The sequence below is a fragment of the Solanum lycopersicum genome, chromosome 11 (genome assembly GCF_036512215.1).
Source record: "Solanum lycopersicum chromosome 11, SLM_r2.1".
Classification (NCBI taxonomy): domain Eukaryota; kingdom Viridiplantae; phylum Streptophyta; class Magnoliopsida; order Solanales; family Solanaceae; genus Solanum; species Solanum lycopersicum.
In genome coordinates, this window is record NC_090810.1 from 41,305,940 (window position 1) to 41,366,887 (window position 60,948).

General features: G+C 33.1%; 2 protein-coding genes across 2 annotated transcripts; one reads left to right on the forward strand and one right to left on the reverse strand.

Moving 5' to 3' along the window:
• Window positions 1-27,073: 27,073 nt before the first annotated feature.
• LOC101267576 (uncharacterized) lies at window positions 27,074-30,645 on the reverse strand. Its single transcript, XM_004250670.5, has 3 exons — window positions 30,041-30,645; window positions 27,509-27,766; window positions 27,074-27,417 (listed from the first exon to the last, which is right to left on the reverse strand). Exons 1-3 carry the CDS (start codon window positions 30,422-30,424, stop codon window positions 27,229-27,231), a joined length of 831 nt encoding a protein of 276 aa, XP_004250718.1. The 5' UTR covers window positions 30,425-30,645; the 3' UTR covers window positions 27,074-27,228.
• A 22,314-nt stretch (window positions 30,646-52,959) lies between these two features.
• Window positions 52,960-58,379, forward strand: LOC101267284 (uncharacterized). Its single transcript, XM_004250669.5, has 2 exons — window positions 52,960-53,707; window positions 57,549-58,379. The coding sequence occupies exons 1-2, from the start codon at window positions 53,447-53,449 to the stop codon at window positions 58,188-58,190; spliced, it is 903 nt and encodes a 300-aa protein (XP_004250717.3). The 5' UTR covers window positions 52,960-53,446; the 3' UTR covers window positions 58,191-58,379.
• Window positions 58,380-60,948: the final 2,569 nt, after the last annotated feature.

The following is a 60,948-nucleotide window of genomic DNA, read 5'->3' on the forward strand; positions in this document are numbered from 1 at the left end:
TTCTGCATATTGAGCCCTAATAGTATTCGTTATCATGTCTTGCAACTGTTGGACAAATAGTACAACATCTGAAGCAGATTGTTTCTCCTTCTGAAATTTTGAATTTGCTAGATATTCCTCAACGTCCTTGCTTCGTTGATCAAAACCAGATGGACAAGTAGGAATGTGACTTGACTCTCTAGGTATAAAGGCCTCCAACTTGTTCATAAGTTGAGCAATATGAAGATTTTTGTGATCAACTTATTTCTTCAAGGCCTCAATGGTTTGATCCATCATCGCAAACTTCTCGTCCATGTCAGTTGAGTAAGCCATCAAAGCATTGACATTTATTGAAGTTTGAGAATCCATTGAATTTTCGTAATCACCAAAGTTGAAGCCAATTTGAGAAGATTCTCCGAAGAATACAGATGCAAGATTTCCCATAGGTGTTGTACTTACGACTATCATATGAGAGTTGTTACTTTTCATCGCCTCTTAAGAAGTGAAGTTATCAAATCAATCTAGCCCACTGTTCTTGAACTTACATCGAGTAATCGTCCAACATGAGTGAGACCGATAGATACGACATCAGTGGATTCCTTGTCAGATTGATCACAACTCTTTTTGAAGGCTATTACAGTAGTAACCTTCGTAGTTTTTGATTTGCAAGAGAAAGAGATGAAGAGTAGAATCGGTCCCACTGGGCCTGCCAAATTTGTTCGCAACAAATTTTTGTAAGCGCTAAAAATCGACTACAAGCAAAATAAATAAAATAAAAAAATGTGTTTTTGTTAATGAATCGTTGTAAGTACAATTCCATTGTTATCTTGATTCTCTCTCCTAAGTTTCTCCGTGATTCAACGGCTTTCAGTTGCGTATTTCCCGAATTGTTGGATGATGTAGACCTCCTTGAGATGTGACAAACTCTGGGACATCAGAAAGTATTTCGTCTTTGTAAGTAGATCTCTGGGGAAAACTCCGTCGATCACTCCTTCCAAGAGCTATTGATGTTGATGTTTAGCTTTATATAATTTTATGAATGCTTGTTGAAGAATTTTCTGGATCTTTTGAATGTCATGTCTATTCCCTATTTATAGTTGTAGGGAATGGACAAGGTTTCTTGTAATTGGCAAAAAGATATCATTTTGACACTTGGCACATTTTGATTCGTTCTTGCATTTGACCGAAACTACAACCTCATTTGGACATGTAATGTCACGTTGTTGGTCTTGGATGCCACGTCATTGTGACAGGTGGCATGGATTTGGGCTTTAAGGTGAAATGAACCTTTATTTAAATTTAATAAGATGGAATTATTTATTTGTGAAACCTAAATTAATTATTTAGCCCAAATGAACATGGATTTAATTCAAATTTTGTTTGAATTTTATCCAATATAGTTATGTGTGTACAACTACTAAGTACTACATCTCAACTCACGAAGAGTACTCATCTCTAGAGGTTACTTTTGGATACAACATCTTTACTCACGAAGAGTATTTAACCTCCAACCTATCATTCATTCATTGGAAAGCTCCTAAGAATAGTAAGGTTTCTACTAGACACTATATCTCAACTCACGAAGAGTATCCACCCCAATATCCCCTTTTTTTATTCATTAAAGTTCTGTTGAGAAAACCTTTCAATAGGCTCTCATTCGTTACATTTTCATTATATTAATTTATTCATTCATTGTGTGTATATATCTGAGAAAATCTTTTATATAACCACCATCATTCATGACATTGACTTCTAACATGACGATACCACATTCATCAAAATCAACACACAATCATACTCCACATTCACATTATACTTTAACTAGACATACTATCTTTAAGATACACATTTATATTTCATTAGATATATTTATACATATATTTCATAACATCACTTTACTTCACATTCAATGCCTTAAAGTCCATAAATCACAATTCACATATACATTCATATACATCAAGTAAACACCATCAACATAAGTAGACCATACCACACAAGAGCTAGACAATTTAGGTTAACAAACCCTTCATCCAAACCTTGATCACCTTTTCTCAATTCTCCAACAATTCATCATAATTAGGCATAACTAGGAGTAGATAACAAAAATACAACATACTGTAAACACAATTCTAACAATATCCAATCACATTCATCAAACCCACTTCATAAAGCCAAAATTAGAGAATTAGGATGATCATGGATTCATGGAGTTTTTTATCGTAAATTAATCAATAATATTGAAAAGATCATAATTCATCCATTAAAACATTTTAATGCAAGAACCCATACTTAGAACTCGAAATAGGAACTTTTAGGAGTTTGACATCTTTTAAAAAGCCTGTGGATTGGCTGCTTGAATGAGAAAAGAATCAATGATGAATCACCATACCTTATTAGTAGAAATCCCAAAAAATTGATGAAGGAATCAATGGAAGTCTTCATTCCTAGCTTCAACTTGACTTCAAGCTCCCTTGGAGTCTTGAGAGATCTTTATTTGTGAGAGGGTTTTGATTTTTGAAAAGTAAAATATAAAATTAGGTCTATGTGTTTAGAATAACTTTAAACAAATCAAAACACCTAAAATAACCGTCAATGACTTAATTAAGACGTAGAGTAAATTTACCAATTCACCCCTAGATTGGCCGAGACCCTGTAGAAAATTGCAGGTGCCAAACAATAGCTCTTATTGACAGGGCATCAATTGGACGAGGGACCGTCATGCTGGGTGTCATTTGGATCAAAGACTCCCCATTTTAGGGTCTCATATCCCACAACTAAGTGTGGAGCCACACCCCCTTTTGACGAGGCATCGATTGATCTATTAGGCGTAGTTAGGGGGTCGCATTTTGAGCTATTTTTGGTAGCTTCATAGTAAACGTGCGGGTCCTTCTCAAGGACTCTTAGGGTGATCCATGGGGAGTTGTACCCGGAAATTTCGACCCTAAACATAACCACATAGATTTTTGGGTCCCTTCAACTCATTTAAGACACATAAAAACACATAAAACATGTAAAGTCACACTAGCACACACATGACTAGTTTCCGAACGTCTAGGTCGCTCTTCGACGTTTGAATTTCAAGATCTTCAAAACTGACCTCTAAAGATATTCTTAATTATCTTAAACTTTATTAACTCATAAAACACATGTGAATCTCTAGCTTTTTCTATTCAATTTTGAGGGTCGTCACAGTAATATTTGTCCTCGAATGACACTAAAACACCTTCAAGGACTAAACGACTAAACTAGCAGCTCACAACACACATCATCATGGAAACAACATTCATAGTCAATGTACCAAACTTTCAAGGAACACCAACTTCACATCATTATGTACTCTAAGCAACATAAGTAATTCGGAACTATTTCTACAATTCATAGTGCACACATGCTTCATCATTTTCATTGCATTTTGGAGGAACTACGTTCTCTAACTTTAGACATGTTCATCATTTCATTATAAATATCAACGTGCAATAACTTTGAAATCACCCATTGGCATATAAGCATAACAACTCATAAGGCAAATAAGCAAATATCATTAGATGCACATTTACATGAGGAATATAGATTAACTACTAATATTCCTATGTAACTATGACATCATCAAGATAATGCAAAACACTATATCATCAATGGAACTCATAACATAAGGAGGACATGCAACTCATACTCATATGCAAGACTCCATAACATAACCAAACTACTAAGAATTTGGGTCTCAAGCTTGAGTAAGAATAGAAGGAAAAGATTAGGATATCAACCACCTACTACTCAACCCATTTTCCATCACTTGGGTTAAACCAATCTAAGAATAATTCAAGACAACCATAAGAAACTATGACTCACCGGGGCCTTTGAATTAGCTCCTTTGTTAGTTTGGATCATATAAAAACAACTCTTCTTTTGAGCATTAGGATCCGGACCATCATAAGGAGCTTGGTTGGTCTCCTTCCTTTTTTCCTTGAGGTTTAAACAATATATAATCTTATGACCTTTATTTACAAATCCAAAACATCTATTTGTACCGGCAAAACACTTACCCAAATGTTGGTTTCCACATGTAGTACATCTAGACCTCTCAAAAGTAGGCCACGTCCATTCCCTCCTTGAGAATTTTGGTTGGAAACCCTATCCTTCCTCACCATGGGGAATCTTGATTAGAAAACCTATTCTTAGACTTAGGTTTACTTGTTTCATCCGACCTAGCCATATTTTTTTCATCTCTATTCATATTTCTAATCTTAGTCTCCTCAATTTGTTGGGCATACACCATGAGTCTAGAGATATCCGTATCATGATAGCATTGTTGTAGGACACTATTCCTCAACAAAACAAGACACCCCCATCACAAAATTATTCATTCTAGCCCTAGAGTTGTCTAGCAAGGTTGGGTCATACTTAGAGAGTTGAGTGAACTTGAGAGAATAGTCCTTCACACTCATTCCCCCTTGACGGAGTTTCATGAATTCCACCAATTCTTTCTCCCTCAACTCTAAGGGGAAAAACCTATCATGAAAGGTCGTCTTAAACACTCCCCAATCTATCGGCCTGCCCTTAAAGATCTATCTTCCCTCCATTGCTCAAACCACACTTATATCACCTCTTTTAGTTGGTAAGTGGCTAATTCCGCATTTTCTCTAGAAATTACTCCCACGGCATCTACCACCTTGAATACCTCATATATAAAGCCTTTTGGATCCTCATCCACCTTAGTTCCATGAAAAGTAGGAGGATCTATCCTCATGAACTCTTGGATTCTAGAAGCAGGAGTACTTGCATTAGGGTTCACTTGAGGTCCAAATCCTTGGTTAGCTTGGGTTGTCATGGCTTGAGCTTGAGTAGTGACGACTTGGTCTCTAGTCGTCATGAGTTGGGTAGTTTTAAAAGAGTCCTTATCTTTAAGCCATCCTCGCATTATCCCCTCTCGTATTCATGTTCCTAAAACTCAAAAGATAAGGATAATAATCTTATAGACATACTTTCTAAGTCACGACTTTATGAATATCAAGGAAGTGTAACTTCTACCTTCTTATAGCCTCTCCCTCATATATATGTAGCTACTCACAACGATGAACAACACTCTACTAGGCGTGGCTTGTAAGACTTTGAACCTTAAGAATATCTCCATAACATGATGCTCTGATACCAAGTTTGTAATGAACCAATAGTACCGCCTAGGCGTCACAGTGCGTACTTGACCTCTCGGAGGTCCTGTACAAGCCTCTTAGCTATCATTCATTGCATAGGTATGAAAAGTTGTGCGAAATTAGAACTTTTCACAAAATAGTCAATAAGAACTCTTTCATAAAACGTAAAAAACTAAGTCTCATCATCACAAGCAATCTTACACACATCTTATTATCACAGGGTCACAACCCTTACATGGAAAAGAAACTCATGGTTTACTACAAGTCTTTAATAAAAACAAAACTAAACATAACATCCACGTCCTCGAATATATGAGGACTTACCAAGAGACTTGAGAGAACAATCTACTTTCCAAGCTTCAACTCTAACATACCTTCACTTCCTTCCACCTATACTTGTAGAAATAGAGATGAATATGGAGTTAGTACAATTAATGCACCAAGTATGACAAAATGCAAAAACATGATTTAAAGAGGACATTTTAGTTGAAATATGTTTTCCATGCTATTTCGGTAAAACCTCATGAATCAAGTGTACAAACATTATACAAGTCATCATTAACATACAACCTCTCCAATACATACCTAAGTGATCCTTAATACTACCAAAGATAATCCTCAACACATCACCATTTTCATTGAGTAACCCATTAGTCTTCTAGACTCTATTCAAAGTTATCCTAAGATCCACTTACGTAAGACATGAAGAGAACGCCCATACAACCTCTCCAATACATACCTAAGTGATCCTTAATACTACCAAAGATAAGGATACTTCCTTTTCATCACAACTCAACAAGTCGACATTCATTACTAGATGAAAAATTCATGCATTTAAAAACATCATTTAAATACCATCCTCTAAAACAACTCCAAGTTACACTAGTGCAATGTGAAAGTAGCATCCCATACTATTACTACCACTTAGTGCTCGTTAGGAATAACCCTAGATTAAGCACATGACATTCAATTATTTACATAGCCTTTAAAAACATTAGACATAAGATCAACATGCTTCAGTAACATTAATCATTAATTCAACATACTTCATTAACATCATATAGTAACCCATTCTTTAATTAACCTTACAAGGACACTCCAAGACTCCCTCCAAATGTCTACTTGTGCAATGGATATCTGGAGTCCAATTCCACAACTGACCCTAAGTAGTACACCCTTAGGAAGAATTGGTTCATCATATTCATTTGTGGGGTATATCTTTAACCGACATACACCATGAGAGCTTGACATGAAATCCCAATATCAACCCCTACCGGATGAAGAATCCCCACTTGCCTAAGGTAGGGTGATTCTTTTAGCCTTTACATGAAATACCAATAGCTAGTCCTATGTGGGCGCATTGTTGAAGAATAATAAGATTGATTCTAAGTACTACATCTCAACTCACAAAAATTAATCATTTCAAGAGGTATATTTGGATACTACATCTCTACGCACGAAGAATATACACCCCAAAATCCCCCCTTTTCATTCTTAGAGTTATTTTGAGAAAACCTTTCAATAGACTCTCATTCATTACATTTTTATTAGTTTCATTTGTTCATTCATTTTGTGTGTATATGTGATAAAACATTTCACATAATAACCACCATCATTCATAACATTGACTTCTAACATGATCATATAACATTCATCATTATCAACAGAAAATCATATTTCACATTCACATTGTACTTCAATTAGACATATTATCTTCAAGATACATATTTATACTTCATAAGACATATCTATGCATATACATCATAATATCTCTTTACTTCACATTTAATGTCTTTAAGTCCATAATCACAATTCACATATACATTCATATACATCAAGTAAACACTGCCGCCATAAGTGGACCATACCAGACAAGATCAATTCAATAAGAGGTAGACAATTTAGGTCAACTTACGCTTTAGCCAAGCCTTGATCACCTTTTCTCAATTCTCCAACAAGTCACCATAATTAGGCATAATTGGCAGTAGATATGCATAATACAACATAGTGTAAACACAATTCTAACAATATCCAATCACATTCATCAAACCCACTTCATAAGAAAAAATTAGAGAATCGGGATGATCGTGGGTTCATATAGTTTTTATCTTAAATAAAACCTTTTAATGCAATGGCCCATGCTTAAAATTCAAAATACGAACTTTTAGGATTTTGAAATCTTTTGAAAAGCCTTTGGATTGGCTCCTTGAACGAGAAAATAATCAAGGATGAATTAACATATGTTACTAGTAGAAATCCCACGAAAATTTATGAAGGAATCAATGGAATTCTTCAATCCTAGCTTCAACATGACTTCAAGCTCCCATGAAGTCCTGAGAGATCTTTACTTGGGAGAGGGGTTTTGATTTTTTAACAATGAAGTCTAAAATTAGGTCTAGGAGTTTAAACTAACATAAAATACATTAAAACACCTATAGTAACCATCTATGAATTAATTAGTACATAGGGTGAATTTACCAATTCACCCCTAGGTTTGTTGAAACCCTGCCGAAAGTTGCAGGTGCCAAACGATGACTCCCATTGACGGGGCGTCGTTTGGACGATAGACTGTCCTAATGGGAGTCGTTTTGATCATAGACTCCCTATTTTGGGGGCTTAGCTCACGCAACTAAGTGTGGAGCCACACTCCTTTTTGGCGGGGCTTTGATTGAACTACTAGGCGTAGTTAGGGGTCGTCATTTGGCTGTTTTTGGCAACTTCATGGCATTATTTGAACGAAATGAATAATGAAAATATATATACTTGCAAAAATTATTGTAGAAGGATATCACAACAGATATTATACCCCTATGATAGATACAGGAGCAGAAGCAAACATATGTAAATATAATTGTTTACCAAAAGATAAATGGAAAAAATTAAAAACACCTATGGTAGTAACAGGATTTAATAATGAAGGAAGTATGATTACATATATGGGATAAAATACTAATAATAGAAGAAATGTACAATTTTGAGTTTACAACGAAAGATATGTTACTAAGAATGCCATTTATAAATAAATTTTACCCACATATAATAACAAAAACACATTGGTGGTTTACTACACCATGCGGAAATAAGATAGGAGCAAAAAGAGTAAATAACAAACAACGTAAACCTATAGAATGGATAAAAGGAAGTGAAAAAATAAACCAAGAAATGAAAAATATAAATAAAAAACAAATAACACAATTAGAAATTATCATATTTACAATAGATAAAGTCAAAATAAATAATGAACAACTAGAATTACTTTATAATGAAAATCCATTACAGGGATGGGAAAAGCATAAAACAAAAATAAAGATTGAATTAATAGATGAAAATAGTATAATAACACAAAAACCATTAAAATATAATTTTGATGATTTAACAGAATTTAAATACACATAGATGAATTATTAGAAAATAATTATATACAAGAAAGCAATAGTAAACATACAAGTCCAGCGTTCATAGTTAATAAACATAGTGAACAAAAACGAGGAAAAAGTAGAATGGTTATAGATTCATAACCTAAATGCTAAAAATAAAACATATAATTACCCAATACCAAATAAGATACTAAAAATAAGACAAATACAAGGATATAACTATTTTAGTAGATTTGACTGTAAATCAGGATTTTACCACCTAAAACTAGAAAAAGAATCTCAACAGCTAACAACATTTACAGTGCCGCAAGGTTTCTATGAATGGAATGTTTTACCGTTTGGATATAAACATGCACCAGGTAGATATAAATATTTTATGGACAACTATTTTAACCAGTTAGAAATTTGTATTATATAATATATATGATGTATTATTATATTCTAAAACACAAGATGAACATATAAGGTTATTAGAAAAAATCATACATATAATTAAACATTCAGGCATAAGTTTAAGTAAAAAGAAAGCAAAAATTATGAAACCACAGATAGAATTTCTAGGAATACTAATAGATAAAAATGGGATAAAAATGTAAACCCACATAATACAAAAAATAATCACACTTGTTGAAAATATAGATACAAAAAAGAAATTATAATCCTTCTTAGGATTAGTAAACCAAGTAAAAGAATATATACCAAAATTAGCATAACATTTATAACCCTTACATAAAAAACATAAAAAGAATGTTGAATATCAGTTTGACAACAAAGATAAAGAACATATAAGACATATCAAGAGTTTATGTAAAAAATTATCAAACCTTTATTTTTCTGATAAAAACGTATCATTTACTTATATTATTGAAACAGATTCAAGTAATCATAGCTATGGAGGAGTATTAAAATATAGATATGAAAAAAGAAAAAATAGAGCACCATTGTAGATATTACTCAGGATCTTATGCGGAAGCACAAATAAAATGGAAAATAAATAGAAAAGAATTATTTGCATTATATAAAGTTTATTAGCATTTGAACCATATATTGTTTATAATAAATTTATTATAAGAACATATAATACACAAGTAAAATGGTGGATAACTAAAAAGACTATCTATCAAGACAAAGTTACACAACCAGAACAAGATAATCTTATGGAGAACATACTCAAAACCTTGACTACACTTTGTACAAAAGTGGATAGTATAGGCTTGAGAGTTCAAAAGCTAGAAGAAAATGAAGAAAAATCTAAAGCTACAAGTCAGCAACATGACTATAAACATGCGGAGCTACGTCGTTCGGCAGACGGAAAACAGCCTGAGATAAAAGGAGACATTGAGAAACTCCTTAAAACCCATAACGTTGCTAATGTTGCAGGTACAAGCACAGGAATTATGAAAAAAGCTACATCAAAAAATACAAGCCTAAACAGCCTATTTACAAAACCATTTATTCCAAAGGTACAAATAATAGATACCCCTACACCACAAACATCTACATATGCAGCCAGCCTGCATAAAGAAAAGAAAACATATAACCATATTTCCCAAGCTTATATTGAAAATCTATATAAAATACAAAACTTTTTGAATCTCAAGCCCAGATCTACCACAACTACAGAAAAAACCCAGGACTATTTAACCCAAAAATTACAAGGTTATAATAAACTAATTGCACAGCCAAAAACAAATCCCAATCTAGTTAAGACCTGTTATATTTATGGATTATTAAATACAGTTTACACATATATAGGAGAAGAAATAAGTGGAATTCCAGAGGTCCACAAATCATTTTTAATATGTAAAAAAATAACAAAAGGAAATTTATTTTTATAAGATTCTATACAGCACCAGCTGAAATACTCTAATACGAGATAAAACCAATGATCCAAATAGTAAAAATTGGATTAACACAAGAGATGATAATACCAGAAGATATAGAACAACAGCCCGAGATATCAAAAGTTGAGATACCCAGTTTTTATGCGAACAAAAGAATAATTGGATTATCAACTATTACACAAGAGTTAGCCAACAATTATTTATAAGGAAATACTATATGGAGCTATTATTCTAGAGATCATTTGATGATATATGCCAATTCACGAGAAATAAGACAAGCATATATGGAGGAAGTCAAAAAATGGATGTTATCCTTATTAAAACCCGAAGCTACTCCAACAACCAGAGCAATAAAGAAAGGATTCATCTCTAAAGAACTATTGACTAGATATTGCAAGTTAATTGGTCATAAATATACAGATCATATATGTTCAAAGTGTAATGAAGGTGATGATATAATCCCTGAAGTAAAATTGGAATAAAGTCAGATAACTTGCAAGAAGATAAAAAAAAGTGTTGTAGGCCAAAAATAAAAAGAAGAGGCCATTATGTAAAGTAGTAATAGTATTGTATTTTGTTGTTTTGCGTCGGCCATATAAAAGAACGTCATATGTTAAAAGTTGTGTCGGCCATAAATAAAGTAAAGGCCCCATAGGCCACTGTCATATAAACTCTCCACACTCTCTCTAAGATTAGGATGGCATAGTCTGGGAAGAACCCTCTATTTATACAACCAAACTTACATATCTGGCCAATATAAGTGGCCAACACTTACTTTTACACATGGCCTAATTATATTTGGCCGACGATAAACAACAAAAAACTTTATATGACAATGGCCTATGGGGCCTTTACTTTATTTATGGCCTACACAACTTTTTACATATGGCCTTCTTTTATATGGCCGATGCAAAACAACAAAATACAATACTATTACTACTTTACATAATGGCCTCTTCTTTTTATTTTTGGCCTACAACACATTTTTTTTATCTTCTTCTTGCAAGTTATCTGACTTTATTCCAATTTTACTTCAGGGATTATATCATCACCTTCATTACACTTTGAACATATATGATCTGGATATTTATGACCAATTAACTTGCAATATGTAGTCAATAGTTCTTCAGAGATGAATCCTTTCTTTATTGCTCTGGTTGTTGGAGTAGCTTCGGGTTTTAATAAGTATAACATCCATTTTTGGACTTCCTCCATATATGCTTATCTTATCTCTCGTGAATTGGCATATATCATCAAATGATCTCTAGAATAATAGCTCCATATAGTATTTCCTTGTAAATAATTGTTGGCTAACTCTTGTATAATAGTTGATAATCCAATTATTCTTTTGTTCGCATAAAAACTGGGTATCTCAACTTTTGATATTTCCGGCTGTTGTCCTATATCTTCTGGTATTTTCATCTCTCGTGTTAATCCAATTTTTACTATTTGGATCGTTGATTTTATCTCGTCGTAGAGTATTTCAGCTAGTGCTATATAGAATCTTATAAAAAATAAATTTCCTTTTGTTATTTTTTTTATATATTAAAAACGATTTGTGGACCTCCGGGATTCCACTTATTTCTTCTCCTGTATATGTGTAAACTTTATTTAATAATTCATAATTATAACATGTCTTAACTAGATTAAGATTTGTTTTTGGCTGTGCAATTAGTTTATTATAACCTTGTAATTTTTGGGTTAAATAGTCTTGGGTTTTTTCTGTAGTTGTGGTAGATCTGGATTTGAGATATAAAAAGTTTTTTATTTTATATAGATTTTCAATATAAGCTTGGGAAATATGGTTATATGTTTTCTTTTCTTTATGCAGGCTGGCTGCATATGTAGATGTTTGTGGTGTTGGGTATCTATTATTTGTATCTTTGAAATAAATGATTTTGTAAATAGGCTGTTTAGGTTTGTTTTTTTTTATGTAGCTTTTTCCATAATTCATGTGCTTGTACCTGCAACATTAGAAACGTTATGGGTTTTAAGGAGTGTCCAAATATCTCCTTTTATCTCTGGCTGTTTTCCGTCTACCGAACGACGTAGCTCCGCATGTTTGTAGTCATGCTGCTAACTTGTAGCTTTAGATTTTTCTTCATTTTCTTCTAGCTTTTGAACTCTCAAGCCTATACTATCCACTTTTGTACAAAGAGTAGTTAAGGTTTTGAGTATGTTCTCCATAAGATTATCTTGTTCTGGTTGTGTAACTTTGTCTTGATAGATAGTCTTTCTAGTTATCCACCATTTTACTTGTGTATTATCTGTTCTTACAATAAATTTATTATAAACAATATATGGTTCAAATGCTAATAAACATTTATATAATGCAAATAATTCTTTTCTATTTATTTCCCATTTTATTTGTGCTTCCGCATAAGATACTGAGTAATATCTGCAATGGTACTCTATTTTTTCTTTTTCATATCTATATTTTAATACTCCTCCATAGCTATGATTACTTGAATCTATTTGAATAATATAAGTAAATGATCTGTTTTCATCAGGAAAATAAAGTTTTGGTAATTTTTTACATAAACTCTTGATATGTCTTATATGTTCTTTATCTTTGTTGTCAAAATGATATTTAACATTCTTTTTAAGTTTTTTATGTAAGGGTTTTAAATGTTCTGCTAATTTTGGTATATATTCTCTTACTTGGTTTACTAATCCTAAGAAGGATTGTAATTTCTTTTTTGTATCTATATTTTCATCAAGTGTGATTATTTTTTGTATTGTGTGGATTTGCATTTTTATCCCATTTTTATCTATTAGTATTCCTAGAAATTCTATCTGTAGTTTCATAATATCTGCTTTCTTTTTACTTAAACTTATGCCTGAATGTTTAATTATATGTATGAATTTTTCTAATAACCTTATATGTCCATCTTGTGTTTTAGAATATAATAATATATCATCTACATATACAATACAATTTTCTAACTGGTTAAAATAGTTATCCATAAAATGTTGATATCTACCTGGTGCATTTTTATATCCAAACGGTAAAATATTCTATTCATAGAAACCTTGCGGCACTGTGAATGTTGTTAGCTGTTTAGATTCTTCTTCTACTTTTAGGTGGTAAAATCCTGATTTACAGTCAAATTTACTAAAATAGTTATATCCTTGTATTTGTCTTATTTTTAGTATCTTATTTGGTTTTGGGTAAATATATGTTTTAGTTTTAGCATTTAGGTTACGATAATCTATAACCATTCTACTTTTTCCTCGTTTTTATTCACTATGTTTATTAACTATGAACGCTGGACTTGTATGTTTACTATTGCTTTCTTGTATATAATTATTTTCTAATAATTCATCTATGTGTATTTTAAATTCTTTTAAATCATGAAAATTATATTTTAATGGTTTTTGTGTTATTATACTATTTTCATCAATTAATTCAATCTTTATTTTTGTTTTATGCTTTTCCCAACCTTGTAATGGATTTTCATTATAAAGTAATTCTAGTTGTTCATTAATTATTTTGACTTTATCTATTGTAAATATGATAATTTTTAATTGTGTTATTTGTTTTTTATTTATATTTTCCCTTTCTTGGTTTATTTTTTCACTTCCTTTTATCCATTCTATAGGTTTACGTTGTTTGTTATTTACTCTTTTTGCTCCTATCTTATTTCCGCATGGTGTAGTAAACCACCAATGTGTTTTTGTTATTATATGTGGGTAAAATTTATCTAGACATGACATTCCTAGTAACATATATTTCGTTGTAAACTCAAAATTGTACATTTCTTCTATTGTTAGTATTTTATCCCATATTTGTATTTTTATATTTTTTGCTTTATATGTAATCATACTTCCTTCATTATTAAATCCTGTTACTACCATAGGTGTTTTTAATTTTTTCCATTTGTCTTCTGGTAAACAATTATATTTACATATGTTTGCTTCTGCTCCTGTATCTATCATAGGGGTATAATATCTGTTGTGATATTCTTCTACAATAATTTTTGCAAGTATATATATTTTCATTATTCATTTCATTAATTTAATGATTATTTTCTTATTTTGACAAGTAATTGTTAGTTGTTCACTTTCTATATTGTATGGTTTAACTTTTTCTAACCATTTTATTCCTAATCTAATGTTCTGGTTTCCTTGATAAATTTTAAATGGTATTATTAACGGTATTCCTCCTATAATTATTTCCTTTTCTGTTATATCTTCATTCGTATTTATTATCTTGCTAGGTAGTCCGAGGCATAATTGTCCTGTTTTTATAATTTCTGTTTCTAATACTAATTCTCTTATTATGTAATTCTCTTCTTGTCCTGTATTTATTAAAATTTTATATCTTCTTTGATCTACTATTCCTGTTATAAAATAATGATATGTTGTTATATCTTCTAATAAATTTTTCAGAATTTCATAGTTTATCCTAGATGTACTCATTCTTGATGAGGTAGTTCTTGTCAGTGTATTTGGTACGCTTGAAGTACTTAATCTTTCTTTTACTATTTCTAAATCTTCTTCTATGTCAATTTCTTTATAACTATAGTCATTATTATCTATTATAGTAATTATTTTTTCAAAGGGATTTTCTACTTTTATTCTATCAATTTTATTTCTCGCTATTACTTTGTGTTTTGTTGTTAATATATATAAGTTTTTACATCTTGCTGTGAATATTTTACTTTCTGGTGCTAGCTCTATTCCAGACATCTTCCAATATAAAACTAATGATTTATCTATATTTCTGTCTGTTAATGCTACTGAGTAGTTGGCACTTATTATAAATTTAAATTTTTGGTATATTAAGTTTCCTTTTACTGCACTAATTACACTTTTTTCTATAGGGTGTATAATTCTATCATCTGCTAAGTATATTTCAATAGGTGTGTTTATTCCTTCTCTAAAACAAGCTTTTATTACTATTTCTGTTCCTCCTAAATGTACATATTTTATAGGTGTTTTAGCTTTTATATCTTGTATTTCTTTATTTATTATTTGTTTACTTAGTATAGGTATATGTGGTTTTCCTCTTGTATATTTGCAATCTATGATTTGTTCTTTGAGACTAACTACATAGTATTCTTCTTTTTGTCTTTTAAACCAATTTCTTAAAGTAGGTATTTCAAGTACTTTTTCAACACTTAAATCTAATTTTTTTTTCCTTTTATTTGTTCAAAAATTGTATTATCAAATATAATTTTTTGTTCTGATAATTCTTCATTTTGATAATCTTCTTTAGATATTATTTTTATGTCTTCTTCAGTCATTATGTTTCATCTTCTATTTCATCATTATCTATATAAATATTTTCTTCCTCATTTTCAAATTCTATATCTGATACTTCATATATACTATCATTTTCACTTAACTCATAGTCTACATATTCTATTTGCATATATTCATCATTATCTATCATTATTTCTGCAATTTGTTTTCTTTTTAGATCTTTAGGTAGCTTACAATCTCTAGCTAAATGTCCTAACTTTCCGCAATTATAACAAGTACATTGTGATATTTTTCTTTTTGGTCTATATGGTCTTTTTATTTTATAATTTTTCACATAATATCTTTGTCTTGATTTTTTATATTTGTACCTAGTTTAAGTTTTTCTATAATTTATATATTTTCTAGCTTTTTGCTTTTTATAGTATTTATTTGTACATCCAAACTGTGGTGCTATTTTATTTTTACAACAGGCTAAATTTTTAATTAATACTTTTTCCATTTTTGTTTTTTGTTTTTGTTTTTCACATAGTTGTATGAACCATTGATGTAAAAATTTTATTCTAGATCCTAAAGTATCTGTTAATCCTTCATCATTCCAATCTTTAATTATTTTTGTACTGAATGGTTCTGGTAATTTTGTAAAATATAGTTGTCTTATTTCTTTTGCTTCATTCATATTATATCTTGCTTTGTAATAATATTCTTTAAATGCACATGTGTATTCTCGTGTAACACATTTTACATATAGCTAATTTTGTCATAAGTTGCCTATTTATTGTTTTTTCTCTATTTTGTTCTCTTATATCTGTGGTCATACCACCAAATTCATTTCTTATTGCTAATTCATATTTATCTAATATATCTATATTTGTTGTTGATGGAGATCCATCTATTTTTTTATCACTTCTAAGTGTTTCTAAACTTTCTGGGGGTAGATTTTCTATCCATAATTTTGTTATTCCTACAAATGTTCTTTCTATGTATCTTGGTGTTTCTCTAGTTGTTATTTTATTGTCAATTAGTTGTTTAGATGTATTTCCTGTCCATAGTAATATTGCATTATTTATATCTGTAACACAATCTAAGTCTAAAAATTTATATTGTTCAGTTATTGGCTTAGGTGTCCATTTTTTATTTAATCTGCTATTCCATATTACGTTTGTTCTATCTGATTGTTCATAATTTTTTGTATAATATGTTGGTGGTGTCCATTTAGGAGTAGTTCTAGGACTATTATCTGGGGTTTTAACTCCTGATGTGCTAGGTCGATTCATATCTCCTGTGTTTATTTCTAATTTTTTTCGGTTTATTTACTTGTTCTAAAATTTCTTTGTATGTTTCACTTATATCACTTATTTCTGAGTTTTGATCATTTATTGTATCCGATTCATTTTCGTCTATTTAATTTACTTCAAGATTTTCATTTAATTTTTGTTTCATCTCATTTATTTCATTAGTTAATTCGGGCTCTTTATCTTTTTCTATCTATTTCTCTTTTTGTTTAGTTTCATATAATAATTTTAACTTAGCTAATTCTTTTTCTAACTCACATATTCTTTTATTTTTTATTTCTTCTAGATGTTGTACTTCTTGCTTTGCTTGCATTTTTATCTTTTCAATTTCTTTAGATTTATCTATTTCTTTATTTTCTTTTGTTATTCTTATCATAGCTGTTAGACTATCTTCTAATTTCGCTGTTTCTTTTTCTAGCATTAAATATAAGTTATTTCCTATTTTTTATATCTTCTTCCTAAATTTGAAAATATTATTTTTATTGTTAATCCATCTTGGTTTTCATATGTCTTTTCGTCTACTGCAAATTCTTCTTTATTCATTATAATTTATAAATTATATTATGTTGTAACCTATATTCAAGGCAATCTATTTGTATTTCTAACATAAATATAACTTTTCTTTGTACTAATATTGATTTTTTACATACTCCTGCCAACATATTTTCTTCTAATCTTTCTTTCCTATGTTATAGTTCTTGTCTTTTTTTCATCTATTTTTTTTTATCAGTTGTTGCTTATATATTTCTTTGTTCATATTGTTTTTTCAAATAATAAACATATTTATATTCTGTTTTTGAAATTATGTTTATCAAATGATTTGTCTTATCATTACTTGTTTTAGTAAGTTGTGATACTTCATATTCTATGTATAAAGGTTTTAATTTTTTTCATATCTTTAGTACTTTTCTTTCTACCTTGGTTTTTGTTATTTTAGTTACTTTACTTGATGTTGTATTATTTTTCATATTTCTGATAAAATATTTTTTCATAATATTCCTATTTAAGTAGATCTAATCGTTGTATTTCATTTGCGTTGTTTGCAATATATTCTAGATATTCACTTTCTTGGGTTCTTAAGTACTATACAAATTTTCAACTAATAATTTTTCTGCTAGATCTATGTTTTCTTTAGTTTCTTTCCAATATTGTAGGTACATATAATTTATCATTGATCTCTGAATATTTCTAGATCATCATATAAATCTAATTCAAAGTCATCTGGTATAACTAATTCAGCCCAACCTTGAGTTGTTTCTTCAATTATATCATATATCAATAATTTATCATAAATTATTCTTTTTATATCAGTATTCAGACTTTTCAATATATAGAGCATTAATATCTTATAATTAACATCATCTAATAGGTAGGAGCTCATTTTAATCATATTTTTGCTAAAATTTTATTCCTTCCAACCTCTTAATAGATTATACTTATTTATTATGTAATAATAATTATTTAATAATCATCTCGTCTGGTCACTACTACAGTTTTCTTCTTTGGTCAGTTACCCTAACAGCGCCTCAACTTTGTTTACTCCCCTAAACGGTCTTCTTGCCTGTCGGTTTTTCAACCTTAGGATGGCATAGTCTGGGTATACCTATTCGTAGAATATTTCTATAGCAAACTTTCTAAAGATAGTTAATATAACATTATTAAAACATAATAGACAATTATAATCAACAAGAGATTATCAGGAATAAATCAGTTTAGCTACTCATAAATTTAAATAAGTATACCTGTTTCTATAAATCTTTTGATTCTTCTTTGTTTTCCATGGCTTATTTTAGTTATCTAGCTCTGATACCAATCTTAGGGGGGGTGGAAACCGAATCTTAGAGAGAGTGTGGAGAGTTTTTAATCTAATGTGACTTATTTATTTATGAGGGAAGAACCCTCTATTTATACAACCAAACTTACATATCTGGCCAATATAAGTGGCTGACACTTACTTTTACACATGGCCTAATTATATTTGGCCGACGATAAAAAACAAAAAACTTTATATGACAGTGGTCTTTAGTTTATTTATGGTCGACACAACTCTTTACATATGACTTTCTTTTATTTGGCCGACGCAAAACAACAAAATACAATACTATTACTACTTTACATAATGGCCTCTTCTTTTTATTTTTGGCCTACAACACTTTTTTTTTACCAAATACACTGACAAGAACTACCTCATCAAGAATGAGTACATCTAGAAGAAACTATGAAATTCTGAAAAATTTATTAGAAGATATAACAACATATCATTATTTTATAACAGGAATAGTAGACCAAAGAAGATAATAAAATTTTAATAAATACAGGACAAGAAGAGAATTACATAATAAGAGAATTAGTATTAGAAAAAGAAATTATAAAAACTGGGCAATTATGCCTCGGACTACCTAGCGAGATAATAAATACGAATGAAGAAATAACAGAAAAGGAAATAATTATAGGAGGAATACCGTTAATATTACCATTTAAAATTTATCAAGGAAACCAGAACATTACATTAGGAATAAAATGGTTAGAAAAAGTTAAACCATACAATATAGAAAATGAACAACTCACACTAAGTCCATGGGAAGTCATACCCTGACGCTTCGACCCTAAACATGAGCATCTAGATGTCAGGGATCCTGTAACTCATTTTAGACTTCAAACAACACATCAAAACACATAAAAATGCAAAGGAACATTAGCACACATATAACTAAATTTTGTCTTTTTCGTTCGTCGATGTTCGACTTCCAAACCTTCAAAACAGAGCTATAAAGTTATTCTTCATTATTTTAGCACATTATTAACTCATAAAACATATATGAAGCTCTAGCTTGTCCTATTTTATTTTGAGGGTCGTCACAGAAATGCATAGGTAATCTGGTATCTATCCTTCCTTTAGAAGTTTTAGGAGTTGATGAGAACCTTGATTATAAAGAGGTTTTGATTGAGATTTTAGACCGAAAAGTGAAGAGAATGAGGAAAAAAGATGTAGCTTCTGCTAAGGCTCTATGGAGGAAGCATCTAGTTGAGAGTTCTACTTGGGAGGTCTAGACCGATATGATGTTCCGTTATGCTCATTTTTTCCCTCCTACTTCTATTTAAACTTGTGGTAAGTAGTTTATCTTGAGTTTGTAGTTAATTGGGAGTTATGTGTATTGTATTGTATGAGTTTTTGCTATGGTTTTATTTGTGTGTTGTGAGTCCATGTGAAGGAATATGTATTGCATAAATTGAAATTTCTCATGAATTATGTGCTTGTCTTGTTGAAATTTCTAAATGGAAATGGTAATTGCATGTTTGACTTATGAGGTGAAATTCATGAATATGCTTAATTGTGTTCAATAAAGTCACATTTTGAATCCATGTTGTGATCTTGAACTTATCATTACGTACAGAAGGAAATTCCTCCTACGAACATGATATATCATGTAATGTATGCATATCGAGTTTGTAGATGTAATTCCTACTTCATAGTTTTGTTTTGATATATTTTTAATTGGAGTTGAAGTTTTCTTCTTTGAATAAATGTTTATGATGAATTGTGAAGTTAAAGTTTTAGTTCATTTATGGTATGAATGATGGTTGGGCTATTAATCTAGAGTAGTTTACATTCAGCGAAGAATGTTCACAAGCGAGAGATAATGTAATATCCCAAAGTTCTAGTGAGCTAAGGTAAATCCTTACATGATTAATAATGACTTGAAAATGGTAAAAACATTGTTTATAAACCTAATCTAATGTAACTAAATTAGTTTTGAGGTGTTAGTACATAAGTGTCAAGAGATGATCATGACACCCGGAAACTAGTGAAACTGAACTAGTGTGTTCTTAGGTGTTGTAAGGGATGTTCAATGTCGTACGATTATTTAATCATGTAAAAAAAATTAAATATGTAAAATCATATGTTTAGGTTCCAAAGTTCTAGATACGACCCCCCCCTAAAGGACCACCCTAGAAGTCCTTGAGGAGGACCCGAATGTGGACCCAAAAGATATCAAAAGACAACACTACTTACAAAGCCAACCAACGGACAGCAGGTCATGATCGTGTGTGGATACTTAGTGGTGGTGACATTGTCTCCCAAAAAGGGAGCCTATGAACCAAACAACGGAGGGTGAAGGACGGGACAGTAACACCACTTGTGGTCCGTAGGTGGTGGCGTATGTGTTGACCCATTTTCAAATTTCATTTTTTAGCTTAGGCTCTTAGTTTCAGTTAGTTATTTAACTATGGTCTAAATGGTATGGTTAGTTAGTTAATTAACTTTCTAAAACAAACTATAAGACCCTAACCCAAGAACCTAAGTAATTATAATTATACTCATAAACACAACTTAAAAACTCAATTTACCTCTCAAACCTCTCTTTCATCTAAGAACTCCATTAAAGAAGAAGATCAAGATTCAATTAGGTCTTAAAAAACTGGAATTTCCTCCATCAATCCTTAATGATTAACAAGGTATGTAAGCTCTTTACTCTTGGGATCCTTTTCCCCAAGAGGTCCTTTTAAGTTGGATTTTAAAAATTCCCCAAATTGTTAGGTTTTACTCAAATTCGTAGATATCCTTATAAACTTGATTTGTTTTAATTGATTATTTATGGTTGTATATGGATGTTTATGGATTGATTCAAGTATTGTTTATGGTTTTTGACTAAATTCTCAAAAGACCCATGAATCTTCCTATTTTCTCAACTCTAAACCCTAACTTGAGTTGGATGATGATTGGAGGTTATAAAAAAGTATGTTTCAATATAATTAACTATTGTATTGTGATGTTCACCTATTTTATGGATGAATATTATGAATTCAGGGTAAAATTTTGAAAGGTATCTTGAAGGCTATGGGTGAGGGCTTTCAAGGTTATGAATATGTTTTTATGGAATTGTTGATTTAACTTTGGTAAGGGTGTTTATTTGATGTATGTGTGATAGAGTTGAATTATGATTTCCTCTTCCCTATAACACTAAGCATGAGCAAGTATATATGGTATGATTATGAATGTTATGCTATGAACATAAATGTAGTAAGATGATGGTGAATGTGTTGTTATGTTGAATTTAACGTAATTCTCATGTACGTTACATGACTATGATATGAAAGATGCATTCTCACATAATGTTAGTTATATGGTGAAAGGATATTATCATCTTGTAACCATTGAGCTAAATGATATATGAGGGATTAAGTCTCTAAGGTATTCTATATGAACTAATGTTTAAGTAAATGCTAAAGATTGCCTATAAAGGCGAATTGAGCTTAGCATCAGAGGATATGAATGGGAGGGGTCACTTCACAAAGGAAATAAGTTTCCCCCAATGTTCCCATGAGATTCAAACCCATATGTTTATATGGATAAGGTTTTATAGTAACAGTCTACATATCCCTTAACTATGATTCCCACATAGGTTATAGTTAGTGGATCCATCTAGATGGTATCATGAATGTTATGCCCTACATTGGCAAGTAGGACGCCCTCCTTTTGGTGTGAGCGGTTAACACCAGATTCCATGTATGTCACATAGTCTATGTTGGTTATGTCAAAGTTTCCCAAATGTTTAAAATATGGATGAAGATGAGAACATGATTGTAACAAGTTTCTTGAGGGATAGTACTTAGTGTAGGTGATGATATGGGACGTTACCTATGCATTGCACAAGTGGGTCTTAAGAGGGGTTCTTGTGAGAATTCTTCATGCATGGTTACTTATGAATGATGTTATGATGGGTTTACTTATTATGATGGCTAATGAAGTATGTGACAATGCTTATGATTTCTTTATGGTTTACTTAGTATGTATGGGGGTATGAGACTTCATATGTACATTGCACAAGTGAGCTTGAAAGGCGATTATGATTTATGTCTTATGATGTAAATGTTAAATGAACTCAAGTATGTAAGATATGAACTATAACTCTATGAAATGGTCTGTATGATCATGAATGTCTCTTTATCTCAGGGTATGGATTGATTAAGTATACCTTGAATGTGCATTATAGCTTTTAACTTGAAATAGCATGTTTTAAACTAAAGGTCACTTTGTGCATGTTTTAAAAGTCTTACTTGCATGGTTTTCATACTTAGAACAAGTGGAATGTACTAACCGATATTACTTCTATTTTTCTACTAAGTGTAGGTTCGAGCTAGTGGGTCCTTATTGAAGAAGAATAAAAGCTTGGATTTCTTTCCCAAGGCCATTTGGTATGTCCTCAAGTTCCAAGCACATCATGACACTTTATGTTTTCTTTCCATCTTGTACTAGACATTTATTGTACTTTGTATTATTATACATTCGATTGTAAGGGCAAAGGTCCCTATGTTGAGATTTTAATCTTTAAACCTAGATGGTTAATTAGACAAGTCTACATACTCTATTTTCATATATGAAAGAGTTTGGCGTTGATTGTTAAAGTTTTTAAATTTTCTGCACTATTCAATGTCTTATGTAATGATGATATGATAAGGGATTGTATAAGACCTCTTTGAGATCGAGTACGCCGTGTTATGAATAGGAGTTGCTCTAGAGTCATCATATTATGTCGCCCTCACGATCAATGAAAGACCCGCGTGTACTATGGTCAACACGGATGTAGAGGCTAATATCATGACCAAGGCAACAATGACAAGGTTAGGAATGATTTACAGTCCAAGTAACGCCCAGCTCAAGACGGTTAATTCACCACCGACTCCCGTGTGTGGAGTTGCACAAGGAGTAAGTATCACGATAGACGAGTGGCAAGATAAGACCAACTTCACCTTCGCTCATTTAGATATCTTTGACATAATTCTTGGGCAAGAGTTCTTTTAGCAGTGTCCAGCGGTGATTGATCCTTACCTCCAATAACTCTTGATCATAGAGTAACGAGGATCATGCATGGTGCCCCTCATTATGGTAACGAAGAGGGAAGATCAAGTCTGCCTAATAGACATGCAGCTCGTAAGAAGCCCTAAGAAGAAGGAGTCGATGCTTATAGACAACAATGCAAGTTCAAAAGAAGAAAATGGTGCTAAAAAGTTATTGAGACCATGCATGGTGAAGGTTCTAGAAAAGAACAATGTTGTGATGCCAAAGAAGACGCCAAGGCGCTTGCCTCCTAGGAATGAGGTATATCATAAGATCAAGCTAGAAAAGATAGAGAAGTGTTTGAAAGAGTTTTGGGAGAGTGTTGATCAAGTCGATGGACTACAAATCGTGCATATAAAAAGACAAGACTCGGTTGTTCATGCAGCAGCCATGAGACCCAGCCGTCGCAACATCAGGTGGAGGAGAGTGTCATGACCCGCCACCTTTCCATCAAAATAAAACATGAATATAATGGGGTAGAAACTAGAGTTGTGTAGAGGTCTATGGAAGACTCTAGAACTCTCTAAATATTTCCTTGGAAGGCTTACATTGGAATAAAAATAGTCCTTAGTTGAATATTCAAGAGAATCGTGGATATTTCCCAAGGAAGGTTATGGAATCACATTGATAAATCCTTGGAATACTCTAGAGTTGTAGATAATTCTAGAATAAGGACTAAATTATAAATATGTAGGGATTTGTGTAGTACTTTTTTTAACACTTTAGCCCCCTAGGAAGTAGTATAAATAGAGGGTCTCTCATTTGTAAATCATCACTCAAGTTTTAAAGCAGTCTTCCAAGATAATACAGCCTTCTTCCAAACTTTTCAAAACTTTTTAAGTCTTTCGTTGCATTCTTTTAGCGATCTTAGTCTTAAAGGATTACTTGAGCTTAAGAGATCTTGAAAGAATAGTGAGTAAGTTGTCAAGTGTTGCATGGAGATTTAGTGAAACCTCTGAGTCAGTGACACTAGGTTGTTTGTTGATGCAGCGAGGTAAGTTCATAACTTATGCTTCAAGACAGCTTAAGGTCCATGAAAAGAACTATCCAACTCATGACCTCGAGCTTGTAGTTGTAGTATTTTCCCTAAAGATTAAGAGATATTACTTGTATGGTGTTCACGTAGATATGTTCATAAGTCATAAGAGCCTTTGTATGTGTTCACCCATAAATAGTTGAATCTTCATCAGAGGAGATGGCTTGAATTTCTCAAGGACTATGATATGAATGTGATTTACCATCCTGGTAAGGCCAATATAGTGGTTGATGCTCTCAGCATACTATCTATGGGTAGTTAGCACATGTTGAGAAAGAAAAGAAGGAATAAGCAAAAGATTTTCTCCGACTTTCTCGCTTAGGAGTTGGTCTTATGGACATGTCAGATGGTGGTGTGATAGTTCAGAATAGATCTGAATCTTCATTGGTAGTGGAGGTTAAGGAAAAACATGATAGTGATCCTATATTACTTCAATTGAAAGGTGCACTTCATCAGCAGAAAGTAGAGGTTTTCTCCCAAAGGAAGAGATGGTGTGCTTGGTTATCAGGTCGCCTATGTGTCCCTAATGTGGGTGGGTTGAGGCAGCAAATCCTTAAAGAAGTCCATAATTCTAGATATTCTATTTATCCAGGTGCCACTAAGATGTACCATGATCTACAAGAAGTCTTTTGGTGGAACAGCATGAAGAAGACATAGCAGATTTTGTAGCTAAGTGTCCTAATTGTCAACAGGTTAAGGTAGAACATCAGATACCGAGAGGTATGACTCAGTATATTAACATTCCTACATGGAAGTGGAAAGTGATAAACATGGACTTCGTTATGGGTTTACCTCATACTTCCAGTCAGGATGACTTCATTTGGGTGATAGTGGACATAGTTACCAAGTCCGCTCACTTCTTAGCTGTCAAGACTACAGATTCAATAGGGGATTGGACTAAACTCTTCATTAATGAGATAATCAGGTTACATGAGGTTCCTCTGTCTTTCTTCTCATATGGAGGTTCTCAGTTTACATCTCATTTCTGGAAATCATTTTAGAAAGGTCTTGGTACACAGGTAAATTTGTACAACATTTCATCCACAAATGGATGGTCAGATAGAGCGTACCATTCAAACCTTAGAAGACATGTTAAGAGCTTGTATAATCGGTTTCAAGGGAAGTTGACATGATCACCTACCTCTCACAGAGTTCGCCTACAATAATAGCTTACATTCCAACATTCAGATGGCCCCTTATGAGGCACTATATGGGCGTAGATGTAAATCTCTGATTGGTTGGTTTGAAGTAGGTGAAGCAGCCTTGATTGGACCAGATTTGGTTCATAAAGCTATGAAGAAAGTTCAATTTATCAGATATAGACTAAAGACACCTCATAGTTGTAAGAAGTCCTATGCAGATGTGAGGAGAATGGACTTAGAGTTTGAAATAGATGATTGTGTTTTCCTAAAGGTGTCACCTATAAAGGGGATGATAAGATTTGGCAAGAAAGGGAAGCTCAATCCAAGATATGTAGGTCCATACAAATCCTGAAGAGGATTTATAAGGTGGCTTATGAGTTAAAGTTGCCAGCAGAACTAGCAGCGGTTCATTAAGTCTTCCACATTTCCTTGTTAAAGAAGTGTGTGGGTGCTCATGCATCAATAGTACCATTAGAGATCGTGGTTGTGAAGGATAGTCTCACTTATTATAGCTAAAATTCTTTACCTTCAGGTTCATAGATTGAGGAATAAGGAAATCGCTTCGAAAAAATTTTTGTGGAGTAGTCAATCCGTGTCGGGAGCTACTTGGGAAGCAGAAGCAACCATGAATATTTGCATGTTCTTGGAACTGCGTTCAATTAGATATCAGTTTTTAGCACTTAGTGGTAGGGATTGCAGCTCCTTCCCTCCATACTCAGTTTTTTATATTTTATTCGAGGATGAATGTTTCCAAGGGGGGAATATTGATCAAATCTACTTTTAAGTTAGTTTTTGAGTTCTAGGAGTGTTTGTTTGACAAATATAGAAATAATTTTAAATAAGTCAAAAATGACTTAAAATAAGTTAGTAAGTGTTTGACAGAGTCAAAAATGACTTAAAATAAATCAAAAAATTAAAAGTTGGTCTCCCCTACTTTTTTAAGCCAAGCCAACTCTGCATTCTCTGCATATAAACACTTCAAAATGTAAAAACTGGTTTACACTATTAGCCTATTATTGATCAATTGTTGCAACTAACAAATCTTGTTTTGAAAGTTACTACCTACCTGTAGGCTGTAATTGTCATTCTGATTGCCAAATAGTGTAAAATTCTTCACCGTCCTTGTCATTGTTTAGAGGTTAAACTCTGCATAGCAGTACTACAGAAGAAACAGAAGAATTTCTGCACTGGAACAACGAGTATCTTGTTCAAAGGTCTATATAATTCACTAATCTATAAAGTTGGACAACATATACAAAGATCAACAGTTCTTTGATTTGGTTTAAGCATTTTCAGAGAAATAGTAAAAGGGGGGGAAAAGAGGGACGGGGAATAAGAATTTCCTTAAGCGAAACAGTTTCAGTTGAAAGCATCTGAAACTGAGTAAATGAAGTCCAAGAACCCTGTTCCTTTGAGAAGACCTTTGCCGGTCAAGAGTTCAAAATCCAACAGTAATAGGAAACCAATTACTGCTGCTTTTCCATTTATCAGTTCATTCCTTCTGGTGAACCCAAAGGCCTCTTGACCCTCGTCGATAACCATTCTTACCTAAATGCGTACAAGGAGAATAAGATCAGAATGTGTTATTTACTAGATAGGACAAGTTTGTAACTAGTCAAGATTAAGTCGGTTCAATTACCTCGTCTACATTCACGTCAGTTGCTGTTACACCAGGTTGAGCCTTTCCACTGAAAACAATCTCTGCAGAAGCATCAACTTTTCCACCTCTCGTGCTGATGTAGATATTCTCATCATCGGTTTTAACAGGATAAACAAACAAATTTCTCAAGGCGGGAGTAAGGACTCTCAGCACAGGATTATTCGGATACCATTCTTTGATGGCTCCATTTTGCAGATAAAATGTGCTATCTGTTGTAGGACACACGATACATCCATCCTGTAGGAATTTGAGATTTATGGACGTTTACATTATCCAATCCAGAAACAAATATGCATATTGTCAGCATGTTCATGCAGCATGGAGAAATGAACGATCTATATCATGGTCGTAGTAATAGATATCAGACAGTAGACACATTTAGAATAACATCAATTTATTTAACAACATGAGTTCTAACATTAACACGAAAAGGAAGCTCTATGCAGCAGCAAGTGCATTCAAACAAGCAAACCTTTTTGTGCTTTATAATAGTCCCTTAATTTAGTAGCATATGTTAAGTCGAACTTCAAAAATTGGTAAGGCCGAGATCCTGGCTACTGGCTAGTTATATAATTTTGCAAAAATGTAGCATTTCATCGTTCAAGCAGAAGCCACGTAAATGAAATGAATTAATGGTTTGCCAACTTTGTACCGTATCTTATTTTATCTGTTGTCTAATCAATTTGTTCTTGTAACTTTCAGCAACATGTATGCATTTCATGAATTTGTAACCTCCACTAAATTCAGAACATTTTATATATTTAGGCTGAAAAGTTCTATTGGAACAGAATGTTAGTTATGTCATGACATTTACATAGTGCCGAAGTTGCACCCTTCACCAAAAATTGTAGCAACCAAACAAACTAGTCATGTGATTGTTTATCTATGAAAAAGGATAACATGGTGCGCTAAGCTCCCGCAATGTAGCAGTTTGGGGAAGGGCTAAACAACAAGGGCCTACTGTATTGCATTTCTGCAAGAGGTTTTCACAGATCGAATTTTTCACCTCTTGGTCACATGGAAACAACTTTACCAATTACACCAAGGATTCCCTTCAATTTATGGAAATCATTTACATATCAGTTAATATATTCCAATTTGCCCCCTCAAGAAATAATTGTAAATAAATTAACAGGCTCCTAGGTGCCCCATACATTCACTATGTACAAATCACTTAACTGACTACCATATGTCACTTATGTGCCTAATTAAAATATAAATTCATTTCCTGGCCTCTTTTGCAATTCATATTAGGGAGATAGAAAGGAAATTAGGTGCTAAACGCTACTCCAATACAGCTTGTCTTGCAGACAAACGTACGAAAATGTAATACACAAAAACACCGCTGTGCAAAATTTTGTTTGAGTGACTGAATTTAGCTGGAAGAGGGCTATATGTTCCACACAAAACAAATCCTAAAAGTAAATAATATTTCCAGCTCCTCCATACTTGGCCACTCAACCAACCTTGTGAAGAGAAGATCAATAACTTCCACAAGAAATATAGTAGCCCCTCAAATTAGCATTCTCTTAAAAGTCTCATTGATTGAAGATACGGAATTTTGAGGTTGAACTAAGTCCAAGATCAATTTCTGTTGGCATGATATTTGAGCTAGACAAATCCTCGTCGTTATCTCCCATGTTATATTATTAATGTAACAGGTGTACATCTAGCATACATGGGGTATTAGACACTCACATTGGTTAAAGAAATGACTTGTATTCTGGTCTAGGACAACAGCATATGAGAACTTTCGAGGTTGAGTTAGGCAAGTACATTTTTCTTAACACATCGGATTAGATTTTTGAGTTTTTCAATCACTAATACTTACTACCTTGCAACAGTAGAGAGGGTAAGAAATAATGATGCCCCACTTAAAAATTGTCCTCTAGGACTACATTAGAAGCTTCCATAGTATTTCTCACACAATTGTTCAAGTGATCACAATTTTTAGTATTTTTTCACTTTATGTTTGGTATGAGGGAAACCATTTCAATTTTCACATATTTGGTCTGACTAAATGTTTACCAAATAGACTTATTTTTCTCAAATTTAAGGAAAATGCTTTCCTACCTAAAGTAACGAAAACATTTTCCAACACTCTCATTCAACCTTACCACCCGACCCTGATCTGAAACCTAACCCCAACTGGGACATGATTACCAAGTCGGATTTGGTTTCTGATCCCTGATCCCAATCCAAAACCGTTTTGACCTTAACCCCAACCTCAAGCCCAACTCCCGTCCTCGACTTGAGGCCCGACTCCTGATCATAGAAATGAATTCATTTCTTCTTACTAATCAAACACCAGAAATATATAAGTGAGAAAACCATTTTTCCCACCAAACCATTTTCCTTCATACCAAACACATGCAATTTGTTTCTTTGATTGTAACAGAAATAGCAACAAAATGGAATGAATTATAACCACTCATAAGAACTGATATGTTTCCATCAACTAAATAAACCCAAAAAAAATGAGTAAATTAAAGGAGAAGAGGGGAAGGGGACCTGAGTGAGCTTAGCATTAAGAAGTCCTTCACTATAAGCACCTTCAGCAGGGGAACGATTTTCAATAGCAAAAACATCATCTTTATACCAAAGCAAGAGTATAGTTTCCCCATCTTGTATAATAACACGTCTCTCTCCTTTTGGCAGTGCTGACAACGGAACCACAGGTACCCAATTGGCCGCCGATGAGCCTTCCGCAACTGAAACGTCAGTAGCCTTGCATTTTACTGTCTTCACCTTAACATTGCTACATCTAATACAACCAAAATTGTTTCCTGTTGACGAATTGAAGTTGACAGGGAGGAGTGAAGGCAGTTTACGATGGTGGCGGTGAGACGGGAAATGGAGAATGCCGGTGGCTAGTTTGGGAGATAGGGTGCCCATTGGTTATGGCTTATTGGGGGAATTGAGAGAGATGGAGCAATCAAGTAATGTGATTGTGCCTATGTGTGTGGGGTATGTGTGACAATTCATCAATGGCCACAAATTTTTTTCATGGATAATAATAAAGAGTTATAATACAAATACAAACTTGTTATGGTTCTTGATCCAACACCATTATTATTTCCTCCTCTAGAGATAATATCATGGTGCTTTTACAAAGTCACTTGATGATTCTTTTAAATCTATGTTTTTTTTATGATTAAAAAATAATTCAAGTTTATTTAAAAAGAAGTGACTTAACTATTGATATTTTATAGCCTAATTTTATTTTAACTAAAAAATTTATCTAAAAATTAATTCTTAAAAATTAAAAGATACCCATGAGTTATTAAAAATTATTCAAATAAAAAGGTATCCATTATTTATAAAAAGAAATATTCAATAATAAAAACGGTATCCATTTTATCCACCCCTCCCCCTATACACATTTTGGGATTATTTAGTAGAGTGCATTAATAAAAATAAGGTTTGCATTTGTTTTGTGTACTAGTAATAGCTTGTTTGATACTTTTTTTTCATACTATGTATAACTAATGCAATCAATAATTAATACACTTTATTGTGTATTGGAAAATATATTATTAATATCATAAATTTATGTATCAGTAATGCATGATATTAATGCAGATGAATTTAATGCATGACGATGACATTAGCATTTTAAAGACACAAATACCCATCAAAAGCACTTTTACATTTTTTTCACCATAATTGTAGAGTATATTTTAGAAAACAAATATTTTTGTACGACCAAACAATACATAAGAAATAATTTATGTACAACTAATGCAAGTCGGCCTCTTCCAAGAACAAGCATGAGTGTTCTTCGATGTTTAGTCCCGAAATCCAAGAGATTTCACCAAGTATATTGAATTTCACTAATGGGCTCTTTCATCTACTGAATCCCTAGAATTCAGTTAGTTCCTTGATTCTTCATAACTTGTTTAGACCTAGGATTTAAAATCCTTGGAGATTCATGGTGATTTTTGTTGTTGAAGAATCTTTAATCGAAATAGTATCTTTCTTGGGAACTTGGCACACTTCCTTATAGAAAACTCAGAATCCTACTTTGTGAATTTTCTTAGTTCGTGAATTATACTTTCTAGGTCTGTTAAACAGAAATTTATACTCCAAATTTTGGATGTTACATTCTCTGTATATAAATGTTGCCTTCATAGTTAGCATGTCAACATTTTAAGCTATTCGGTGTTCAGAGCATTTTAGCTTCATGTCTATTCAGTTGGGAGGAGACTTAGTATAACATATCTTAACTTGAAATAACTAAGAATAAGCTAAGAAACCAAGAAAAATTATTTTTGGAAATAAATATACTACAACATTTTAAACCTACGGCCACCCCTGTAAAGTGTAGCCTAAACTAGCAAAAAATGTAGCTTTTTATAAAAGACTACGCTTTTGGACTTTAAGCAACACTTTTCAGGGAGTGGCCAAAAGAAGTGTAACCTTTGACATTAGGCAACACTTCAACAGTGTTGCCAAAGCAGCAACACTTAAAAAGTGTGGCCATAGAGGTATAAAGGTCACACTTTGGAGTATTTTATTAGCAACGCTTTTATATGATAATACTGCACTTAAAAGTGTGACCTTTGCGTCATTATTGGTTACACTTCAAAAGTGTAGCCTTTTATATATCATTTACAACAACAGTTATAAAGTGTTACTTTTCAAATAAAATTTATTAACAATAAGCCATACTTTTGAAGTGTTGCAATGTTGTCTAGAAATTTTGTGGCCAAATTTTCATTTTTTAATAATAATAATTTTAGCTTGCATATAAATAATTATCAAAATTAATATGAAAGTGATCTAAAGCACAAAATAAGCTTACGCATAATCAGGAATTATATAATTCAAATATAACTATGAAACATGTCTTTTACTTAGAAAGTAATGTTATAAAAATCTCAACTAACAATACATTCCACAAAATCAAATGTATTCAAACATTAACAATAATAGTACAAAAAAAATTTATCGTTCACTTCAATAATATAATCAAGTTTAATTACTTCTGTCCTCAAATTCAATCAGCGGCATTTCCCTGCACATTCAAAATTAACTTATAAATTAGAGAACCATGTATTTCATATGTTCACTAGTCATAGTTCGATTCACACATGCTTCACAGTTAAATAATCCCCTAACATGTATAAAAACTATAAAATCTGGGAAAATTAGTAGGCATGTATTCCATGTTTGTCCCAATATGCAAATATTAATGATAAAATCTAAGAGGTAGAAGTTAAATGATCTTAAACATGTACAAGGCAGAACCAAATATGAATGATAAAATCTGAGAAAAACAGTAGGCAAACATAGAAATTCATCACAATTACAGGTACAAAACAACCGTTGATCACATCTTTGTGTCTAGGCATTTTCCCAGATTGTTCTTGTTGCAATTGCAAGAGGAACTACAGATGTTCTAGTTGCAAGAGAACCTGCAGATTATTCTTGTTAAAATTGCAAGAGGAACTAATTTCATTGATCAAATCTTTGTATTTGGGCATTTTCCAATTTTATTCGAAAATTATTTTCAAGTTCCCTGGGCAGTACTCACAGACACAAGAAAATTTGGTGTATGCTCTCAGAATTCCTTTGGGAATTGTCACTATAACAACCAGGCTGAAAGTCAGAAAACTTTATATGAACTGCAATCGTCTGTTCAACATGGATACATGAAGGTGATATTAGAGGTCGATCCATAGCTATTAACCAAATGCCTCAACAAAAATGGCAAAACTCCATGGAAGATGCAACACGTCATCAAAATGAGCAGCTCAGGAAAACTGCTGGAAAGCTGAAATTCTAGTGTCAACATGTCTACATTCTGCTAATTTTGTAGTCAAAAAGCTGACATAACTCAACAGTACTACACACATAAATAATTGTTTAATCTTGCTAAGGCAGTTACCAATTGTAGGTGATTGAGATGAACTACTTCATAAGAAAGAATCAAATAACAAGGTTGTGCAAAAGGAGATAAAAAACACATGGCAGCAAGTATCCCACGTCTTTTGATTCACAAAATCAGTCCTGGTAATGACATGCTATAATACAAAACCAGAAAAATAAATTTTGCCCAACATATTTTTTCAAACCAGAAAAATATAGGTCATGTCTTCTTTTTTTCAATAACAAGCTCATAGATCTTCTGTTACCTTACTGTAATTCAATGATTATCTCAAACTCACACTATTAATTTAAGAAGTGTCATTTATGGATCACCCACTATATCTATAATTATAACAGAGAGACCTAAATATGGTCATCAGAATAACAATCTTTCAATAGAATAAATCAGTCACTCAACAAGTTTCATTAATCTAAAGTAACGATGAGTTAGAATTGTTAGGCATACACAATTCTATTATAACAAGACTTATAATATCACTACAGAGGACAACTATGTCAAAGCAAGAGCCCAGATCCTTTCTCCACAAGAATAATTCCACAATCATACAAGGAAAAAAAGAAAACCAATAATGCAAGGCATGGCAGTAAATCAGAAAACACAGTTCCTCGTTCTTACAAAGTGATGCAATATACCTACAAATCTTATGCCTTTTATGTCATGTACAGTGCAAGTAAACTGTCTGAAGAAAGCAAGCAATCAAAACCGAAAAACCTCAGAAAAATTGGTGAAGAAAACACAATGGACAACTTCCAGAAAAACATCAATAAGGTCAACACTGAGAGGAGATACGCAAGCAACAAAATCACTACTACCTTGGATATCGATAACAATATGTAGACTATTAACATAGAATGTGAAATACAAGATACCTTTTGAAGAATAGAATCATGAGCTGATCCTGAAGAATGTGGAAGATTTGTGCCTCGAAGAGCTTGTGCGCTACTTGCATCAGCGGGGAAGCATGGTTAGATCCAACACACCCTGGTATATCTTGAAAATTAATCTAGGGTTGATTTGCAATAATTGAGTGAATAAGCATCACATTTATTCTCTCATTTCTTCCTTTAGGAAAGTGATTTCATTGGCATGCTTTTGTTTTAGCTTGTTAATTTCTTCTTGTTGTCACTGATCTTCCATAGCACCTAAGTTGATCAGGCTGCTCCTTTCCAAACACTGTTCTAAATGCATCATCATCTGTTTCGCCAGATTTTTGGCGATTCTGAAGTTCAGCCTGTCGAATAAAATTGGCATCCGCAGTGAGCTGTTAGTACTATTTAAAGCTAAAATGAGTTTATGATTCATTTATTTTATGATTCATCGTCCTTATGATCATTCTTGAACAACATGCAATCATTGGGACATGCATTAATTTTCTCATAATCAAGATCGAGATTCTTAACAATATTCTTGATTTTATTATAAGACAGAGGAATGTTCAACTCGGGCATCACCTCTTTTAATAACTCTAAAAGAGAAGTGAATGATTCATTGCTCCATCCATGCTGACACTTCAACAAATATAAACGAAGTGTGAATGATAATTTCGAGAATGTTGTACAACCTGGATATAATTCTTGGTTTGCCTCTTCAACTAAGTTATAGAATTTCTTGGAATCTTCATTTGGACAATCATAAACTCCTTCATACTATGAAACATTTCTAAATTGATCATTCAACAATCCATCAATATCATCAAGCGAGTAATTCATATCATCGTCAACATTCAACTTGATATCCCATTCTCTGTGATTGATCCATTAAATATATCCTTTAACAAACTCATAGCATATTAGATGATCATACACTACATTCCTTCTAGTCCAATGAATCTTAAAACATTTGGCACATGGACAGTGAATTTCATCTCCTTGAGGATCTCCATAAGATCAAGAGAAATCTAGGAATGATTCAACCCCAGCAATATCCTCTTTGCTATACCTTGTTAAATTCATCCAATCCTTGGATGGGATATTTGAATTCCTAGAAGAAAATATCAATATTCAATCTTTCAGTAACAATCATTAAATCATAGTGAGTTTCATGTTATGAATCATCAGGATCAGCATCATGTGTTATGAGATGATCCAATTCATAATGAGTTTCGAGTTAGGAGTACCTTGTTACCATTTTTATTTATCATATATGCATAATAACAACTACAAAACTGTGTGATATTATTTCAATATTAAAATATAGTCATTTTATTGTTAACAGATCAGTGATACTTGATTTTGGTGTCTGTATAATAATAATTTCCTCACAACAAAACCTGAAATAGTTGAGAAGATTTCTTGGTTTACAAAATAAATTGATCAAAATATGCATACATAAAATTATAAAACTACAGGAAAAATAATATATACAGTTACAGAATGGGTTTACAATTTAGAAGAATCTACATCCATCAAATAAGAGTTTTTAATATATATGACTTTATATAGTTTCGTAAACTTATAAAGCCTTCAAATGTTAAAGTAATATCTTTTTACAATTTGTTTTCCTTAGGGTTCACTAAAGCAAATGTAGGTGTTGTCTAACTTTTCAACATATCAGAATATGGTATAAAATCCCAACTCCCAAGCAATTTTAAAAGTACGACATTCAAACTCATTGAAATCTAGTGTATGCTTCACTTTGCCCAACTTCAACAAGGTCACATGATTCTTCATTTTTTGCATAGTCTTTACACATTAAATAAAATCTAAGTGTCACCCAAAGATGTTAAAGAAAAGGTACTAATATGTCTCTCAAGAAAGCAGCGCCCAAAATGGCATACAAAGCAATGAGTGCCTACAGATTTGACAGTAACAATAATAATGAATGTAGGAACAAGAAAATTCTCGTACACTGAAACAGTCCTATTGTACTATTAAATCCCTTCATATAAAGTTTTGGCATCTAGATTGTTAATAGAAGTGATCATACTTCAATCATAATGATATACCAATAACAACATACCCATAGACTATCTCCAATAGACTCTCCGCTCAAGGAAAGCAAAAACACATCATTTATGAAAACATAAGCACTAAAAAAAAGAGCAGGAGGATACCAAGAACCAAACTTTTCAGAAAATACATAATCATCAAAAAATAAGTAGGAAAACGAAGCGCAAACTAAATAGTTGACTACCTCTCCAAATGGAACCACGGACTGGATGTTATTCATCAATACTACACAACAATACACTCTACAAGACTAATATTTAGTGCTAACATATTTACAGAACTCAAGTATGACAAATCCAGAGATAAAAAATGTCACTCTTGCTAAAAGAAGGCAATAGAGATTAGTAGAACATGAACATGCTGGAGATCCAAACAACAAGAGAAATCTGCCAGTAGTTGAATCAAGAGAAATATGCCTTTGCGCAGTCCTATTCTAAAAGATCTATTGAGGATTTTACTACTCGCATACAACAAGAATGCTATTAGTTGAATCTACTGTATACGGGTACCAAGATTGACACACCATGATCAAAGAAGGGAAAGTCATTTGGGAAAAATAGTACCATATGCATGGCAATCGGTATAACTACAGCAAGAACATGACATGTAATGAAATTTGAAAGTTACTATCTATTTGCTCATCTTTGGGATCTAGTTCATCAAATAGGACAGACTTTTGCATCATCCAAAGCTTTCTCTCCATTTAGTTTGCTCCGGCTTCTCCTAATTCATCCAAATCTTAAATGAAGCAAGCTTCACTTTCAACAATATCCAAAACTCAATAGGTTTTCCATCTTACGTAAACAAATCTTCTATTTCTATTCTATTATCACTAGCAACAGTTAACAGAAAAGGGAGAAAACATAATCATCAAGTTGAAATTAGAAAAAGCAATAAAGCAATTAAAGACATAAAAACGATTGTTTTACTAAGGATTTAAGTTATATACACTAAAACTTAAAGCATGTTACATTATCACTAATATATTGTATTTGTGAGGTCACCAATCAAACTTTGACATACACAGTTACTTATTATTGTAAATCATAAGAAAATGTGCATTGTCTATTTATATAAGTTAAACTCTATTACTATTAGTTTGTTAATAGATTTCTTATAGGAAGAAATTGCCTATTTGTTCATAATTGTAATGTCTAGCTCTTGCATAACACGCTTAGAAATTACTGCTCCCTCCCACCCCTTATGTTTCTGGACAATACTTCATCTTACTTGATCAACATGCATTACTTGACTGATGATATATTGGAATAAGAACAAGTATACGAAGTTATATAAAGTGACATAGCATAATGTTCAAGAGGGGAAACAACAAGTGGCAATGAAACTGGTATATATGCAACATTATTTTCTCTCAAGTGCACCATCGAGTTCTATCAAGAACAAAAGGAAATTAAAGAAATAACAAAAAAAACTCTGAAGCATTCAGTATCAATTTTAAGAAATATCACATATTTATGTTCAAAGAGAAAAGAATTCGGCTCAGGGCACCCAAAATTCAACTAATACCGCTAAAATAAGAGCTAGACTCCCAAAAATTGTCTAAAATCACAAGAATATCGAAACCCTAAAGCAAAAATTTTGACTTTCAAAGATAAAATTCTTACCCGATAAACCCAATTCACACAAAATCGTGTTATTCAGCAAGAACTATTATGTAAATCGTATTCTTCAAAAAGAGTTACTTCAGCTCTTCAGCCATAAATCTATCCGAAATCAAGTTCTACAATGAGAAATCTAAGAAAAAAGTGTGACGGGAAGACTTAACTTCAGTTCATCTTTCCAACAACCCCAATCAATTCCTTCTAAACAAAAAAAAACAAAAAATCATTCAATACCAAGAAGATTGTTTTTAGTACTTAGCTTGATGAAATCATTGTGGTAGAAGAGGATTGTACTTACCTTGACGAAATCTTCAGCTCGGAGAAGAGAAAGCTCGGTCAGCTCGGTGAGTTCTTCGGCTCGATCTTCAATTCGATCTTCAGCTCGTCACTGAAAGAGAAATTGTGAGTTCTTCAGTGAAAGAGAAAGCGTGACTTCAAGGAAAGAGAAAGTCATATCTTTTTGTCTTAATTTTTTATTATTAATTAATGTTTATTTTTGGCCAATAAAAATGGGAGGGAGAGTGAAAACTGTTAGAGAGTATATAAAATTTTGGTGAAAATTTAAGGCCACACTTATAATGTGTTGTTTTTACAATAATAAAAATAGGACACTTTAAAAGTTTGGATATATATGTAAAAAAAAATTGTCAATTATATCATATTATAGCAACATTTATAAAGTGTAGCTTATAGCATTAAAGAGTACACTTTTCAAGTGTTGCCAATATTATCGTTGCTAAAAGTTAAAAAAAAATTGGCTACACTTTAAAAGTATTCCCAAAAATACTTTTGGCAACACTTTAAAAGTGTAGTCTAGAATTAGTGTGGTTGTAGACCTAAAAAGGTGTAGTCATAACTCCCATGTCAGGAGGAGTTAGGGTGAGTTCTTTATATGGTTGGAAAGCACTTCGGGAAGTTTTTTCCAACGGAGCTGAGGTTGTGCATTTTTGATGTCGTATGAGAGAAATATGTCTTTCAAAAGTTGGGTTGTTGGACTGAGGAAAGTCTAATTTGGATTTTTGTAAGGGTAAAGTAGTCATTTCACCCTAGTATTTCCTAATTCATTTTAAGGATTTATTAGGGATAAACCAAGTCCCAATTAAGTTTTACAAAAGTTAAGAATGCTTAGGGCTTGGGGAGAAGAGAGAAGAAAAGAGGAAGATCAAGAATTCTTCAAGAACGCTAAGGTTTCGCTAGTGAAATTCGTCAAGGGTGATCCCTAGTGAGGTATTTGAGATCATTTTGTGTTCGGTTCGTTCACCCACACACCAATATATTTAATTGGGATAATGCACAAGTGCCCCTTCAACCGATACTTGAAATCTCATAGACAATTATACTATACTAAGGTTCTATTACCCCCTGAACTTATTTGATTAATAATTTTCTACCCTTTTAGGACTACGTGGCACTATCTTGTGGGTCTAACACTTGTTGACTTTTTTCACGTAGGCCTAAAAGGGGTAGAAAATTACGTATAAAATAAGTTCAGGGGGTAATAGGACCTTAGTATAGTATAAGTGTGTCTCTAGAATTTCGGGCATAGGTTGAGGGGGTACTTGTGCATTTTCCCTATTTTTTGTCTTTATTGAATGATGAATCTTGAAGTCCTTGATGAACAATTGTTGAAATCTTGTTGGTAGAGATGTAGAGTACATTTAGTGGTTTTGATTCGTGTTTTCAGGTTGTTTTACGAGTCTAAATTATTGGGTGTTGAGGATATTAGTGATCCTAATTGTTGGGGGTGGAAAATCAATGGGAGTTTAGAATGTTTAGAATTGAAAATTAGAGAAGAAAAGTCAAAAATACCGTCTGACAAGCCCTGGGGCACCGCGCCTGCCAGTGCCCCTCAGGGCAGCTTCTGTCTGACAGGTCCTAGCATGTCGTTCCAGCTAGAGCCCCCCATGACAGTCTCTGTCCGTCAGGCTCTAGCACCCCACACCTCAGAGAGACAGGGTCACCTGGAGATCCTATTTTTCCCCATATTTTTGTATGAGTTCCTAAGTGATGTACCTATAAATCCTAGTTGATTCCAACACTCTAAATCACATCTAAACATCATCATCCATAAACATGAGATCATGTTCCTTGAATCAATAATCCAATTCCAAGAAAGTTAAGATCAAGGTCAAAGAACTTAAGAGTCAAGTCTAAAAGTTGAGAAGCAAGTCAAAGTGAGTTCTTAAAGTTTTCAAGAGTCTTAAACAAACATTTTTACTTTGTTTTAAGGCTCAAGTTACAAGTTGATCAAAGAGTTAATAGTTGAGTCTAAATCTCAAAAGTTATAAGGGAACTAAGTATTTCTAGACTTAAAATTCAAGTAAATTAAAGACCAAAGAGTGAGTTTATTTCTCAAAATCTATAAGAAAACTAAGTAGTGCCTAAGAGTTACAAATGCTTTCACATTTTAAGAAAGAACTGAAGCTAGATTTCTACAAATCCTTTGGCTAGTTTTAGAAAAAGGGAACTATGATTTCCAAGAGACCGTTTAAATCTATGTTTGAGAAATTACCTCAAACCAGAGAAGAAGTTGTTTTAAAACATATGAGCTAAGTATTTTTGGAGTAGTATTAAGCACCGATATAAGGGCGCGAGTTCATATCAACTCAAGTCTCCATAAGCCATGTAGCCAGCATGGACCAAAATGGGTCATACTTTTTAGATGATTCCATATTGGTTTTTATCATGGACTAGTGGATCCACTTAGTAGTTCAAGTTCTATACCGACGGTAAGGTATAGAACGGTCCTCTCTTAGGCTCATAGTGATGGTTGTCGGTTAGAGAATCTCTGAGAATCTCCAACAGAAACTGTATTACTTTCATATATATGTAAAGTTGAGTTTATTATTGCATTACCTTTGATGAACTAAGTGTACACTTTCATTACAAAGCTTAATATATATATTGCATTTGTCTTTACTACTTTATATTGAGCTATGACTTTTTGAGTTGAGCATAGTCAAGGTAAGTTCATTCTTACTCTTTTCAAGCGTTATAGTTGTCGTTTAGCATTCCAAATCGCATACTCGTACATTCAATGTACTAATGCTAGTTGGCCTGCATAGTTTCATGATGCAGATGAATGTAACTAGGATCAACACCAGCACTTCGTTGATCTAGTTTGAGCATCCAGAGTTAGTGGTGAGCCTCCTTACTTTTAGAGGACCCTTTATTGCTTTCAGTATTTCCTTATAGAATATTAAGAGGTTTGTCCCAACATTCATATTAGTAATAGTAATGGCTTCATAGACAAATAGATAGTCAGACAGTCAGTTTGGGTCTCTCTTTAATAAAAATATACCTATATTGTTTTCTAGACTTAAGTGTCATTTGGACGAGACTATTGGTTAAAGTGTTTTCAGGAGAATGTTTCAGCTTTATATGTGAGTTAAGTCTTCTGATGAGTTAAATAAGTCAGGTCAAGGGTTTGCTCAGGGCAACAATGGTCATTGGGTGCCAGAAACGTCAAGGGTGTAGGCTCCGGGTGTGACAAACTTAGTATCAGCACACAGAGTTCAAGAGTCCTAAGGAGTCTATGAAGTCATGTCTTTAAATTCTTAGTCATCGGTGTGAAGCGCGCCACATCGATGATTAGGAGGCTACAACATTTAGAAAATTCTCACTTCTTTCATACTCATTTCTTGCATTAGATTTAATATCTAAATTTTCCCTCTAATTCATGCTTGCACGTGTTTCAAATCATCCTGCCTCCATGAAGAGCAGTCAGAGGCCGACCAGCCGAAAGGAATTTCGAAGAACCAAAGGTACATAATGCATCGAATGTTCAACCTCAAAGAGAAATCATGAACGCTGAATTCTGTGAGGCTATCCGAATGTTGAGTCAAGTTGTGACCAACCAAGTTGGCCAATAGAGAAGAGCTCGACATGAAGAGGCTGACACCTCGAGGATTCATGAGTTTCTAAGAATGAATCCTCCCAGCTTCACTAGTTCAAGAACCACTGAGGATCTGGAAAACTTTATGGAAAATTAAAGAAGGTCTTTGACTTGATGCGTGTCGTAGATGCTGACAGAGTTGAAATGGACGCATATCAACTAAAGAGTGTGGTTAGGACTTGGTTTGATTAGTGAAAAGAGAACAGAGATGAGGATGCACTATATCCAAGTTGGGCTTGCTTTGAAGAAGCCTTCTTGGGGCGTTTCTTCCCAAAGAACTGAAGGAAGCAAAGGTGCGGGAGTTCCTTAATTTCAAACAGGACTCCTTGAGTGTTTATGAGAATGGGTTAAAGTTTACCAAACTATCTCACTATGCTCCGGATATGGTTAAGGATATGAGAAACAGGATGAGCTTGTTTGTTGCTGGCCTAGGTCGTGCTTCAAGCAAAGAGGGTAGGGCTACAATGTTGATTGGGGACATGCATATTTCGAGGTTAATGGTCTATAGCAACAAGTTTAAGAGAATAGGCTGAGGGATAGAGAGGAGTACAGGAACAAGAAATCTAAGAGTGGGAATGAATCTGGTCAACAGAGGAGTGGTTCAAGTCGACCACAATTTCATAAACAAAAAAAGGCATGCACCATCATCTGCTAGTGCACTTGCACCCAAATTTAGAGGTGCGTATGATGGAAATAATTTGCAGATCTTTAAGGCTAGAACAACCCAGTCCCAAGGTAGTGTGGCACAAAGAGGTAGTTGGGCTCCTATTGTGGTAGGTATGGTAGAAACCGTGTTGGTAAGTGTCGTGATGGCAGTCAGGTTATTTTAAATGCAGTTAAGAGTGACACTACATGAAAGAGTGTCCCAAGAATAAGCAGGGAGCTGGGACTCCAGGAAATAGAGCTCAATCTTCATCAGTTGATCCACTAGATAGGGTTGCACCAAGAGGTTTTACTTCTAGTGCTGGTGGAGAGGCAAACCATTCAATGCAATCACTAGCCGCCAAGAGCAAGATAACTCCCCAGATGTTTTCACGGGTATGATCAAAGTATTTACTTTTGATGTTTATGCTTTGTTAGCCCAGGAGCAAGTTTATCTTTTATAACTCCTTATGTTGCAAATCAATTTGAGATTCTTCCTGAAAAACTTTGTGAACCCTTCTGTGTTTCTACACCTATTCGGGAGTCTATTCTAGTGGGAAGAGTATATCGTGATTGTCCAATTTCCATCAATCACAAGAATACCATGACTGATCCAGTAGAGTTAGACATGGTAAATTTTGATGTCATTCTAGGTATGGACTGGCTACATGCCTGTTATGCAACAATATATTGTAAAACAAGAGTTATCAAGTTTCAGATCCCTAATGAGCCAGTCATAGAGTAGAGTTGTAGCTCAGCATTGCCTAAGGTCGTTTCATTTTGTACCTTAAGATGAGAAAGTTAGTTTCAAAGGGGTGTATATATTACTTAGTCCAAGTTAATAACTCAAGTGTTGATGTACCTTCCCTTCAATTAGTTTCTATAGTGAAAGAGTTCCTAAAAGTCTTTCATGATGATTTAACATAAGTAGACTTCGGCATAGACATCATTACAAATACTCATCTGATCTTTATTCCGCCATACATAATGGCACCAGCAGAATTCAAAGAGATAAAAGAACAATTGAAGGATTTGCTAGATAAAGGCTTCATTCGACCAAGTGTCTCACCTAGGGGCGCTCCGGTCTTGTTTGCAAGGAAAAAGGATGGTTCCCTTAAGATGTGTATAGACCACTGCCAATTGAATAAGGTGACCATCAAGAATAAATATCCTCTAACAAGGATATATGATCTTTTTTACTAGCTTCCAGGTGATTCTTGCTTCTCAAAAATTGATCTCGGATCAGGCTACCATCAGTTGAAAGTTAAGGAATGTGACATTCCAAAGACAACTTTTAGAACAAGATATGGACATTATGAGTTTTTAGTTATGTCCTTTGGTTTGACAAATGCACCAGCAGCATTCATGGATATTATGAACATTCTTCAAACCTTATTTAGATATTTTTGTCGTCGTCTTCAGTAATGACATACTAGTTTATTCAAGGAATGAAGAAGATCATGCTAGTCACCTCAACATTGTTTTGAAGACTTTGAAAGATAATGAACTATGTGACAAGTTCTCTAAGTGTGAGTTTTGGCTTAAGTTTGTAGCATTCTTGGGCCACATTGTTTCTGGTGATGGGATTAGAGTTGATACCCAAAAGATAGAACCAGTTCAGAGTAGGCCTATAACCATATCTCCAACAGATATAATAAGTTTTTTGGTTTTGGCTGGATATTATAGGAGGTTTGTAGAAGGTTTATCATCTCTCTCATCTCCTTTGACCAAGCCAACTCAGAAGAAAGTCAAGTTTTAATGGTCTGAAGCTTGTGAGAAAAGATTTCAGAATTGAAAAAGAGTTTGACTACTGCTCCGGTTTTGACCTTACCAGAGAGTACTCAAGGTTTTGTGGGTGTAATGTGATGCATAGAGGTTGGTTTGTATTTTGTGTTAATGTAGAATGGCAAGGTTATAGATTATGCCTCCAGACATTGAAAGGTTCATGAGAAGAATTATTCAACTCATGACTTAGAATTGGCTGCAGTAGTGTTTGCTTTGAAGAAATTGCGTCACTACTTCTATAGTGTTCATGTTGACATATTCACGGATCAAAAATCCTCCAATATGTGTTCACTCATAAGGAGATAAATCTCAGACAAAGGAGCTGGTTAGAATTACTCAAGGATTATGATATGATTATTCTTAACCACCGAGGTAAGTCTAATGTGGTTGTTAATGCCTTAAGCAGGTTATCCATGGGGAATACCGCCCATGTTGAAGAAGAAAAGAGGAAGTTAGATGAAGATGTGCATAGACTTGCAAGTTTGGGAGTCAGACTTATGGATTCCACAGAAGGAGGGATAGTGGTGACTAATGGGGTTGAATCATCACTAGTGTCAGAGGTGAAAGAGAAACAAGACCAAGACCCCATTTTGCTTGACTTTAAGGGAAATGTTTATAAGCAAAAAATATTGGCTTTTGAACAAAGGGGAGATGGTGTACTTAAGTACCAAGGTAACTTTTGTGTACCTAGGGTGGATAGACTCCAAGAGAGGATTCTGGATGAGGCTCATAGCTCTAGATATTCCATTCATCCTAGTTCAACTAAGATGCATTGTGATTTGAGAGTGGTATATTGGTGAGAAGGTACGAAGAAAGATATTGTTGAGTTTGTTGCTAAGTGTCAGAATTGCCAATAAGTCAAAGTAGAGAACCAAAGGCCTGTAGCGTTGGCTCAGAAAATAGAAATTCTGGAATGGAAGTGGGAGATGATTAATATGGACTTTATCACAGGCTTGCCAAGATCTCGTAGGCAACATGATTCTATCTGGGTGATTGTCGATAGAATGACAAAGTCAGTCTTTTTCTTGACGATAAAGACTACATATTCTCCCAAGGATTATGCTAATTCGCACCTTCAAGAGGTGGTGATACTTCATGAAGTTTCCGTCTCCATCATTTCAGATAAAGGTGCACAAATCTGGAAATCTTTCCAGAAAAGTTTGGGTTCAAAGGTGAACTTAAGCAGTGATTTTCATCCTCAGACAAATGGACAAGCAAAGCGTATTATCCAGACCTTAGAATATATGTTGAGAGATTTTGTGATTGGCTTCAAAATAAATTGGGATGATCACATACCTCTCATTGAGTTTGCTTACAAACACAGTTACCATTCGAGCATCCAAACAGCTCCATACGAGGTTCTTTATGGGAGAAGATGCAGATCTCCTATATTCGAAGTTGGTGAAACAAAATTAATATGACCAGATCTAGTTCACCAAGATATAGAGAAGGTGAAAGTGATTCAAGAGAGATTAAGAACGACACAGAGTCATCAAAAGTCCTGCACAGATGTTAGGAGAAGACCGTTAGAGTTTGAGGTGGATGATTGGGTGTATTTGAAAGTTTCACCTATGAAGGATGTTATGAGGTTTAGTAAGTAGGGAAAACTTAGTCCCGGGTATATTGGACCTTAAAAAATCTCGAAGAGATTTGCAATATAGCTTATGAGTTGGAGTTACCCCAAGGTTAGAAGTGGTTCATCCGTTATTTTATGTGTCTATGTTGAAGAAGTGCTTCGGTGATCCGTCATTGATTATACCAATTGAGGATGTTGGGATTAAGGATAGTCTATCTTATTAAGAGATTCTGGTTTAAATTTTGGATCATCAAGTTCGCAAGTTGAGAATTAAGGAAGTTGCATCAGTCAAGGTCCTTTGGAGGAACCAATTTGTTGAAGAAGAAACATGGAAAGATGAGCAGGATATGAAGAGGAGATATCCACATCTCTTTGATTACGGAGAGAATGCAGATCAAGGTACTAAATTCTCTTCTTATCACTTTATAAGTCTATGTGCAACTATGTATTACTTGCTTTTGTTGGTTGAGTGCTGAAATAATGTTACTACCCTTAGCTTAGTAAAAGAGTTCTTATTTGAGGACGAATGTTCCCAAGGGGGATATATTATAACATCTCATAACTTGAAATAACTAAGAATAAGCTAAGAAACCAATAATAATCCTTTTTGAAAATAAACAGGGAAATCTGGAAAATTTCCTAATTTAAAATGTGAGTTTTGGTAACTTTCAAACGGTCATAACACCCAGCTCAGGAGGAGTTAGAGTGATTTCTTTATATTGTTAAAAATTCCTTGGGAAGTTCTTTCCAACGGCACTGAGTATTTTCGATATGTTATGATGGAGATATGTCGTTACGAAGTTGGGTTGTTGGACAGAGGAAAGTCCAATCTGGATGTATGTAAGGGTAAAGTAGTTTTTTCACCATAGTATTTTCTTATTCGTTTTAAGGGTTTATTAGGGGTAAAACCAAGTCCCAATTCAGTTTTAGAAAAGTTGGGAACGCCTAGAGCTTGGGGAGAAGAGAGAAGATAAGATAAAGAACAAGAGTTCTTTAAGAACGCTAAGATTTTTCTAGTGGAATTCGTCGAGGGTGATCCCTGTCGAGGTATGTGAGATCTTTCTGTTGGATTCGTTCACCCTCACACCAATATTTTTAATTCAGCAAGTTTTGTATTTATTGAATGATGAATCTTGAAGTTCTTGATGAACAATTGTTGATTTCTTATTGGTAGAGATGTAAAGTACCTTTAGTGATTTGGGTTCGTGTTGTCGGGCTATTTTATGAGTCTAAACTATTGGGTATTGAGGATATTAATTATCCTACGTTCTTAAGGGAAGATTCATGGGAGTTTAGAAGGTGTAGAACTGAAAATTGGAGAAGAAAAGTCGGAAATCCCGTCTAACAAGTCCAGGAGCGTCGCGCCTGCCAGATCCCCTCAGGGAAGCCTCTGCCTGACAAGGCCTGGCGTGTTGCGCCTGCCAGAGACCCACAGGACAGTCTCTAGTTCCCCATATTTCTCAAAGCGACAGGGTCTCCTAGAGTTCCTATGTTTTCCCCATCTTTTTGTCCGAGTTCCTAAGTGATGTACCTATAAATTCTAGTTTATTCCAACTCTAAAAAGTACATCTAAGCATCATGAAATTATCCAGAAACATGAGATTATATTCCATGAATCCATTCCATAATCCAATTCAAGAAAAATTAAGATCAAGGTCAAAGAAGTTAAGAGTCAAGTCTAAAAGTTGAGAAGCAAGTCAAAGTGTGTTCTTAAAGTTTTCAAGAGCCTTAAACAAACATTTTTACTTTATTTTAAGGCTCAAGATACAAGTCGAGAAAAGAGTAAAGAGATGAGTCTAAATCTCAAAAGTTATAAGTATACTAAGTATTACCTGGAGTTAAGTTTCAAATAAAGCAAAGAGCAAAGAGTGAGTTCATTTCTCAAAAGCTATAAGGGAACTAAGTAGTCCCTAAGAGTTACAAATGTTTTCACATTTTGAGAAAGAGAGGACGCTAGAATTCCACAGAGCCTTTGGCTAGTTTTAGAAAAAGGGAACTATGATTTCAAGAGACCTTTAAAAGTTAAGTTTGAGCATTTACCTCAAACCAGAGAAGAAGTTGTTTTAAAAACATATGAGCTAAGTATTTTAAGAGTAGTATTAACCACCGATATGGGGGCGCGAGTTCATATCAACTCAAGTATCCATAACCCATGTAGCCAGCATGGGCAGATAAAGGGTCATACTTTTAATATGATTCGTTAGTGCTTTTTAGCATAGACTAGTAGATCCACTTAGTAGTTCAAGGTTCTATATCGACGGCTAAGTATAGAGTGGTCCTCTTTCAACGTGAGGTAAGACGTTATACCATCGCTTAGGCTCATAGTGATGGTTGTCGGTTAGAAAATATCCTATAGAAACTATATTACTTTCATATATATGTAAAGTTGAGTTTATTATTGCATTACCTTTAATGAACTAAGTGTTTACACTGTTATTACAAAGTTTTATGTAGATATTGCATGTGTCTTTACTACTTTATATTGAGTTATGACTTCTTGAGTTGAGCAGAGCCAAGGTAAGTTCATTCTTACTCTTTTCAGAGCCAAGGTAAGTTCATTCTTACTACTTTCAAGCAAAATAGTTGTTGTTTAGCATTTCAAATAGCATACTCATACATTCAACGTACTGATGCCAGTTGGTCTGCATCATGAAGGTAACCAAAATCAGCACACGGTGCCTTGTTGATCCAGTTTGAGCATCTAGAGTTAGTGGTGAGCCTCCTTACTTCTAGAGGACCCTTTATTGCTTTCAGTATATCCTTATAGAATGTTGAGGGGGTTTACCCAACATTCATCTTAGTAGTAGTACAGGCTTCATAGACAAATAGATAGCAAACAGTTAGTTTGGGTCTCTCTTTAATTTCAGATATACGTATATTGTTTTTGAGACTTAAGTGTCATTTGGCCGAGACTATTATTTAAAGTGTTTTTCATGAGAATGTTTCCAGCTTTATATTTAAGTTAAGTCTTCCGCTGAGTTAAGTAAGTCAGGTCAAGGGTTTGCTCAAGGACAGCTATGGTCGTTGGGTGCCGGTCACCTCCAGGGTGTAGGCTCCGAGCGTGACACTTAGCACCAAGTTGAACTAGGATTCAGCATACCCTCATGGTCCCACAACTATGTACCCACATAAGATTATAAGTCCCTTTACTGGGCATCAGTATTTGTGATCACGCCACAATCATGCCCTTATACCCCAGACAAGGTATATTGGATCCTCTTGATGGGGCCGACTCCGCCTTTAGCTCACGTGATTTATTTCAATCAATAGTATCTCCCACATTCAGACTCTTCGTGTATTGACCAAATTTTCAGCATTTACTTCAGCATACATTTCAGTATGTTATTTTCATGATTAGTACTTTGTCATTGCATTCAATGTATCTTTCAGTTATACTTACTAAATATTTTTATCCTTGCTCAGATGATATTAATGCTCGGTTACGCATTGTTCAGCTTATATATGTTGTTTAACTTAGAATATCTATATCCTGCACACTTATTACATTTCAAGTATTAACGCATGTTTTGCGCTACATGTTTTCATGATCTAGGTTCACACCCTCAGCATTCATAACACTTTTAGTTCAATTCCCCATTCGACTTCAACAGCTTCAATGAAGAGTCCTCGTACTTCGAGGACAATAAACATGCTTTTATTTCAGTCTTTACTTTCAGTTTTTAGTTTTGTTAGAGTTAGTTAGGGGCACGTCCCAGTTGCTCAACTCAGTTAGAGGCTTTTCAGACATAGTAGTAGATTTAGCTCAAGTCGTTAAGTGTTTTTTCAGTCATCACTGAGCTCCTATTATTATGTCTTGTATATCATACTAGTTGGGTTTTTCCCATTTTAGATATATGCATTGTTTTATCTTCCCATAGTACATGTTTTACTTAGTCATTTTCAATATGCTTGATATATGTCAGACTCAAGGTTAGCTTGGGGTCACTCTGATCTTAGGTGTCGTGTTAAATCTAGGGGGTAGACTCGATCATGATAGTGCATATATATGGTGCTTAATTAGATAGAATGAGAAAACATAGGCGTGATTTTCATAAGCCCAATTCAAAAATTAGATTGAAACAACAATCTGAATTTTAAATATGATTTCTCAGGAGAACACTATACTTGTTTTGTTGTAGAAATGGAGGACCGAGATGAAGAAGAAGATTGCAGAGCAGTTATTAATAAAGATTAGAGGAACTGATTACAAATTCTGCATTGCGTTTAACTCTATGAAGAACATAAATTATTTTTCATAGGTCTTATATGCTCAAACCTAAAGAAAGTGATAGTTTCAACTTGTCGGTCTTCTCAAAGTCGGACACACACCGTGTGAGAAGATACATAAAGAAGCAAACATTGAACTTGGCCATATCCTTGTTCTTCTTGATCTTGACAGTTTTTGCATCTGTCATTCGATTTGTCACAAGAAATTACATGGTCTAGTGGATTTGCTTCGCATTTTTGGGAGGGGAAAGTGGTGCTAATAAGGAAAAACGATGAACTGAAAGAGATGTTTGGCGATTTAATTATTATTCGTTTGTTTTTTTTAATATTATTTAGGTTAAAATAGATAATTGGATAATTTCAATTGAAATCCAGATAATTTTGTTGATTTACGATTTTCATCCATAGAGAGGCATGTACAATAAGTTTGTAAAGGTAGCGGTAAGACCAACTTTATTTTAACAGCAAGGGTATAGTCAATCAATAAACCAATGTTAAGAGGTATTTTGGACCGTTTTCCCCTTTTCTAAATTGGACATAAGTATTATTGGACAACTATTTTTAGTATAAATGTATAACTTATAACTATTATTGGATAGAGGGAGTACAAAATTGATTTTAAAAACATTGCACGTTATTAATATCATAAATCATTTTCTTTATCGCTCCATGCCTCAAATTCAAGGGGAAAACACAAATCCCCCCCTCCCCCGAATTTATTTCGAAAAGTCAATTACACGCTTATATTATTGTGATAACCTATTGCACACCCAATCTTATTCAAAATAATATTAATACCCTTTAGAAGGTGACATGACACAAAAAATGTCTTCACCTTCCTTAAGGTACGTGAGAAGAAGAAAATTTATGTTAAAATGACAAGTTTAAACATGTTGCACTATTTTATTGATCAATTATATAATTACGTATTATAATTTTTAAAATATTAATTATGTCATCTTTTTATTTTTTTTCTTTTTATTGGTTGCCCAATTTCTCTAAGAGTGTGTTTGGTATGATGGAAAGCATTTTCCAGAAAATATTTTTCAATTTTCTCATGTTTGGTTGAGATAGAAGTTCTGAAAAATGTTTTTCAAATCAACCCACTTTCCTCAAAATTAAGGAAAATGATTTCCCTTCAAAAATTAAGGAAAACATTTAACATAACTCTCCCCCAATATCAAATTACAATTTTTTTTGGGAAAAACAATTTTAAAAAAATATTTTCAGTTTCAAAATTTTATTTTATCACCTGATCCCTGCCCCCCCCCCCCTCCACACACACACAACCCCACCTCCTCCCCGAAAAATTAATTTTGCTTTTCAAAAATATTTTCAACTTCAAATTTTTTATCCCACCCACCTCCAACCCCCCAAAAAATAATTTTATTTTTTAAAAATACTATCAACTTCAAATTTTTATTTTTTCATTCCTACCCCCTCCCCCTCCCCCACCACCACCCCAAAAAATAATAATTTTGATTTTAGAAAAAAATTTCAATGTCATAAATTATTCTTTACTCTAGTAAAAATAAAATATGTCTCTCAAAAACATTTTTCATTCATAAATCAAACACTAAAAATCATTTCTGAAAAATATTTTCTACTCACCAACCAAACATGAGAAAATAAGTCCAGAATCTACTTGTTTTTCAGGAAAACAATTTCTAGGAATTTCATGGAAAACATTTTTCTCCATACCAAACACACTCTAAAGCTTTTACATTTTAAAAAATATTTTTTTAAGTTCTTTACAATTTTTTTGGTTACTATTGATGATCTTTTTTGAATATCCAACACTTTTTCTTAAAAAGGGAATTGTAAATAGAAGTAAAAAATAGTTGGGATGATACTGATTTCCACCGGAAAGTTAATGATCTAAACTTAAGATTCATGATTTTTATTCGAACTCGCCGGGGAATCACTGAATAACACCGAAAAAATTATGAGAAAGATAATAAGTACTTCTATTGAAAATCCTATGATTTATGCATAAATTGATCCATAAGTTCATATTTTGTTAAAACAACCCCACATTTATATTTGCTAACCATTTGTTTCACATGTAAATAAAATTTATAATCACATCATTACTTTTTAAAATGTATTATTCTCAGAGACATAAAATTTATTATTCTCTCCAATATTTTAGTCACTTTAACTCACACTTCACGGTTGTTGAGTAATAAAATCTTGAAGAGCCCGTGAAAGGTATTTCATTTTTACTCAAATATATTGATGAAATAATTACTTAAGTGGATAACAAATAACTTTGTAATAATTTATTATGCGATTTTATATTATTTTTTTTATTTATTTGATAAGATTGAATTAACAATTGGGACTATTTTAATAGTTTTGGAACTTATGAGATTTTTATGTTTATGAGAAGATATACAACAAAAAAATTCATATCGTATATCCAAATAAAACTTTAATTTCATCTCATGATTTCATATAATACCATATCATGATTCTGTTCCATGATACCATATTGAATGGTCAAACAGGTCCAATACTAAGCAAAAATGATTTAAAAAATTTAAATAATCTTATTTACATGTCAAAATACGTGTATAACACAATTTCACACAAAAATTGGTATTATCTTCGGAAGAGGGTATTAATTTCACTTTGAACAAGATTGAGTGTGTAATAGATCGTTATGATAGTTTAAATATGTAACTGACTTTTCTAAACAAATTTAAAAAGAAATTTATGTCTTTTTCTCCGAATTCGACAAACTAGTGAGGTAGATCATGACGATAGTAGCCAGTCCTCTCAATATTTTCAGTATCTTAGACACCATAGATAACTTGTGGTTGTGGTCCATTTACCAAATGCTTTCATTAGATTTTTTTCATTTTGCATTATTAACGTATGTAGATTAAATCATTTTTTTCAAAAAGATATTGAACATGATTAGTTGATTAGCACAAGCATTGAAAATATTTTACTATAAATAAGTAGTTATAAATTTGATTTGATGTATTATAACTGCTAATACAATATTGATGGATTTGATAAAAGACATATTAAATATTGATAGTCTAACTTTATTATTAAAAATGACTGATATATTAAAAGGTGATTTTTCTTATCAATAAGATAAATCTACATTTAATCCATAAATATCGGTGCGCATATTCCTAATTAAGAGAAATATGCCAAGAAAAATTATACATCTAAATAATGAATGCTAAATTCTTTATGTATATATAATCCAAATCTTTCCCAAAACCACAATTGGTATCTATTTTCTTTTTTTTTTCTTTTTTTTTCTTTTCTTTTATTTTGTTTTTCTTTTCTATGTCTATTACAGGTTGTAAATGACAATTACAAGAAAGATGGAGAATTATGTTGAAGAAAATCAAAATATGGGAGAAGAAAATAAGATCATAAGTAGTTTGTACCATAATATTTTTATACTTACCAATGATGATGAAGAAGGAGGAGGAGCAGGAGGAGGAGGTTACAATGATGAAAATCCATCTACATATATATTTGGTTGTGAGGATGATAATAACAATGACACACAAGTTACCATGGAAAATGCTATCTATTGGGAATCACAAGAAGCCTTGCTTAAGGTATGTTTATATCATCAACTTTTATAAATATTATTATTTATGTTTATGAATTTGCATTAGTTTCATCCTTCATAACAATATTTGAATCATCATATGTTTCTTTTTTTTTCTCTTAATAATTAGGTTATTCTTAAAACCTATTTCCCCCCTTTTACTCACAAATAATGCAAAGATATTTTTTTGAATATCCACATTTACAAAATATTTACTACAACAATTTAATATTCTTAGGGGCATAAACATTGAAATGATAAGGTGATAGGACTAATTTTCACCCAACCATATTTGTTCTCAACTATATCGTTTCTGGCAAACAAAAGCTTTTCACCAAAAACAATTTCATTTTGATCATGAAAACGTAGGTTCTACTTCTTTCCAAATTTTGCCATATTGAAGGGGGCAAAAAGATACTCCCTTTTTATTTTGTTTTAAAAAAATAAATCTTTATAAATTCTACTTTCTAGTTCTTTCAAATCAAATCAAAATTAGATAAACAGATTAGAACGAAATCCATAAGAAATTTCTACCTCTTTAATTAAATCTTCTCTGCCAAAGAACAAATACCTTTTTTCACTTTTTGATTGGGACAAAAACTACAATTGAATCATTTCACAGGTCTCAATTCTTCTTCAAATAAATAGATGAAGAATTATTATCTCACACAGTGATAAGTCAAATTTGAGGAATTGTTTCTCAACAAAATTTCTTTAAACAAACTATCTACCATTTTCCTATTAAATATATTCTTTCTGTTCCAAAATAAGTATCACATTAGAAAAAAAAATTATTCCAAAAATAAGTGTTATGTAGGATTCAAGATAAAAGTTTATATATTTTTTCAACTATAACCTTACACTTGATCCTTTCTTGGTAACGTTCAACTTTCAAAAAATGAATTAACGAAATAGAGATAGTGTAAGAAAGTACACATTATATTTATTATTTTTTTAATATTTTGAATGGAAGAAAGTAATAAAATACAACAATATTAAAGCCATGTAATATTCATAAAGTATATCTTACATTCTGAAAAAAGAACTTTGATAGGCATGGGAAGTTCTTTTTTAAAAAAATAAATGATAAATCATGATTTGGAAAATATTTTTTTTCTAGAGAAAGAATTTTTAAAAGAAGTTGAAAAAAAAATTCTAATGAAAAATAGGAAATATAAATTTTATCTTAAATATTTTTAAAATAATATTTTCTGTTTATTTATTAAACATCATTTTAAAAAAAGTAAGAAATTTACTTTTGTTTAGGGTAACATTTTCTTTTTCTACCAAAAATGTCATATGGTTGTTTTGTAAGGACACATGAATATCTTTTATGGAAGGCAATAATTTGAGATATGGATCTGTTGATCACTCCATTAGTGTGCCCACAATTGAATGGTTAAGGATTTGGGGCTTTATTACGATAATTGTAAACCACTCTTTTGGTCACCACAAATTAAACCCCACTAATATAATTTGTAGGGTCATGTTTTTTTCAAAAAGCATAATACTAATCGCGTGTTCTTAAAAATTTGATATTATTTCAGATTTATGTTCTCTCACGATGCAAAAATAGATATGATGACACTTGTCTATTTCCATCAATAAAAGTTGTCCTTAATCAAACGAAACGAATGACAAAGTGAAAAAGAAACAAGAACAAGATAAAAACGAAAACTTATTCATTCTATTATAATCTCAAAACTTGGTTGTCACGTGTACAAGTCACTAATACATAAAGTGTGGAATGAAAAATAAGTACAAGTTTCAATGTCATTGTTTTCCAAATAGAACAAAGCATACAGTAAAGGAAACACGGGGTCTGCGCGATATGACAAACAACTTCCTCATCTTCAACAAGCCTCGGAAATGGGAGAAGAAAAAAAAGAACAATCACACGGTATCGGGCTTGGAATCTATACAAGTGTAGAAGCAAGTAGTGAGTACCAAACAGTACGGTACTCAACAAGCAACCTAATAAACAAAGCAAAACAAGCTAGAAAACGAAAACTCCTTTCATCCCAACCGAACCTCCTCAAACTATAACATGCATAAAAATCAGTCCAACCTAACAATACTACAATACACAGTTCACAAGACTCAACCACTCAGTTCAATAGTCACAATTCAACAACCCGCATCAAGTATGTCAATCACAAGTAGATCAAATCATAATAGCCAACTCTTGCTGGAACCATTTTCCGTCGCTACAATATAACTAGGCGGAATCAGTACCCATCGACTTTATGTCACATCACTAGTCAAAATTGTTATCCATCGATTTTATATCACATCACTAGTCGGAACATTTTTCTCATCGACTTGTGTAACATCACTAGCATAAACCATTTCACATCGGTTTTTTTATCATACCACTAGTCGAACCATTTCCATAAACTTTATATCAAATCAATTGTCGGAACCATTTTCCTTCGGTAATATAACTACCCGTAACCATTTCTCATCCATTTTATATTACATGTCTCATCACAATGTACAACAATCAAAATCTCTTAAATTTTGATGTTAAAACTCATGAGTGATCAAAGGAAAGTGAAATTTTAGGGTCACAAAAGCTTATCCAAAAGATTCACCACGAAAAATCTATCAAAAATCGCCAAGAATTTTATAAAGCTCAAAATGGAAAACCAATAGCTAAAGCATTGAAATTTCAGGCCAAAACCCCCTCTTCGGTATCGTAAAAATAGACTCGGGTTCTCTTAAGCGGTCATCGCTAAAGCGAACAAGAAGTTCGCTTTTGCAAACCCCGCAAAATTGGCATTTCTAGGAAAAGTGAAGGCTCATTCACTTTTGCGAAATTCGCTTAAGCAATCAAATCTTCACTAATGCGAAGCGTGCAAACACCAACAAAACACATCCAAACACAAATCATCGAAGGGAACCTCGAGATTCGTTCAGAACCACATACACAAATCATATATGCAAACTAACTATCTCGATGTACCAGACTCAATGGAACCTTCTACACACAAATCTGAGGTCTCCTTGACCCGACATCCGTGAAAGTCACAGAAAACTAACATAATGTTTATGAAGGCCAAAACAAGTTCTAGACCTCTAAATATTGAAGGAATACCTAACTTAATCCTATAATCATCCCCTAAACTCAATGAAATTCTTGAATTTCAATCCGTGCATCCGAACCCCCGATGTTGATCAAAATCAACCCAAAGGCTAAAATTTCACAAATTTTTAATTTATGACCTCAAATCCTCAAAAAGATTTTGAATCTTGAACAGACAAATGTCTTAGATTAACTTTCATATTTCGGGAATGATGAAATTGACAAAATTCTTTTCCAATAATATTGAAAACTCGAAAAGATACCAAAAACCACTTTTTTAACAAATGTAGCTTTTCAAACTCAAATCTTACAAAATTCACAACTTTATACTCAAGGTTCGAAACCAGCTTTCAAAACTAAAACATAAATAACTTTGGATCAATATCAGGAGGGGCGATATGGTAAATTTATGACAATTTCCAAAAATGACCAACTGGGTCATTACATGTTCTCCAATTTTGGGTGTGCACAAGTACAAATTTGAATTTGTATAAAGTTGAATAAGTAGACACATGCATCCTAGTGACATAATGCATGGTCACCACATAGGATGTCATGTAAGATGTGAATTTCCACATAAGACACCAAGTAGGACCTGTGTGTCCGCTTGTTTAATTTAATACAAATTTAAGTATTTACTTGTGCACACACAAAGTTAGAGTACATATAAACCAAGTTGATGATATATTTTTGTATCATCTGTGTTTAACATTTTGGAAAGATTATTGAATTAAGATTAGAAATTAACATAATTAATGTGCAGGAAATATTGGAGCAATATACGTTGATTGGATCAAAAGTGCGAGAAGGGATAACAAGAAGTGTAGAAGGAACTAAAGATGTGGGAATTAATAATGTTATATGTGAATGTTTATATGGAAAAGTAGACAGACCAATATCATGTGCCAAGTGCTTCAGAAGAAGAGTTGTAGAAGAGTTGTGTGAAAAGGGATTCAATGCTAGCCTTTGTACTTCAAAATGGAACCACACATCAAATATGCCTGGAGGGAGACACGAATACATACAAGTTATAGCAAGCACGGAGGGAAAAAAGAAGAAGGTTCCATTGTTGATAGAATTGGAATTCCAAGATGAATTCAAGTTGGCAAAATCGTGCAAAGAATATTCTAAGCTCATTACCTTATTGCCTCAAGTTTTTATAGGGAAATCTGAACACTTAAATGCTATCGTTCGCTTGATGTGCGATGCAGCAAAGAGATCAACAGTCCAACAAAGGATACATTTGGCACCATGGAGAAAAAGGAATTTCATGCAGATGAAATGGTCAGCTTATAATTCTGAAAAAAGATTACTACATCACAATCAAATAATTTTAACTAAACTAACTCAACAACTACTCTTTAGGCCTCCTCTTACTGCTGCTGCTGCTCTCAAAGTTGCTTAAGTTCACTTGTTGCATTAATTTTCCTCCATGAGTCTAGGCTAGCTACTCAATTTGAGATTATGATCAGCTATTATGGTTTGCCAAGTTGTTATGTATTATCTTAGTTTTCACTTTATTCTATGGAACTTCTATATCTCAAGAGTTATGTACTATCGGCACGTCTACAAATCAAATACTACAATTTTACTACTTGAAAGACTTGATTATTCAACTTTATGTTTAGTTGTACATGACTTGTAGTTGCATAACCATTGATGCTGATCTCGCATTCTTCTGCAATGACTTTACTATTGACCGGTCACTTTTTGGTGTCTGGTCCTTATTTTTGGAACCAAAACACGGACCAGAGTTGTGATATTATGATCCAATATCATATTAGTGACTTGTTATTCAACTACAAGTCGCTAATTAATATGATATTGGATCCTAATATCATAACTCAGGATTGTATTTTTGGTTCCAAAAACATAGACCATGCACTAGAAAATGACCGTTCAACAGTAAAGCCATTGCAGAAGAATGTGATATCAACACCAACGGTTATGCAACTAGAAAGGCACTAATATGATACTGGATCCTAATATCACAACTCTGAATCTTTATTGAATGAGACCGCGTTCTTACGACATGCTCTGAGGTCAATGCTTGATGTTGTTCCTGCAGAGTCATGCTCAACCAATTTTTTTTGCACGTGTTGCTTGCTGATTTTCCCACGTGTCGTTCCTGATTTTTACCACATACTTATGTTTTGTATTACTAACTGAATCAATCTCACTATTGACAACCATTTTTCAAAAAGATGAGTCAGTAGAAAACATAACTTCTTTGAACGTATGATGCTCATTCTCATGAAGAAATGTTACAAAATCATATCTAAGGGAAGTAGACGTGTCTTGACATTTACTATACCTTGTGTCGGGAAGTAGGAGAACAAATAAAGTAGTTTTGATGATTGATAAAGTGAAGGCATGGTGTAGTATGTGTACAATTATGAGAGATTGCGGCAAAGAAGAAAAAATATTGGGGCAAAGAAGAAAAATTGCAGAATTGTAAAGAAGGAAACAAAAATGGAAATAAATAAAGAAGGAAAGAAATAAAAAGTAGCAATTAAAGTCAAAGAAGGAAAGAAATAAAGAAGTTACAATTCAAGTCAAATAAGGAAAGAAGTAAATATAGACAAGTTCAAGAAGAAAAGGATTTGTAATTCCTTTCCTTGAAGGCAAATCAAATCTATAAAAGGATCAAGAAGTTGAAGGAAAAAAACATCTTTGCATAAACACAAATCGAGAGAATTTATCAGCAAAGTCAGAAAAATTGCCATTGCATATTCACGAAATATATCATCTTGAGAGCAGTATTTTCTGGAGAAAAACGCAGGCCTTCGTCATATAAACGCAAGGACCAGGTTCACCTTCATCACAGCAACATAAGGACCAGGTTCACGAAACCCGTTCCACTCAGAACTATTGGATATTAAAGTCTGATCAATTAAAGTCTAGGGTTATTAGTCTTTGTTGATTTGTTTTAGGTTTATTATTGAGTTGTAATTAGTCTTTGTTGATTTGTTTTAGGTTTATTATTGAGTTGTAATAATTCCTAGATTTGTAACAAGAAGTGGGTTTGACTTCTTGGGAGTTGAGTCTTGAGAGAATTGTAACAAGAAGTGGGTTACTTCTTGGGAGAGAGGTTGTGAGAATTGTAAACAAGAAGTGGGTTTGACTTCTTGGGTGGTTAGAATTAAGAAGAGTTGAGAGCTTTTGTAAACAAGAAGCGAGTTTGACTTCTTGTTGAGTGGAAAATTTTTTATTATAGTTAATCAAAAAGTTTAGAAGTTTAGATTTAGATTCATTGATTAACTGAGTTGTAAATTTTGAATTAATATAAAACTTCGGTGTGGTTTTTCCCTTCCTTAAGTTAGGAAGGTTTTCACGATAAATTTTTATTTTATTGTGTTACGACAAAATTACAAAAACCTGGTTCTTGTTCTAGGGGTTAGGTTTCTTCAATTGGTATCAGAGCCGGTCTTTTCATTAAAAGACTAACATCTTGAAAAGGATCAATGGCTGCACCACCTACACCATAGAAAGGAACTTCTCAAACTCGACCACCACTGTTTAATGGAAAGTATTATGGATGGTGGAAGAATCGCATGATGGATCACTTACTAGGAGAAAATCCAGACCTGTGGGGACTCGTGTTGCACGGTCCAACCATACCCATGAAGAATGGAATTGATGGAACCACTCAAGTACCAAAATATAGGAAAGAATGGAATGTTGCAGATAAACTTTCAATTCAGAAAAATGCTAAAGCGAAAAAGATCTTGATATGCGGAATAGGTCAAGATGAATACAATTGAATATCATCAGGTCAAGATGCAAAAGCAATATGAGAAACTTTGCAAACTGCGCATAAAGGAACAACTCAGGAAAAGAAGTCTAAAATTGATAACTTGAACAGACAATACGAACTGTTTCGAATGGCAGAAGGTGAAATAATCCAAGAGATGCACACCAGGTTCACTGCTATCATTAATAAAATCTACCCACTAGGTGAAATAATTCCCAATGGGAAGGCAGTCAGATTGCTTTTGAATGTTCTTCCAGAATCATGGGAAAGCAAAGTAGAAGTCATTACTGAAGCCCGTGATCTGGATAAGTTAGATATGGATGAACTCATCGGAAATCTCATGACCTATGAACTGAAGAAAAAACAAGAAAAGGAAATTGAAGTCAAAAGAAAAGAGAAGAACCTGGTT

What these genes read in the sequence shown, in the direction of transcription:
- LOC101267576 (XM_004250670.5), bottom strand. Translation starts at nt 30,424, where the DNA reads ATGGGCACCCTATCTCCCAAACTAGCCACCGGCATTCTCCATTTCCCG. An exon ending in TTAATGCTAAGCTCACTCAG is followed by an intron (nt 27,767 to 30,040) that starts GTCCCCTTCCCC and finishes AAATTCCTACAG; the next exon opens with GATGGATGTATCGTGTGTCC. An exon ending in CTGACGTGAATGTAGACGAG is followed by an intron (nt 27,418 to 27,508) that starts GTAATTGAACCG and finishes GTACGCATTTAG; the next exon opens with GTAAGAATGGTTATCGACGA.
- LOC101267284 (XM_004250669.5), top strand. Translation starts at nt 53,447, where the DNA reads ATGACAATTACAAGAAAGATGGAGAATTATGTTGAAGAAAATCAAAAT. An exon ending in CACAAGAAGCCTTGCTTAAG is followed by an intron (nt 53,708 to 57,548) that starts GTATGTTTATAT and finishes ATTAATGTGCAG; the next exon opens with GAAATATTGGAGCAATATAC.